This window comes from Vipera berus (assembly GCF_964194415.1).
Source record: "Vipera berus genome assembly, chromosome: 1".
NCBI lineage: Eukaryota > Metazoa > Chordata > Lepidosauria > Squamata > Viperidae > Vipera > Vipera berus.
This window is the reverse complement of record NC_138202.1, coordinates 244282111-244354199: the sequence shown is the minus strand read 5'-3', so window position 1 is coordinate 244354199 and position 72089 is coordinate 244282111. Positions and strand designations below refer to the sequence as shown.

The window sequence follows — 72089 nt, the reverse complement described above, 5'->3', positions numbered from 1 at the left end:
TCTGTGTCTTTCAGATTTATTTTTATTATCTTGTTTATTGGTCTCAAGGGTGGTACAGTGGTTCAGCGGTTAAGAGAGCCAACCACCACGCAATGGGGTGAACTCTCATCTTTGTCCCTTGTCCTTGTCCCACCTATTGCCAGCCTAGCAGTTTGAAAGCAAACAAATGCAAAAGATAAATAGCTACCACCTTGGTGGGAAGGTAATAGTGCTCTGTGATGTCACGCTGGCCACATGACTGCAGAAACAGCTCTGACTCATTGGCTTTGAAATGGAGACAAACACCATCCCCTATAGGTGCCAACAACTAGCAGAGTAAAATCTGCAGGACTCCTTATTGATCACAAGGTTTTTATGTTGTATTTATTCTTTGAGTTAGTCTTGATTCCTGACAATTGGCTGGACAGGTCCTTGCAGTTTTCTTTGCAAGTTTTTGGAATAGATTTGCCATTACTTCTTCCTGGGGCTGAGAAAGAGCGGTTGGCCCAAAATCACCCAGCTGGCTTTGTGCCAAAGGCAGAACTAGAAGTTATGGTCTCCCAGTTCTAGCCCTACTGCCTTTAACCACTACACCAAACTGGTTGTCATCTACTTTATTCCAACACTCTTAAAACTATACTCAACTTTAATCACTGACCATAGTAATACACTATTTTCAAAATGGAAAACTATCAAGTACAAGAAAACAATAGATTCAGTATAAACATTTATATGAAAAATAAATCCATTTAGGCATCCATTATAATATACAGAAGATGCACTATGCAGTACATTCCCTGTAAAAATTAAAAGGAAGTACATAGTATAAACAAAGGAAATTATTTCTGAAAGAGACATGTATTCAGAATTCATACAGAACAAGCTTATATGATATATTTTAACAATTAAGTCTTTCCTGTGAAAGACTGAAGCCAAGTCTTGCTCTCCAGATATGAATGAACAAACATTTTATTACAATCAAGACCAGATCACAAAAGTTAAAGCAACTAAGTTCTCCAGGCATAATTAGTATGACATTTTAAACATTACATTTTCAGAAAGACCCATCTATTGGTAATGAAGATATGTGTAAGAATCAAGCACATCTGTATAGTGACGTGCTTTTACTGGAAAGCCATATAGCATATTTTTGCCAAAACACTTCTAATCTTCCTATAACTGCTATTCTGTTTATGCTGTATCATAATTCAAACCAACCCACAAGTTGAAAGAAAGATGTAACTGCTGACTGATGCCATCTTGTATTTAGGTTTAGTTATTGCCAGCACTTGGTTACTGCTTTTCATTAAATAATGATTAAAGCAGTTTATTTGGGGGGGGGGAATATTCAGAAGCCCTGATGTGTTTATTCTTAACAAAAATCAGAAAAAAATGAAGCAATGGCATTCCCTGTAACACCCAATAGAAGTGAAAGTTACACTTTCAAAAAGAAACAGGATAAGAAGAGTATTGGCATTTTTGAATGTTGGTACTGTAGAAAAATCCTGGGAATACCATAGGTGACTAATAAAACAAATACAGGGAGTCCCTGACTTAAAACATTTTGTTTAGCGAACATTCAAAGTTACCACAGTACTGAAAAAAGTGGCTTATGATCATTTTTCACACTTAGGATAGTTGCAGTATCCTCATAGTCACATGATCAAAATTCAAATGCCTGGCAACTGACTCGTACAGTACTTATGACGGTTGCAGTGTCCTGGGGTCATGTGATCACCTTTCGCAACCTTCTGAGAAGCAAAGTCACTTAGCAATCTTGTTACTAATATAACAATTTAACAACTGTGGCAAGAAAGGTCGTAAAATGGGACAAAACTCACACAACAGAAATTTTGGACTATCTGGAGAAGGCCAGGTAGAAGGAAAGAGAAGAAGAGGAAGATTGAAGAAGCAGATGATCTGTGTGGTTGCTAAGAGACAACACTGACTTGTTGACACGTACATTAAAAGTTCACCCATAATAAATTGATAAACAAAATACAAAAAGATGAAAACAATGAAGCCCCAGTTGTTCCATTCTAAATCAGACAGCAGTAGGGAGACACAGACCTTTCTAACTCTTTACTACTCTTCAGTCAAATTCAGACCGTTTCTTCTAAAAATGTGTATTTATTACTGAGTCTTTCAAGCAATGTCTCACACTGTTGCATGCTATCCAAACAAAAGAAGCACTTTCAAAACTAGCCATTTTCAGAGAGAAGATCAATATTTTAAACCCTCAATTTTAAAAAAATGCAAAATACAAATCTGTATTTATGATTCCTTTCCGTTTTTAGGTGTATTTCTTAATGTGTCCTCATGAATAAAATATTAAGTCTGCTTTATATTAAATTCAGTACTTGAGAATAATGCCAGTCTTTGTCTTTGTTGGGAAGAATCGCAGCAGTGAAAATGAATGTCCTGCCTAAATTTTTATTCTTATTTCAAATGATACCGGTTCTTAAGAAAGATTCTAATTTGGAAGAATGGCAATGGGGTATCAATAAATTTGTTTGGGCAGGGAAAAGGCCACGAGTTAAACTTAAGATTATGCAGGATACTCGTGAAAGAGGTGGTCTTAAAATGCCTAATCTTAAATTATATTATGAAGCTGCTGCGTTAGCAGGGATAAGTGATTGGATTAATTTGACACAAGAGAGATTATTAAATCTTGAGGGCCATGACTTGTTATTTGGCTGGCATGCATATTTGTTGTATGATAAGAAGGTAGATAATGTGTTTAAAGTGCATATTTTAAGACAGGCATTGTTGAGAGTTTGGAAGAAGTATAGATACAAGTTAGACTGTAAGATACCATTGTGGGCAATTCCAAAACACGCAATAGAAAACATAAATGTTGGTTTCAAACATGACATGACCACGTATAAGGAGATTTTAAGCTTGGAAAGAAGTGTATGGTGTTTAAAATCGTATAATTTCTTGCGAGATGAGAAGATTGTTCAAACCTGGTTTCAATATACTCAATTACGGGCCAGGTGGAAAGAAGATCAGAAAACTGGTTTTGCAATGACTGATGAAAATTTGATAAAGCAAATTAGAAATCAGGGTCCAGCACATATCAAACGGATATATCTTGCATTGATAGAAATTGATTCAGAAACAGAACTGGTTAAAGACTGTATGATAAAATGGGCCCAGAACATCCAAGAAGTTATTACAATGGATACGTGGGAAAAGATCTGGGTGAGGAACGTAAAATTTACAGAAGCTCAAAATTTAAGAGAGAACTTTTATAAAATGTTTTATAGATGGCATTTAGATCCTAAAAAGCTTGCAAGTATGTATCCGAACTATCAGCCAAAATGTTGGAGGTGTGGTGGTGAAGATGCAACATATTTTCACATATGGTGGACTTGTAAAAAGGTCAAGGCTTTTTGGATAAAAATTTGGTGGAATATGCAGAAGATCTTCAAGCAAAAGATAAAGTTTTGTCCGCAATTCTTTTTGTTGGGTATAATTACAGATGCTACTGTTGTGGACACTAAGTTGATGTTAAATTTAGTCACAGCAGCAAGACTTTTAATAGGTCAGTATTGGAAGAAGGAGGAAGTGCCGACTATAGAAGAATGGACTTTAAAGGTTTCTGACCTGGCAGAAATGGCAAAGATTTCGGCTTATTTGAAAGATCATTCGCAAGAACGTTATATTATGGAGTGGAAAAAATGGATTGAATATATCCAGAAGAAATACGGGACTAAAAAGTTACATTTAGCATTTGAATAAGTCTTCCTTTCTATTTTCTTTTTTTTTCTCTCTATATGAAATATTAGTATTGTTTGTAGTTATCTTATATGAGCTAGAGAGTGATAGATTTAAGAATTTATTGTTGGTAGCATATGGATGTTTATGATTGTTCTTTGTTTTTATACCCTGTACTTAGCTCTGGGAAGTGGGGGGGGAGGGGGGAAAGGGGGGGGAGGGGTAGGGAGGGATAGGTAGGGGAGGGGGAGGGGGGATTGTTAAAGATAAAATGTATTTTAAAACTTTTCAATAAAAAAAAGAGAATAATGCCAGTTTAATTGGCTGCCCTTAAAGATAAGAGGATGCTTTTGTATTTTACTATTTTTTATTCATAATTATAAAAAAGGAAAAATTAGTTACTCATTTGTTGATATGATTTCATGGTTTAGAGCAGACATGTCAAACTCGTGACGTCACGTGACATCGCACAACATATCGGGACGGTTTTGCCATTGCCGGCGCGGCTTCCGGATGACGCATCCAGCCCATGGGCTGGCAGTTTGACACCCCTGATTTAGAGGATCTGAATGAAAGCCATCTGGTAGAAATCCTTATGCATTTGTATAAATGTGTACAAACACAGACACAATGATTTGAAGAATAACCTTTTACGGTTTATGAAAATAAAACTGGGTGCATTCAGCATCAGAAAATTTAATTTGAATTTTTGCACTCCTGGCACTGTTGAAAATCATTATTTTTTCCCCAGCTGTTGACTAGAAATAGAATTGAGCAAATTTCAGGTTCTGTTCTGTATCTATGTTGTCATATGGTCTCTGCCATGCTATTATAGTATTGCTAATTATGAAGGTGGAGGCTTCACTTTGGATTAGCCTGTTGTATTGAGATAATAAATACCTTTATTAGCAGATATAAGAGCTCTTGGTAGAAAGTGCACAGGAGGATTTGTATGTTTTATAGATGGCATTTAGATCCTAAAAAGCTTGCAAGTATGTATCCGAACTATCAGCCAAAATGTTGGAGGTGTGGTGGTGAAGATGCAACATATTTTCACATATGGTGGACTTGTAAAAAGGTCAAGGCTTTTTGGATAAAAATTTGGTGGAATATGCAGAAGATCTTCAAGCAAAAGATAAAGTTTTGTCCGCAATTCTTTTTGTTGGGTATAATTACAGATGCTACTGTTGTGGACACTAAGTTGATGTTAAATTTAGTCACAGCAGCAAGACTTTTAATAGGTCAGTATTGGAAGAAGGAGGAAGTGCCGACTATAGAAGAATGGACTTTAAAGGTTTCTGACCTGGCAGAAATGGCAAAGATTTCGGCTTATTTGAAAGATCATTCGCAAGAACGTTATATTATGGAGTGGAAAAAATGGATTGAATATATCCAGAAGAAATACGGGACTAAAAAGTTTCATTTAGCATTTGAATAAGTCTTCCTTTCTATTTTCTTTTTTTTTTTCTCTATATGAAATATTAGTATTGTTTGTAGTTATCTTATATGAGCTAGAGAGTGATAGATTTAAGAATTTATTGTTGGTAGCATATGGATGTTTATGATTGTTCTTTGTTTTTATACCCTGTACTTAGCTCTGGGAAGTTGGGGGGGGAGGGGGGAAAGGGGGGGAGGGGTAGGGAGGGATAGGTAGGGGAGGGGGAGGGGGGGATTGTTAAAGATAAAATGTATTTTAAAGCTTTTCAATAAAAAAATAAAAAAAAGAGAATAATGCCAGTTTAATTGGCTGCCCTTAAAGATAAGAGGATGCTTTTGTATTTTACTATTTTTTATTCATAATTATAAAAAAGGAAAAATTAGTTACTCATTTGTTGATATGATTTCATGGTTTAGAGCAGACATGTCAAACTCGTGACGTCACGTGACATCGCACAACATATCGGGGCGGTTTTGCCATTGCCGGCGCGGCTTCCGGATGACGCATCCAGCCCATGGGCTGGCAGTTTGACACCCCTGATTTAGAGGATCTGAATGAAAGCCATCTGGTAGAAATCCTTATGCATTTGTATAAATGTGTACAAACACAGACACAATGATTTGAAGAATAACCTTTTACGGTTTATGAAAATAAAACTGGGTGCATTCAGCATCAGAAAATTTAATTTGAATTTTTGCACTCCTGGCACTGTTGAAAATCATTATTTTTTCCCCAGCTGTTGACTAGAAATAGAATTGAGCAAATTTCAGGTTCTGTTCTGTATCTATGTTGTCATACGGTCTCTGCCATGCTATTATAGTATTGCTAATTATGAAGGTGGAGGCTTCACTTTGGATTAGCCTGTTGTATTGAGATAATAAATACCTTTATTAGCAGATATAAGAGCTCTTGGTAGAAAGTGCACAGGAGGATTTGTATTTGGAAGTAAGGCTTCAATTGTACCATTCTTGCACTGGGCTTTTGAGAATGAAAGAAACCAGGTATGTCACAGTGTCAGAGCATCAGAACAATATGCAAGAGTGAACAACAAATACTGACTTCCATCAGGACAAAGAAAATGAACGTTATGGTTTTTAATTTACCTTACAAAAGGAATGTGATTATAAACTGGGAAATAAATATGTTACGCAATTCTATTATTGACTTCCAGGAACTTCCACTTTTTCTTTATTTTGGGGTGATAGTAAAGATGTGGCAAGTAAAGAAATGCAATTTGCAAACACAACCTTCTAGGAGTACCAATATCTCAATAGCAGAGATTCTCCTGAACATAAGATTTCCCTAGATAATTATTTTCCTTGAAATGGATTAGAAACCAAGTTCTATTCAGCCGGAGGGTTTTGTTACTGTTTTTTAATCTCTCTGGTTTTAAACAGCTTTCACATTCTGTTTATCATCTGCAAGGGATCCATTCTCCCAAATTATGTTCTATTTTATTATTGCATTGAAAAATACTCTGGGGGAGAAAAAAACTCCCTAGCCTAAACATTTATCGGTACCAAAACCCAATGTTGGCATGGCTTTTCCTAGTTGACATTCACTGTTTGTTTGTTTGTTTAAAAAAATAGTAGTGCAATTTTTATTCACATACCTTTCTGTGCTACAGAACAATTGTCATGGTTTACTTTCTCCAAAGAATTGGTATTTAAATCATCTGATTATCCAGCTCTGTGTACAGTTTGAATATTGACAATTTTAATCCATTTGAAGTTGCTCCACTTGAAGGTGTTTCATTTTGTATGAGATCATGCAAAAAACACATTGTAGCTAACTGTGTGTGGGGTGGTCTAACGGATGATAACCAAGCTTTCCTATCAATAGGTGCTTGTCTCGTTCTGTTTTTATTTTCAGATGCATTTAAACTGTCTAAATCAGACATGTCAAACACAAGGCCCGGGGGCCGGATCCAGCCCGCGAAGTGGTTTCATGTGGCCCGCGAAACCATCCTGGAAGCAGTGAGGGAATGGCCCCCACTGCCTTGGCCCTGGCCCAGAGACCCTCCTTCTGCCAAAGACCCTCAGATCTGTCCCACTCCTGCCCAGGCCCCCCATAGGCACCCTTGATGCAAACGATGTAGAGCTGGCCACGCCCACCCAGTAGGCCATACGCACTCTAGCCACGCCCACCCATTAGGCCATGCCCACCCTGGCCATACCCACCCGGCCCCCTGAGGGCAACCGCAATGCTGATGTGGCCCTCAATGAAATTGAGTTTGACACCCCTGGTCTAAATAGTCCCGTACTCTAAAGAAAAGTATAATTATAAAGTATAAAGAAAAGACTCAGACAAAACAAACGTGAAAGTTTTAAAAGCCATTGAATACTCAAAATGTCATTAACCAAAACACATGTTAACAAGATGGGATTCCTATTGTGTGTGTTGAATTAATTCTGATAAAACAAAAACTGTGAAGGCAGGAAACTGCAAATAAACAATTTTTACTAATAAAACATTTGTTTTGATTTAAACTTTATATTTTCTTATGAACATAAATTCTTTCGTTTATATTGCTGCAGATGTATGGAAATAGATTCTTTGCAGAAAGCCAGGTGTAATATTTAATTAATAATCTTTGCCCAAAAGTGTGATACATTTACTTCAAACAATATTCCAAAACATAGCAGCCAGTCATCTAAATAAGCAATTTAAATATGTTCATGTGGAAATTATGTATAACTTAACTATCAGCTTTTTGAAAGCTCAGGATTTTACTTAAAACCTAAACTTGATATTTCATGACATTTGAACATCAATATTTTTAACGACAGGTTTTTTTATATACATTACTTTGTGATATTTGGACTTTTTATATATTGAAGAACATGAGCAAATTATTATCCTGGAAAAAGAATTTGGAAAGGAAACCATATTTAGGATCTGGTTTTTCAGAAACAGACCTGACCCCATCCATAAACCTATGCCTGCAGGACCTGAACCTGGAAATCATCAACATGTCTTCATACAAACAGGTAACTTCATGCATAGATAGGTCCATAACCCATCTGGATTCAAGCATCAGAATGCTCCTCATAGGGCACCAAGACATAACAAAGAGTATTTGCCAAGACAAATTTCCTGGAGAGAATTTTCCCAGGTGAATAACTGTCTATATGAATCCAACATTAATTGTTTCATTACTGGAAGATAATGGATCTGAAGAATCAAGATTCCCAGGTGGTTTTCTATAGACAGGGTTATATTTGGGAGGTCTAATCTGATAAATGAGAGAACCTTTAAAATGTGCTCACCATTAGTTTGTTGTACTCCTGAAATCCCTTTGGGTAGGGCATTGATGGAACTCAAGACAGTGTAGTTCTTCCATATTAATTGCTGTGTGAAATGAATCAGGCTGTGATGTACCAGTGATTATAATCATGCTAACCAAGTGTAAATGAACTTTAACATATTTGTATAGGTTAATTACCTTCTGATGAATCAAGTGTCATTGGATTGCAATAGGATATAAATGCAGCAAAGAAACTCAAATTTAGGATTTCACTCTGCAGGCCAACATTAGAGAATGTGGTGTAACTGGGTTTATTTAGTTACAAGTGGCACAATTTCTACTCAGTCTGGACTGGAGAATTATTATCCTCACTTACAATCTCACTACTGCTGCTTCAGAATTATAAAATGAAAAATTCAGTTTATACAGAAGGTTTCTTCTTTCAAATTGCTTTTTTTCTAGGAAATTTAATATCTCAAGCGTTGGAGGACAGGTTGATTTTGTTTTACTCTGTTTCTCATTCAATATAATGAACAATTTAAGCTGGGTGGTGGTGGCCTTGATTCCTGGTGACTGCCGAAACAAGTCCTGCATTTATTTTTATTTTTATTTATTTATTTTTGACATTATCTTCTTTCTAGGGCTGAGAGTGAGTGAGTGACTGGCCTAAAGCCACTCAGCTGGTTTTAGGCCTAAAGCAGTATTTGTAACTCAAGTTTCCCCACCCATAGTCCAATATGTTAATCCCTAGATCAGGGGTGTCAAACTGCCGTCCCGCGGGCCGGATGCATTATGACAAAACCGCACCCACCCCATTGCCGGCAATGGAAAAAAAGCTCCGATACGTCGCGCGATGTCACATGACGTCGCGGGTTTGACATGTCTGCCCTAGACCAATTGGTCCTCAATTGAGTGTTATTTACTAAGAATACTGCAAGAATGCATTGGTTTTGCTTAGAATGTATATCTACAAAATTCCTGAGTAGTTACTCTAAGTATGCAATACTCTCACAAGAATAGCCCATGCTTGTCTTTTTATATACAGCTTATTTCTTTTTAGTTTTATTTCCTTTCCTGCTTTTATACCTTGTCCCAGTAGCAACCACTTGCCTATTTTCTTAACCACCTTTCCTCACTTCTCCAAGTTCTTCTAATTTTCCCTTAGTCTCTCTATAAAAGAGTACCCACTTAATTCTTTACTTACTTTAGTATAATGCAAACAATCTATCATTCCATCACATGTTACTTGTCCTGAGTACTCTGTTTTTCTTTGTCTGGTTAACACTTTGTCTGTCTGTCAACCAGGTATTGGTTTATATATTTTTAAAAAGTACATGTTGCCTTTACAAACAAATCTTTTTTTCCAGAATGATTTAAAACTGCAATCTAAACATTAAATAAAAATAACAGCTAGCAATACAAAGAAGCAAACATTAATAGTTTTCAGGAGCAAAAGTAAAAGCAGAATAGAACAAATTTTAAAACACTATGGCAGAGTTTTTGAAATGTCAAAATATGAGCATATTAAAAGAACAAAGATCATGATATGAAGTATGCCTTATAGGGAGGACATTCTAGATCTCAAAACCATCACAGAAAAACCTAGGTCCCAGGCAGCTATGCTTCATAGCTTGGACTTAGTTGTTGTCCAGGTGTAAACATAAGGAAATAGTGATCCTTCAGAACTATAAATAGTGTTATCCAATACTCTGAATTGAGACCAGAAATGTATTGCATTTCAGTGAAGATACTATTCAGAACCACGGTTCTCTTTCTGATTATACAGTAAATTGGACTAAGTCTAATATTATAACTATGTATGCCATGGGTCTTCAAACTTGGCCCTTTTATGACTTGTGGACTTCAACTCCCAGAATTCCTCAGCCAGGCATGCTGGCTGAGGAATTCTGGGAGTTGAAGCCCACAAGTCATAAAAGGGCCAAGTTTGAAGACCCCACCTGATCTGTGCAATCCAATTTAAATCTATAAATAAAGAAAAAAATAGGATTTATTTATTATCCTAATTCTATTAAATGCCTTAGGATAAGTATTCTTAGAAAAATATTTTTTTTTACTTTCAAATGGTATTGTCCAGATAAAAGAAAGAAATTATTCATAGATGGATGGAAATACTTATGAGTATGGGAAAAATATTAACATTTGATTCATATATAGACTCTATATGAATCAAGCAACCACAAATCAATATACATATAATAACTACATACAAGGAACAATACGGTAATAGGGACCTCTTGTCTCTAGAATAAATAGATTGTCTATGTAGGCTCTTCACATAACCCAGTTTGTTCCTCCTATGGTGATTCTTCCACTCTTGGCTGGATGACAATATACAGTTTTTGATACCCACGTGCAATTTTTTTCTCGTTCAACTTTTCCTTTCTTAGCTTCCTGGATTCCTCTGATATCAAAAAAGGTCCAAGGCAAGATTCTCTCCCAATCTTCCATTCCTATCTCCTTTGCTGATTTTCATTTTCTGCCCCGACTCTGTTCTTTTCCTTCCTTCATCTCTCCTATAACTCTTCCTTCTGGTGTCACTTTTGCTTTTAGGGCAGATGCAAAGCAGTGCCTTCTTTGTTTTCAAGAGAAACTTGTTCTTGCCTATCTCCAGTCCTGTCCCTTTCCAGGCTCAGCAAACAGGGTTATTGATAGCAACTATGGTACATCTGACATAATATCGAATCTGGAAGAGAAAGAGAAAGGTTTGAACAATGGTTCCCATCTGTTCCTAAAAGGTTCCCTTTGGGGAAGTGAACTGCATACCTTGAACAGGCCTTAGCTGAATAGTCCTCAGTTGACATACAAAGATAAATGTGATTATGGATCCAATTCTTTCCAGTATAAACTTCACTTGCTGTACTGAAAATATATAAAAGTAAGTGTAAACTTCTTGATCCTGGAGAGGTTTAGTACAGTTTCCATGAAGCAAAATCTGAGGTAGATTACATACTTGTCACATAATAACTATTGAATAGTGAAGAAAGAAATAATAATATGCAGCAGCACGCAGCTGAAGTATACATTCCCTGAACCAGGTTGCACCATTCATATATTTGGCTCCACCCATTTTTACCTGAGCAAGAAAATGATGTGGATCTAGAATGACATAATCTAATACCACAGACAGCTGGGCAGGTCCCGTTCCAAGATCCTTGGCTTGAATTCAGGACCATGGTTAGCTTCCCTGTGATAAGTACTAATAATAGGTAACATCATAATAGATAAGGGGCAGTCATTTAGCAATAGCACTTAGACCAGGCACGTCAAACTCACAATGTCACGTGACGTCGCGCAACATATCGGAACTTTTTCCCCATTGCCGGCAATGGGGTGGGCGCGGTTTCGGCATGATGCATCCAGCCCGCAGGCCGGCATTTTGACATGCCTGACTTAGACTTATATACTGCTTCATAATGCTTTACAGTCCACTCCAAGCTGTTTACAGAGTTAGCATGCTGCCCCCAACAATGTGGGTCCTCATTTTACTGACCTTGGAAGGATGGAAGGCTGAGTCAATCTTGAGCCAGTCAGGATCAAAGGAATCAAACTCCTGGTAATGTGAGCAGAGTTAGCCTACAATACTGCATTCTAACCACTCCGCCACCACTGCTCGATAGGTATGATTCCAAATTCAACTGAGACATCCCTGAAGCTCCAGTACTCCAGTAGCTTTTTCTCCATCTTCTTTTATGAGGACATAAAATTAGGTTAGGAAAGTCTCCAGAATCTTCTTCTCTGTTCTAGGAATCCTTAAACAAATATGTCTAAGTACAAGTTCCAAGGTAAAAGGCTCAACATAAAGATTAATAATTTTCTCATAGTTACTGAAGACCAATCTGAAAATTGTTGATCCAGAGCAATAACAAATGTGTGCAATGTGTGATGGAGTGAATATGAATATATTGGCACCATCTTTGTCCTGAGGCAAAATCCCTTGGAGAAGAGATGAAAGTACATCTGTGACTTTTTGCCTCCTCTAATTTGGGCTTCAAATGTGCAGGACATTTTATGCTGCATGTATCTAAGCTGTGATTGTTCCTGTCATAAGTACTCCTGAATATCTAACCGGCTAATCAAAGAATGGTTACACTTTTGACAGATCAATAAACTCAAAAAAACAATTGAAGTGTGAAGCATGCAGTACTTGTTTATTACTAGTCTGTGTGAGGTATTCAGTGCTGATGGCCCAATTGGTTGGAACAAAATGGTGCTGACTAATTATCTAGAATCACAAACTGAGAATTGAGAATATTATAAACATTTTATCAGGCCAGTGTAATAATTTACTCAAATCATTATATTGAACTGTGTGTGTGTGTGTGATACCTTTCTTCCTATTTCCATCACCAGAATTCTTATTTGTGGCTTTTAGAATGATGCTGTTTGAACCCAAAGAGGTCTACCCTTAACCCACTTGTCCTTATCAAACGTTGTGATTTTCTCAATCCATACAGTAGCAATACAAGTTGTCCTCAACTTAGAACCATTTGTTTAGTGACATTCTTCTGGATGGTTTACAGTGTCAGCATTTGCCCCAATGATCTGGGTCCTCATGTTACTGACCTCAGAAAATGGAAGGCTGAGCTCCTCAGGATCGAACTCTAGATTGTGGGCAACATTTGCCTGCAATACTGCATTCTAACCACTGTACCACCATATGTTTTTATATATGCATGCTTAGTACAAATTGAAACCTTGCCTTTGCGTTGGGTGGATTACTCTTCAAAACTTCCAATATAGGACATACAATGACCAGTCACAGTGAATTCAATTACACCCCTTCCCAATAAGTATTTTTAGAATTTCAATCCAAGTTTCCAGCAAACATTGATTGTGTTTCAAAATATATATTTTTTTAAAAAAATCTTTTCCTCAAAGAAACTTCTCCAAATGAAAGTTTTAAAAATAAATGTATAAGAAAGTGCTGCAAAAGGCTTGTAACAGAATCTATTATCAGTTTACAAAATAAAAACAGTAACATGATGATCACAGTATTTTTCCAGAAATGATTATTTTTTCAAATGCTCTCATTTAACAATATAAAAATGGGTTTCAGAACAAATGAATCTACAAGAAGTGAAAAGTTAAGTAATCATGGTGCCACAGTACCACCTTGTGGGAAAAATAATGTGCTATTTCCCACTCAAAAAGAAAATAGAAATCAATGCAATTTCTGTTTGTTGTATTTGATTTAGATAATAATAATGTAGTGTAGTACATTATCTGAAATGCCTATTTTATTTGAAAAGTCAAACTTTAAAGGAAAAATAGAAGCCCAAACAGATAGGCATGTCCTTTAATTAAACAGATAAAACCCAGGAGTAATCTCTTTTTTAAACAACTATGTTTCTTACCATGACAGATTTTTTAGATTGCAAAACTTGCTATAAGAGATGAGAACATGAAAGGAAAAAATTATATTTTTCCTATTTTCAAGATGTTTTATCAGAGAGTCTACAGGACTTTTTTGAAGTCTTGTTCTGCCAGTAATGCTTGATACAATGGAATCAGATATGCCAGTGCACAGATACTCAAGTAGCAAGACTAAAATGATCACAGGTGGAACGTGGGTCCCACAGAGAAGGGATACATTTGTGTACATCCTGGAAACCTGCCACTTTTACTCTCTATTGGCATGGAAGGGGATATTTTCTACCTCTCACAGATATGACTGTAGCCAACTACTCTGTGAGAAAGAGCAGCAAGACCATCTGCTCTAGAAGTAGGATAGTGGAGGCCATCTGGGCTTCCATCCATGAGTGATTCATTTCTACCACACTTGTTCTCAGTAAAAGTCTTAAACTATCAAAACCCAGAGGTTATGTTTGCTTTGCTTTCCTTTTCCCTCACGTCTCCTCTCAGAGTAGGGGCAGGCAATTTATAGGATTTCTGATGGATCATGAGTCTCCACAGCAACCCCCTTGAACTAGCTGGAATGACAAATTTCAGAACCTTTGCTGCTTGTTTGCTTTGTTATTAAGCAATAAACTGGCTGCTTTTCTTTGCAGAGGCCCTGAAAAATCCCCAATACATATATACTCGGGCTGAATTCTCAAAAATGTTTAGGCACAAGGAATCCATTTTCTCCTAAAGCTTATTCCAAAAGCACAAATGCTTAAACAAAAGACCTAGACTGCTAACAAAAGACTTAGACTGCTAAGTTTGTAAGCCGCCCTGAGTCTTCGGAGAAGGGCGGGATATAAATGGAATTAAAAATAATAATAATAAAAAAGACCTAAAGTTTAGGCCCGCACACTTCACTGACCATGTGCACTTTGTAAGGAGGAGGAGGAGGTGGTGGTTTGGTCATGAACAAATTCTACTGTTTTTATATACTGTAGGGGTTATAGAATGATTTGAGGATAAGGGAGAACTGTCCATGCGATAGATAGATAGATAGATAGATAGATAGATAGATAGATAGATAGATAGATAGATAGATAGATAGATAGATAGATAGACAGACAGACAGACAGACAGACAGACAGACAGACAGACAGACAGACAGACAGACAGACAGAAAGACATGGCCAATTAATTTACTTTACTTAATCAAACTCCAGATCTTGGATAAGATCTAGAAATTATTCTGCCATTGACACAAGTGGGAAGAAAAAAACCCTGTCTCCACATTATTAGCTGTTCTTCATATATCGCGTAGCATAATCCAAGATTTGGTACAACCTGCAGCAAGTCCTATACCAATGGTGGCGAACCTATGGCACGTGTGCCAGAGGCGGCACTCAGAGCCCTCTCTATTGGCATGCGCACCACCACCAACAGCAGCAGGTCCATCAGGCCTCCACCGCTGCCTGGAGCAGGAGCCCCGCCCAGCACAAAGGAGGTAAAGCGGCCGACTAGCAAGCTCGAGTAGAGATGGTAGAGCAGAGGTCAGCAACCACTGGCAACTGGTGGACTGGAAGAAAAGGGAGGAGGAAGCATTTTACATGTGTGCACACGTGCACGAGGCCGCAAGCATGCACGCACTGCAAATGGGGTGGGGCTAGTGCCTGCGTGATACTCACTAGCCCTGCCCTGTTCTTGCGTGGTGTAGCGCCTTGCAGCACAGTAGCCATTTTTGCGCCCCTGGTTTTTGCGTGCCAGAGGCAGCACTGCCCCCACCCTGAGGGTACCATAATGCTGATGCACCCCTGGCACTTTGCAATAAATAAGTGGGTTTTGGGTTGCGGTTTGGGCACTCGGTCTCTAAAAGGTTTGCCATCACTGTCCTATACTAAGAAACTATATGTCAGTAACAACGTACCCAGCACAGGGGTTTGTTATTTTAGATTCAGGTCACACTTGCTTCAAGTTCACAAGGCAGAAAAATATATTACTGTGGCTCTAGCAATATGAATGGAACAATTCTATGTTCTAGAATGCGACCCAGACTCAGACGGACATTCTGACCCATATGGATAAAATTCTGGTAACAGTGCAGTGTAGTGAATTTTCTCAAGGACCACACATACAACAATTTATCAAAATATAAGATAAACGATTTAATTAACACATGCAAACAGAAAAGCACATAAGAACCAAAATATTCAAATGCTCTCTTTGGGGAAAATTAGCAAACAGATTTTCTTCTGGAGTCAGCTCATTCCAAATATATATTCAAAAGAATAAGAATAATAAGGTTTGCAAATAAAAACAAACAGATAAAACCAACAAGTGAAGCCTGAGTCTATATTTTAATTAGATTACTTGGAGTTCAAGAATCAAACTTCAGATCTTGCAGTGGGATCAGAAATTGAGCAAGGCTTGCTGTAATCAGAAGCCTCAGTCACTGTAATGGCCATTTCTCGTTCTAAAACTTAAATCTGAGGAAATAATCGTAGCTACTGAAGAGAAGTTTCAAAAAAAAGGTACTTCTGCATTGGTCATCCTCAGCTTGTATCTTAGCAGCTAGTTTTGTTGAAAATTTCAAAAAAATATTGCCTTGTGAATGTATATAAAATATTCCCACCAAATCAGATTCTATTATTTGATGAATCAGAAATAGAATCAAGCCAAAGAGAAGATTTGGATCCTCTGATAGCAACTGCACATACAAAAGGTCAAACTTGTATAAAAGGGCTTTATGATGGCTACACATTTCATCACTCTGCAGGAATGCAAGAATTCAAGACTGGGGGGGAAAGGGGGGGCCCCACCCCCCATGAGCCAGAAATCAGAAGCAGCGCATGCTTAGTCTCGAGTTTGGAACTTTGTTTATCAAGCTTTTCCTTCATCACACTGACTCAGGGACCCTTATTTTCCTGAACCATGCCTCTTTCCTTTCAGGATTCTCGCTGTACCTCTTTAATTCTACTCCTTTGATGTTGCTGCCCATGTGAGGAACTTTTCCTGTTTAAACTCTAAGTCAGGTGACTCAATTTCCTTCTCTGTGTCTGCAATGGTGGCTGATTATTTGAGAGCTCTGAACTTGAAAGCTCAAGCTCCAGTAGATTCCGCTTTTTCTAAGCTCCATCTGCAAGTATCAGAGAGCCCACTTGCTCCTACATATTAAACTCAGAACCTGTTAAGACCTGCTCCTCTAATTCAGAACCTCACGCAATAGTAGACCCCAAACTGTCCATTAAATAGGTATGTTGGGAAGCACGACAAGGAAATATTGTTCAATTTTCACTATGGTCCAGTAAGCAACAGTTTGCCAGGTTTTTCTATCAGTAACTGCTTCTTTGACTTCTTTTAAGCTGACATTTATGATAACAATAATGGGATCTAATCATTTCATCTCCTGCTAATTTTTATATTGCCTTTGATTCTTGTGCAATTTTGCAAAAATAGTTAACTAAATGATTCTTAAATATATTGCCATTCCAAATCAATTGTATCCTCAATTTCTTTGAACTGCTTAATATATATCTCCATGTCTCTTATTTTTTAACTTCTTCTTTGGAAATTGGTGTTTAGCTGGATAATTATTCCTGTCACCATTTCCTTTTGCTTTTCACCTTTTCTCAGCTCTTTTCACAGTCAAGAGCTGAGCTACAGTCAGCACCAGGTCTTGGTTTTGTTGAGTGAATTGAACTCCTTCATTTTTCTTTGCAAAATATATAGTCAAATGATGTTGTTCCTGATGATAGCTATAAGGAGAGTAATACTTTTAGGCTGTTCAAACAGGATACTTTCTATAATAATTTAAGTATCCTGTTGGAAGAATGGTATATTATCTTCTTTGCTTTGTATGCCAAGACCACACTGCCCCAATTCCAGATTCTATTTAATTTCCAACTTTAACATTCCATTTCTTTAGGATGAGTGTAACATCTGCCTCTATTTACATTTCAAAAAAAAGTTGCAAGTCAACATAGAACCAGTCAGTATTAATATCTTCTACATCTGTAATTGTAGCATTATTATGGCTACTCCATTTCTTCTATTATTTTTGTTTGGCAATAGTAAAAAAAATAGTGGTATTCTGAATGACAATTCAGAACCATTTCATTTCAGATTCCCAAAATGTCAATATACATTTCCGACATTTCTGTTCTGACATCGTATACCTTGATTCATGATTCTAATATCCAACTTATCAATTGTATGTATAATTGTAGGACTGGATTTTCCTTTTAAAATATCAGCAATTCGGCACTCTTCTGGATTTAACCCAAAAATGTCAGTTTTAGCCCCTACCTTTTTGGATTCCTTCTTGCCTTCAGTGTTACTCAACCTTGGTAACTTTAAACTGTGTTCCAACTCCCAGAATGCCCTAACCAGCAAGGTTGGGGGGAATTCTGGGAGTTGAAATCCATACATCTTAAAGTCGCCAAGGTTGAGAAATACTGCCTTAGTTGTTATCTTCCACTATTCTAGTTGTGAGTATTCATTTTATTTTATCTTCTGCCAGTATACTGGCCATTTTCTTCTCCAGTAAGATGGAACACCCCTTCCCCCAAAATTGCAATTTTAAAATAAGTAATCTTGTGATGAATTTGTCACTTTGGCAGGAGTTTCGCTTCAATTGCATTATCTTTACCTAGGATCATTGATAAGTCAGTCATGAAACTGTGTTCAAATTTGCTTAAATTAATTAGTTAACTTCAGAGATAAGTCACTATTTACCCTGCATATATTTTATACCTTTCACAATCTTTGATTAAATAGCGAAATTATTTAGACAATATACTTTGTGTCAGGACATAAGCAATCTATTACCCAGCAAGTACTGTGTGACATTACAGAACCAAAATGAAGACTGGCATATGCTTAAACCAATCAAGGCAATGAATTCTGTATAGGTATAAGAAATGTATTTAAGAGAATGCACTTATCTACCATTATTTTCATTTCTATTGAGTCACAAATTCAAATCCAGCATATACTGTATGTTTTTTAAAAGAACTCCTCAAACAAAGTAATCTGGAATTAAGTACAGGGAACATTTCTCTCCATTAGTTACTCTTTAGTCTTGTAATTTCAATTTTACAGTCTTTCTCCCAATTCAATTTACAAGACCAACCTCCCCAGCTGTGTTTTGTAAATGAGTGTATTTTGAAAGCAAATCTTTCCTCCTTGCCATCCAAAGTCCGGCATGTTGACAGATGTCTCCTTATTAGGCAAATATGTTGAGGCAAGTTCTCATCTTCATAGAAAGAAGAAATCTCTAAGCAACTGTGATCTGATCCATATTTTATTTTGAAGTTTCAGTGAATTTGGTGAATTGCAATATCAAGTATATTATGTTGTGGGCTCTGATGAGCAGGAACGAGAACACGCAGATGAGTACAGACAAACTCATACTTTATTTAAGCAGAAACTGTACTGAGAGATTGGAGTCACCCTGCTTCAATATATAGCCAGGCCCTATGGTATTAACCAATCAGATTGAAGTTATACTTGCTGCCCAAAGTTGACCAATGGCAGGACTGGAGACGTCCTGTCTGGGTTGCTGGATAACCGTTAGCTCTCCAGCAATGCACGTGGTGATATTCCAAAAGCCCAGTACATAACAAAGTAATTATTATATTTTAACTGTATGGGAATAATGTTGATACTGACATCATAAACAATCTGTACAGTATCTGAGCAATAAATAAACTAGCTTTTGAATTTGAGAGAGAACCAGCAAAATGTCAAAAGACGTTTACACAGATATTTTAAGCAGGATCACACAATTACATCTACTAAGTATTTAAAAAGTGGAACATTTGAGAAGGAAAGTGCAGGAACATATAAAATCCACTTATGAAATAAGAAATCCCATGGATATATAAAGAAACAATAACCAACTAAACATTGAAATCACTAGAAGACTTTGGCTCAACTTTCTTTCAATTAATCTGCCTCCCCGTATTACTACTGTAATACTCTATTTATACCTCTTCAAACATTCAGAGAAAGGCACTATTTGTGTGGGTATTTATTTATTCATTCAATCATTCATTTATCAAACTTCTTAACCAACCATCTCCCTCATCATATGGAAGATAGAGTACATGTGTGTGTGTGTGTGTGTGTGTGTGGAGGAGCAGCATTTCCTATTTGGAGCTCTTCAAATGAGCTAAATTACAATCCCTATGCATTTCTAGTCATTATTTAATCATAGAACAAACTGACTGATTCCATGAGGGATTTGTGATTCAGCACATCTGAATGTGACCAGATTCAGGTCAATTATTATAAATATTAGCAGCCAAAGCTTTAACAGAATAACAGAATGGAAGCATTTGTTCACCCAAACTTAGTTAAATTTGAGAAAATTTTAACATACAGATATTCAGAATACAGATGGGAAATTAAAATCTAAACAAGAATTAGAAGATTAGGGTATTGATCTATCATGGTGGCCCCGACTGCATATGCAATCGAGGTATGATAAGGAGATTAAAATATATGGTTTTTATAAAGATCAGACATTGTTTGACCAGATGTTGTTGAGTTCTGATGAAAAATTAATTAAGAAACTCTATAGCTTTTTATTAAATTTGAAAATGGAAGACGAACAAGTGAAAGAAACAATGATAATATGGGCGAACAAATTTGGATATAATATAGCATTGGAGAAATGGCAAAATCTTTGGGATAGAAACTATAACTTGACAATGGCAATTTTGTATAAAGAAAACTTATATAAAATGTTTTATAAATGGCATTTACCACCCATTAGGTGAGTAAAAAAGTTTAAAAATATGTCTAGCAAATGTAACCAAAACCCTGGTACATATTACCACTTGTGGTGGATGTGTGTTAAAGCAAAAAAATTTTGGACAAAAATACATACCGTACTTGGTTAGAAAAGATGTTAGGGAAAGTATTAACAGCAGCGAGGATTATATTTGCACAGCACTGGAAAAATGAAAAAAGACCATGTATGTATGTGTATGTATATGTATGTGTGTGTGTATATATATATATGTATGTATGTGTGTGTGTATATATATATATGTGTGTGTGTGTGTGTGTGTGTGTAAATTTTTTGGCTTGCTAACAAATTTAGCAAGCCAAAAAATTTACACAAATATGAGCTGCCACTGCTGTGCCTACTTCCTGTGGATGGCCTTGGGTTAGGCTGAAACAGGAAATAAGATTTGTCCCGTGTTTGGGACCTAAGCAAGTGCATTCTAAATACTTAACAAACATTTAACATATATATGTATATATAGAGACCCTGTACTAATCTCTTCTTAAAAACCTCCAGTGACCCACAATTTCTGGAGGCAAACCGTTCCACCAATTAATTGTTCTGTCAGGAAATTATTCCTTAGTTCTAGGTATATTCTCTTATTGATTAGTTTCCATCCATTGCTTCTTGTTCTGCCTTCAGGTGCTTTGGAGAATAGGCTGACCCACCTCTTTGGATTATGGGATAGTAAAAAATATTATTTGCCACCCATCTCATAAGACATAGTTCTCGACTTACAGCCATTCGTTTAGTGAACATTCGATATTATAGTGCCACTGAAAATAACTTACAATCGGTCCTCACACTTGACCTTCGCAGCATCCTTGCAGTCATCTGATCAAAGCTGCTAAATCCTTATCTCTAACTTTCCTTTCCTCCATAGGAACCAAAATGATTTTCCCTGGTTCTCTACCACTTCCTTTGACTTTGGAAGGTAAAGAACAAAACAGCTACTTGGCAGGGATGATTTAACCTACATTTCTGTATTGAGCAGATGGTTGGACTCAGCAATCTAGTGACCCATTCCAGCTCTGAGTCAATGAAATGAAGTAATTCTACACACTTAAATTTAATAATGAATGCAAGGAGGCTCTGCAGCTGTTAGATTTTTCTGGTAGAAGCACAACCAGGAGTACTAGCTCTATCTTTATTTTAAGACAGAACTTTACATTAATAGAACTTTGCAAAACTTTTAATTTCTCCTCCTCCTTTAACTTTCTGGAAAACTAGATAGGATCCCATGCTCCCTTCTTCTTCTGTGATCTGAGATATCTTTTATCTGATGGTGTGTTTGCAACTCTTTCTCCTGTCTCCCAAGGTCATTCCCACTTACCATGATAGCAGCTAAGTAGGTTTGATAGGATTTGTATGGGAGAAGTCCAGGAAATACAAGGGTTGTCAGCTGCAGTGGTAAATTTAAAAAACAACAACAACTCTAGAACAAAGCAGTAGCAACCACTTTCTAACAGCATGCTTGAGTCCCATAGAGAAAGAGTTAAATTTCATTTGAAGAAAGCTTTAGAATACTGTGAACGATGTTGTCTTCTCTAATCATACATAAATGCTTATACCAACTTACAGCCAATATATCAGCAAGAATAACCATTACAGTTTGATCAGCAAGAATAACCATTACAGTTTGAAACGTTGGGAGTGTTTTCAAGTTAAGCTTTTATGATTTGATCAACCTGCCTCATTCATTGTACAGAAGATTCAGACGACACAGATTTTTCTGTCTTTTTTTCCTTACACAGTATTAAAGTGAATTATCAACAGAGGAAAAGATGGAGGAATTTGGCAGTCCTAGGAACTTTTCCATCAGGAAGAATGGAGGCTTATAGTTTTGTCACAGAATCTCAGTATCATTTATCTGGTACACTAGTACATTTTAAAAACAAAAGCATAAAAGAAAAAGCTATCGGGTTACAAACTAACTGGGCAACACAATTATGTGTGCATGTGTGTGTGAATTGCTTAGAAAACAACTTCAAAGATATCATGAGCCTAAATCAAAACTCATGACATGGCAATTTTGTTGGTTCAAACCAATTATCTCTTTCCCAGCAGGATGAAAGTTGTTGAAATTCTGTGCAACTACCAAAGGTGATATTTTACTCACAAAACCAAAAGAGAGTGTATTTTCAAGCAGTTAGCAACCTCTCTGGAGGTCAATTGTTGGTTTTTAAGCACTCAGCACTTTGTGGCTCTTATTGACCATTATGCTTAAAGGTGAGTTTTGTTTGTTTGTCTGACATATAACCCTTACCAATTCAATCCAGTTGTCCACAAAAGATGCTCTGTGTAAAAGCCCTCTTTCACTGATATAAAGTGCTGACTCTGTGATTTCCAGCTGTATAAAAAAATATTACAAAGAGCATGTCAAACAAATCTTTACAAGAACCACTGAGAATAGGGCATAAAGCCACTTTTTTTAATCAGCCTGCCCAATAAATACAGATAGACTACTAGCATAAACAAAAAACTCATTTTGTTTCAGCCAATGTCAAGGTTAAGTTGAAAAGGGAAAAGTTTGTAAAATGTATGGACATAACCATATATCCTGCTTGTACTAGTACAAACAGAATTTCTAACTGTTGAGGCCTTCAGCACATAATGCTCGCCTCAACCCACCACCAGCTTACTAAAATATAACTTTTGCTCGTTTTTCTTGCTTGACTTTAGAAGGGTTTCAGCTTCTGCCATTGCAACCAAGTCTGTTGCAAATCATTCTGAGAGGCGGAGGGCTCTTCTGTTGTTATTGGCCATCTCACACTATGACAGAAATGTCCCCTCCAAGTCCTTGTTCACGAATTTTTCTGCCTTTTGGCAGGGCAGACGTTACGGCTCTTCCATTATAGCAAAAGGCCATGACTTCCACTTCCATTACCAGTCCTGAAGCAAGAAGACAAGCTTTTTTGCCACTTTGCCCCACTTCTCTTCCCACAATGAAAGGGGGGTAGAGTGGACACAGCTTCACATTATTCTAACACAAAGATAGACATTGTTCTTTATTAGGATACAATTAAGTAATATGCAGTGAATTCTAACTGAATGGAGGATTTGGGTGGAGTGAATCAGTCCAGATATTACTTTGTTTTCTATCCTCCTCTTGGAAGATCTGCTAGTGCAGCATAATAGCTAATATATTGGATTAGGATTGGGAAAGCCCACACAGGCATACTATCTCCCCAGTTGTCAATGGATACAGCCCTCTATTTTGGCTTGGGCTACAATATATTTTGCTTACATGGGGGCATTTGCCTGAATATCTGACTCTAGAGAAGGGATGTTATCATGTGAACTCTTCTTGCACTCAAGTCTACCAATCCTTTTTTTTATAAAGTTTTAATTTTTTTTACAGAATTCAATAATTATTCAACAAAAAACGTGTTGTCAGAGTATCTTATTCACTTATACAAATTAAATTCCTAATCCCTAAATCTTTTCTCTAACCATTGACAAAATAGGTTGAAAATATTTTTTCTTTTTCTTCCAACCTTAAAGCAAGTCTGTCCATTTCCGCACAGTCTAATATTATTTTATTTCTTTTTCTTCTTCTGGTGGTATTTCTTTGTTCTTCCAATATTGTGCAAATATAATTCTTGCCGCTGTTATCACATGTAGAATCAAATATGTACTTTGCTTATCAAGTTTTTCTGGCATTATACCTAGTAAAAAAAATTCAGGTTTATAGTCTATATGTTTCTCTAACATTTTTTCTAACCAAGTATGGATTATTGTCCAATATCTCCTTGCTTTAACACATGTCCACCACATATAATAATAAATACCTGGTTTGTGTTTACATTTCCAACATTTCTCTGGCATATTTTTTAAACATTTTTGCTAATCTTCTTGGTGGCAAGTGCCATCTATAGAACATTTTATATGTTTTCTTTATATGAAGCTGACATTGTCAATGTATACTTTCTTTCCCACAAACTTTGCCACTTCTCTCAAGTCTGTATTATATCCAAAATTCTTTGTCCATGCTACCATTCTCTTTCATCTTCCATTTTGAAATTTAGTAAGAAATTAATTTAATCTTCTTTTAAAACCCTTCCTTTATATTCAGCTGTCTTCCAAACTAAGCCTACCTATCTAAACAAAATAAAACTGGAGGTGGTTAGTAAACTAAGAAGATCCCAGCTCCACCTTGTTTATATATTGGTTCCTTTCTCGGCTACTTTTGTTGTTGTTGTTGTTGTTGTTAATTTTAATGTTTTAACTTTTAATGTTCCATGTTTTAACGTTGTTTTATTTGTTTTATGTTGCAAGTTGCAGTTACTCTGCAGTAAAAAAAGAAAAGGAAAGGAAAGGAGAAAGGAGAAAGGAGAGGCCAATACTGGGAAAAAGAACTTGCATTACAAATTTTTCGTCCCCCCCCCCCAGTCCCAGCCAGGATTTTTTTTTCTTCTTCTTCTTTTTCTTCTTCTTCTTCTTCTTCTTCTTCTTCTTCTTCTTCTTCTTCTTCTTCTTCTTCTTCTTCTTCTTCTTCTCTCTCTCTCTTGGATCAGCTACAGCGCGCTACGAAGAGCAAGGCTGACGCGGGCTAAGCAGGCTCGCAAAGAGACTCCGCTTTTTTCCAACAGGGCTTCCTGCCCACCGCCCCACCCACCAGAGACCCCCCCCCGCCCCTGGATCTCCCCCAACCCTGCCCGGCCCTCACAGGCATCCCTCCCCAGGAGCAACATCTAGGTGGCCACGCCCACCCACTTTGCCGTGACCATCATAGCCACGCCTACCCAACGAGCCGCGCCCAACCAGCACCCGGCGATACGTAGGTGGGTTTTGGACGGTAGTTTGGGCAGGTTCGCCATCGCTGTCCTAGCTCTTTTATCAGGGCAATCTAGCAGGCATGCGGGCGTTGTGGGAGGAAGGTGGCTCTGTTCCTAACCCTGCAATCCATCCTTTGCTCCATCCTACAACCTCTTTCCTCCCCCACCTTAAGGTGGGATGATTCTGGACAAGGAGCATAGCAGCCTCCCCAAAGAACTCGATTTTAATTCAGCACCTGTAAAGTTTACTCCCGTACACCTTTTGTCCATAGACCCTCCACCCACCCACCCCCAGCGAAAGAAAGCAGCCAACTCCTTTTTGCTATTGGCGGTTGATGCAGGGAGGGCGGGAAAGGAAACCGGGGCCTCAGCCAATCATTGCACTGAAATTCTCCCACATAAGGGACAGCAGCGGATAACTCTCTCTCAAAGGCTGCCTGGTTCGGGTTGACGTGCTTTCTGCCAGCTCAGCAGTGGCGGGAAAGAACCACGGGAGGTGGGCGAAAAGGGGGGGTTTAGTTTCCTCACTCGACCGAGGAGCTTTGAGCCAGTCAGTCTCTCTCAGCCCTTTCCCCCCCCGCATAGCATTGTTGCTGAAGGGCTTAAAGCAGGGGTCTTCAAACTTGGCCCTTTTATGACTTGTGGACTTCAACTCCCAGAATTCCTCAGCCAGCTTTGCTGGCTGAGGAATTCTGGGAGTTGAAGTCCACAAGTCATAAAAGGGCCAAGTTTGAAGACCCCTGGCTTAAAGCAAACAAAAGAGCCTCTGAGCTTCCAGAGAAACGCCATGCAGAAATTAAAAAGTTCCCTTTTCCACGCTCAAGTCCCGGGGCTTTTCACTCCTCGCAAGCTGCGAGGAGAGAAAATTCCTTCTTCCTCTTCCTTTCCCCCCCAAATCGAAACAGGGAAACGAGCGGAAACCGAGGCGCTCGTCCTAAGGAGGACGCAGGGCTGGAAAAGCGGCAGCAGCGCTTGCCGGTCTCTCGCCTCCCGAGCTGGCGTTAAAGCAACCTGCCGAGCAAGGGCGTGGGGGGAGGAAGCAGCGGCGACGGTTTCTTCTTCTTCTTTTTTTTCTTCTGCCGCCCCTCACTCGGTCAGCCTCCGCTGAAGCGGACCCCGCGGCCCCTTTCCACAGCAAGGGAGCGCTCCGGGTCTCCAGAATCGCGTTTCCCACTCCCGGCCTCCCTCGGCGGCCTCTGGGAGGTAGCAAAGGAGGAAGGCGGCGCAGTTTCAGGAAGAGGGAGGCGGGGAGGGAGGAAGAGGCGGGCCGCCGCTCCTGCTACCAGGCCGCGGTCCTGCTCGGGCCTTTTGCTGGCGGAGTAAGAAGGGGGGAGGGGGAACCGGAGCCCCCCAAGGCTGGAGAGAAGAGCTGGCTGGTCCCCTTCCCATGCAACTTCCCCAATGTCAGACTCGGCGGCGGCGGCGGCTGAGCTCTGAGCTGCGGCTCCCATCTTTCCCCATTCAACTTTCCCCTTCCTCTTGATCTCTTTTTTTTCCCCTGCTTGCAGGGGCGCGACTCCCAAACTGCGACCCCGGAAAGACCGCGGCCTGCCCGGTCAAAAAAAAAAAAAACACCCGAAGAAGGGAGTCCAGGGTCGGTTTCTGCGTGAGTCGCAAAATGTCGAGCCGGGGCCCCCCGGCCTGGGCTTCCCGGCGGCCCCAATAAAGCCCGGGCGGAACAGCCTCGTATGAGGCTATTTCGCGGCCCAGGGGGTGCCTCCGCCAGGCCCTCCTTCCCCTGCTGCGGTGGTCGCTGAACAGAGGAGCCGGAGCCGCAGGCTGGCGAGGGGAACCCCTCGTGATCCGCCTGGGTCCCTGCCGACCCCGTCAGACGCGCCCCCTTCTTGCACCCCGTGGGAAGGGAAGGCATGTCTTCTCCCAGCTCCGTGGACATGATTGAAACCCCCCCGGTGCTCAACTTCGAAGAAATCGACTACAAAGAGATAGAGGTGGAAGAGGTGAGAAGGTCTGCAAGGGTGGGAGAGAGGGGGGGGGAAGCTTGTCCCTGGGGTCCTAAACGTCACTCTTCTGGGAAAACTCCTGTATTTCGAAGAAACTTGCTCAGATGTCTTGTGTGCCTCTGCGATCTTGATTCGGAAGAAATGTCTACTCGGTAGATTGGGAATGTCTCTTGAAAAAAGGTAGCATTGCAAAAATGCCACAGCTCATAGATGCCTTGACTTGGGTTTTTCTCAGTTGACCCAAGATGGACACGAGCCAATTGTTTCCATTGGTGAAGCAAAGATATTCAGGATAACGGCACTTACCTACAGTGCAAAAAACGTTGACCGCAGGACACAAAGATCTAGATATAAATTCACACTTAGGAAGCTCACTACATAATAGTGAGCCTCTATCTCTCAGACAGAAAAAAATGAGTTAAAAATTGCAACAACACCACAGGTCCAGTGGGCTTTATTTTAAGTTCCAGGGCTAGGCTTTTATCCTAAAACCTAGTTTTAAAGTTAACCTGTTGCAAATTGGTATGATTGAGCAGACAAAAAAAAAAACTCCATATTGCCCTTAATAGTTGCAGCTCCTATCATGAAAATTGTTTTATCTTGTAGTTCTTTAAGCATATATCTAAAACTTGTAATTTTTAAAGACAGTACTTGTATGTCCTACTGAAATAAGTGGAAACTGCTTAAAACTATATCTGCCTGCTGGTTTCATCAAATTCAAAATGATTCCAGAATTATTTGTAAGTATTTTTTTAGACAGATCTAATCAATAATCACCAAATCTGTTTTCTGCAAGGAAAGTGATACCAAGAAAGATCTTAGTAATGGCATTTGCGTTTGTGAAGTCACACTTAAATATAAATTCTATTGTGCATATCTGATAGTAAATCTTTTAAACAGTGTACAATAATGTAGAATTAATAAATGATGTAAGAAGAGCTTTTAATAAAATGGTTTTTCTTTTATACTGTTGTTTTAAAAGCTGCAGATTGGTTGGTTTTAACACTACTAAATTTTGCAGCTTATACTGTTATCCTACAATATTAATATTGTTAAAAGTGTCGGTTGTGTTACCTTCTCCATATTGAATTTGGAAATGTTAGTATCATCTAAACCCATATGAAGAAATGGTATCTTTTTAAAAAAGTAGTTATGTCTTATAATAATGGTACTACCAATAAAATTGTATAGAAAAAGCTGTATGGAGGCATATATTTTGCTGTGTCAAGTGTGATGGTCCTTTTGTTGTAAAGATACACTCCTATGAAATATTTTTGGTGAATATATCTCATTAGACAATGTGGGATTTAGCTTTTCTTTCTGGGCTGAATGACCTGGTGCAGGGGTAGGCAACCTCGGCTCTTTTATGACTCATGGACTTCAACTCCCAGAATTCCTGAGCCAGCTGGCTCAGGAATTCTGGGAGTTGAAGTCCATGAGTCATAAAAGAGCCGAGGTTGCCTACCCCTGACCTGGTGGCTAGGTACACACATCATGCTAATTTGTTTAGATTTCATTTTGTGAGATGCGAGAACCAGGCCACTATTGTTGTTCAATAAATTATGCCTAAGCCTTGGTTTAATATGAAATGTGAATATAGTGTTAATTTCATACCACCTGAGTTGCAATTTTCCCTATGCATACATTTTAGATCCACAGTAAATAGTGGCTAACAGAAATTAGATATTTTTTTGTTAAGCTTCCTTACTCAGTGCATAAGAGAAAAGGAAAAGGCCTTGGTTCAGATATTTCCAGCATGCTCCTGTCTTCTAAGGCTCTTTTTGGGTATATTTCTAGAGATCATAAAAAAATCTTACTCAACCTATCAACTGTGTAAAAAGTTAAGTAAAACTCCATGATTTTTTTTACCAAAACTGAAAAATGCCAAATGCCTAGCAGGCTATTGTGAAGAACATTTCAAAGTTGACAGGTTGTAAGTTTGGATAGACCTTTTGCAGAATATAAATATGTATTTTTCTATGACAATGTAGAATATTAAGAAAAGGATTAATGGAGCCAGTGCAAGTTGTTTTAATAGTTATTTCAAAATCTCCAATTGTCTTTTTATTTAGGTTGTTGGACGAGGAGCCTTTGGAGTAGTTTGCAAAGCAAAATGGCGGGGAAAAGATGTGGCCATTAAGCAAATAGAAAGCGAATCTGAACGAAAAGCCTTCATTATAGAGGTATAATTTCACTTTAGAATTTGTTCAAAAGAATTTGATAGGTACCAGAATAATTTTTAACAAAGGATGTACAGTGAAAAGTTTACTATCTGTAAGTTGCAATTAGAACTGATATTAGTTCCTGGATTTATACAGGGGATATTTTTTTATATACATGGTGTTTTTGAAATGAATTTGGGTTATGGATAAGAGAGTGAACTGGAAATCACAGTTCAAGAGATTACTGAACCGCACACTCCCTGAGTTCTTTTCTTTTGGGGGAATTCTTTTTCTTTTCTAAGCGATATCAGCATGGACTCAAGTATTCTGCTTTTTGGGTCATACTGACCGAAGCAATTAATATTTCCCCTTTTATTTTCAATATGTGCAGAGATCAATCTTCTCTTCTTCCTAGTGATTTGATGTACTTAGTACTAGAACTGAACATTTATAACTAATTCACACAGAATGTATCAACGTGACAGTATTTGATTTATGTTATAAGCAACAAATGTCATTTTTTCATTGACTCCATTTAGGATCACCATAATCATAATTTCAAGTACACCTGAAATTGTTCAAGCAGTTTATCCACCAGGAATAAATCATGTTGCTTATATACTGTTTAACTTCTATGAGTGAACTACTTCCTTTCCATCAAATGTGAAGTGTATGTTCATAGGGCGATTGCTACAGGTTATTGAGCAGAGGGATTATTTAAAATTACATTAAGTAAAAAAGTTGACTATATTTAGTTTGATCTTTAGGGCAGAACTTTCCAATGGGAAATACTAATGCATACATCTTACACTTAAAGCTATCCAATAAATTCTATTCCTTTCTGTCTAATATTTATGAGTACTTTATTATCATGCCATTAAGTTAATTGATATTTTAAAAGGATTAGGACTATATTGTGCTTTGGATTTGAAAGTAAAATGTGTTTCAGTATGTGCAGTGGCAGAAATATAGAGCTCATAGAGCAAGCTTTGGCTAGTGTTTGTCTTTTACAAAGCTTTTTAAAAAAACACGCAAAAAGAATTAATGAACTGTCCCAGAAACCACATGCCACATAAAAGTAAATACATCCAGCAGGGGCTCTGTCTTCATTTTATGTGAAGTCTGGGAGAATAGCTAGGCCAGGGGTGTCAAACTCAATTTCATTGAGGGCCACATCAGCATTGTAGTTGCCCTTGGGGGGCCGGGTGGGTATGGCCAGGGTGGGCACGGCCTACTGGGTGGGCGCAGCTGGAGTGCGTATGGCCTACTGGGTGGGCATGGCCAGCTCTACATCATTGGCATCAAGGGTGCCTATGGGGGCCTGGGCAGGAGTGGGACAGATCTGGGGGGGTCTCTGGCAGAAGGAGGGTCTCTGGGCCAGGGCCAAGGCAGTGGGGACCGTTCCCTATTTCCAGGATGGCTTCGGGGGCCACATGAAACCACTTCGCGGGCCAGATCTGGCCCCCGGGCCTTGTGTTTGACATGTCTGAGCTAGGCCTTTAAAAACTTCCTGTAAGGATATCGTTCCAGAGGGCAGATACTGCAGCAGAAAAGACACAGATATTCTTGGTTTTAAGGAGCTGCAGGTTCCATTTCCTTAAAATATATTGATGTGATTTTAAAATGCCCTGTAAACCGCCCTGAGTCCTTCGGGAAAGGGTGGTATATAAATCTAATAATAAAAAAAACATATTTTTTTTGCTTTCAAAACCAAAACACTTCACAACTCTAATACACATATACATATGTAAAAAACCATCTATGCAAAAGTTTATTTAAAATTTATGTGAAGCAAATTGCTGAATCTAAGGCACTTGTCTCTTTTTAGCATCTTAAGCTTACAAATTCAGCATCAGCCAAACAGTATGCTGTTTCATCTGATTAGGTATAAATGTACATTTGATTTGATCTAAGTCAAAACTGATCCCCTGAGTGTATCTTTTTTTCCCCCCAGCCGCAGTAAGGATTCATAGTTTAACTTTTTTCCATTATAGAAGACAAAAATCAATTTTGTGAGAAGGATTTTTGTTACTCTGAATGCCTCAAAAAAATAATGGAATGAAGCTACTCCTTCCTTAAATCTTTTGGCAGTCTGAAAGGTGCCCAGTCCAGTAGCTTGTTTTCTACTTGAGTTTGCAGAAGTTCAGAATCAGGCTGTCTTGAAATTATCTGCACTTGAAAGAAGGCAGGTGATCCATCATTGCCTCTTGATAACAAGCCAAGTATTCCTAGTCTTCCAAATTCTTTGTTGGAAATTTGTGGATGTAGGAGAGTCTTTCTATGTGATGCTGTAGTTTATAAAGCAATTGTACTACAGCATTATCCCAAGGTAGAACTGATATTTCTGGAATCAAGTATAGACCCTGTTGATTATATCCTGATGCTACGTATGATATGGTCCCAGTGAAGAGAATAGATTGATGGCAGATGAAAATCATAGGGAACATTGTTGAACTGAAATACAAACCAAGGTAGTATCATCATAGGCATTTAACAATCACATCTGATGAATTAGCATATCCACATCCGCTTAGAGAGTGACAATTGGCCCAGGAATTTTTCAGAAATTCTTTTAAAAAGGTAGCTTCTGTATTAGCCAATGTACTCTGGCTAATTTAAACATGGAACTGACATGCTGCTCTTTCCTATATGTGTGCAGAATATTATATATCATTAAACTGCTTTTTATGATCATTTATACAAAGAAAGGTTTTATGCAAGAGAACTTTAAATATATTGTTTTTAAAATTTCAGCTTCGACAGTTGTCACGTGTGAACCATCCTAATATCGTCAAGTTATATGGAGCTTGTTTAAATCCAGTAAGTAGCAACTTTTGGACTCCACAGTCTCTCTATTTAAGTGAAATATCTGTGCCTGTTTTAATTTTGTTTGGCTTATTTACATATTCTAAGTTGTTTTTTATTTATGAGAAAAGCAGACCTTTCACATTCAGTTTGAAATATACAGGTTTCCACTTTCCATTCCACCTTTGTTCTACAGATTTACTGCTTAGTGTTTTGCTACTCTATTCTGGTTCTAAATTAAATGAAGGGCTTCTAAAATTTATTTCTTAATCAGCATCCATAAATGTTAATAACTGTAACATATTGTAGATGATCACAAGAGTATTAGGATTTTTAATATCCGTTAATGTGCATATGCAATTATGTACTTGAATAAAGCAGAAAAGAAGAAAAAAAATGCAGCTCTGACCTGCACAGTCTCAGGATTAAAACGGAATTACCGTATTTTTCGGACCATAAGACGCACCCAGTTTTTAGAGCAGGAAAACAAGAAAAAAAATTATGTCTCCTTCTCTCTCTCTCCCTCTCTTTCTCTCTCTCTCTCTCTCTTTCTCTCCCTCCCTCTCCCATTGTCCCTTCCTTCCTTCCCTCCCTCTTTGTCCTTCCCTCTCTGCATTAGAGCAGTACCCACGGAGGCGGCCCTGCAGCCCGGCTTTCTCTTGCAGAAAGCAAGCTGAAACGGAGTGAGGGAGATTGCCAGAAATGCGAATCGGCCGATCTCGCGCTCCTGCAAACTCCCTCGCTCGGTTTCAGCTTCCCTTGCTACAAGAGAAAGCAAGGTGAAACGGAGTGAGGGAGATTGCCAGAAATGCGAATCGGCTGATCTCGCGCTCCTGCAAACTCCCTTGCTCGGTTTCAGCTTCCCTTGCTTCCCTTGCTACAAGAGAAAGCAGGCTGAAACGAGGCAGATTGCAGCAGAGATCAGCCAATTCGCATTCCTGGCAATCTCCCTCACTCCGTTTCAGCCTGCTTTCTCTTGTAGCAAGGGAAGCTGAAACCGAGCAAGGGAGAGTGCAGGAGCGTGAGATCGGCGTTTCTCAGCACGTGCCGATTCGTGCTCCACTTGCAGAGGTTGGGGCTGGCCATACGGATCACCTTCGTACCATAAGACGCACCCTCGTTTTCCCCCCCCCCAACTTTTGGGGGAAAAAAGTGCGCCTTAATGGTCCGAAAAATACGGTACATATTAAAATAAGATGGGAGCATTTTATCATCATCATAATAATAAGTTGGAAGGGACCTTGGAGGTCATCTAGTCCAACCCCTGCTCAGGCAGCAAACCCTATACCATTTCAGGCAAATGACTGTCCAGTCTCTTCCTAAAAACCTCCAGTGTTGGAGCATTAATCACCTCTGGAGGCAGGTTGTTCCACTGGTTAATTGTTCTAACTGTCAGGAAGTTTCTCCTTAGTTCTAGGTTGCTTCTGTCCTTGACTAGTTTCCATCCATTGCTTCTTGTCCTGCTTTCAGGTGCTTTGGAGAATAGCTTGACTCCCTCTTCTTTGTGGCAGCCCCTGAGATATTGGAACACTGCTATCATGTCACCCCTCACCCTTCTCTTCGTTAAACTACACATACCCAATTTCAACAACCGTTCCCTATATCCTTGTTCTAAATACTTCTTTCATATTAAAAAAATAATAAATTGGTCTTCTAACTTTAATTGTGCTTTTTTCCTGTTTAGGTATGTCTCGTAATGGAATATGCTGAAGGAGGTTCTCTCTATAATGGTGAGCATCATTTTTGAACTGCATTGTCCAGAACACTGCCTAAAGTTTTGCCATCTCATTTTATGTTAATGCATTATTGTATAAATTTCTTACTTATTATAATAATTTAATGACACTGACTGTTCTGGGTTGAATTTTATTGTTACACCTACAGCTTTTGTTAAGCATCATGGTCTGGCTGATGCAGCAAGTGGTACACTGGATGAATTGATAGATCAATGGATAGATTTAGATTATTACCCAATTCAGGTTGTAACAATTCCTTTAAAATAAAGCTGACCATTTGTTTTCCTATTGGGGTTGACAGGCAGACAGGCATTGTAGTGATGACTCAGCAGCAAATGAGATTGAGACCAAAAAAATCAAATGTTATTAACATGCTCAACAGATATTGCAAATCAGTTGGAATACAAAGAAGGGGAAAGTCTCTGGTCACACATTTAATCATTTTCCCTTTTCGTCATACTGAACATTATTACAATTTGTAACAACGTTTGGAGGTCTCTGATGGATGCAGCCAAGATTTTTGTTATAGAAGCATAGGAACAAAAATAACTTCTGTTGTGTACTTTGTAAGTCATGAAGCGCATTTCAGAAGTAACATTCCCGTTTTATGTCTTCTGTAATGTACAATAAAATTCTTTTTAGTTTGTATCTTTGTTTTTCAGTCCTACATGGTGCTGAGCCTCTACCTTATTATACTGCTGCACATGCAATGAGTTGGTGTTTACAATGTTCCCAAGGAGTAGCATACCTTCACAGCATGAAACCGAAAGCACTCATTCACAGGGACCTAAAACCACCAAAGTAGGTTTTTAAGAACTCTGTAAGACACTGTTATTCTTAAAGGCGTTTTTCTAATAAGCCTAGAAAACATTGTGGTCTGTAATAATAATTCTCAGATACAATATAAGTTATTTGAATGTTATGTAAATATTCTACTATATTTTATCAGCACTCATAATAATTCTCAGATACAATATAAGTTATTTGAATGTTATGTAAATATTCTACTATATTTTATCAGCACTCAATATTTTTTATGAAAAAAAAATATTTTTTTAAAAATTTACACGCTGCCCATCTCACTATCAAGCAACCTTTGATAAACTTGATAATCAGCTGTAATAACGACAGGAGATCTAATGCTTGTTGCCTTATAATATTCTGATTAAAATTAATAACACTGATGTATTAGACTTAGATAATAAGCTGGCAGTCTTTCAGTTAAAATATGAAAGGAGGAATTAGTTACAAAGGAAACACTGTGATAAAGTTCAGGTTTATACTTTGGCCTGGATTGCTAAAAACAATGGGCATCTGATCTTTTAAGCAAAGTTACCTTGTTTGTGAAATACATTTTTATTATTTATCACTCGGATAAATCACTTGGACATATTTTTTGTGTCGCTCACCAAATTAAAAGCAGGGTAAAATAAAATATGAAATTATTCTTTTAAACAGAGTGGGATGGACCTATCAAATGATTCATTGTCGCCAGGTGGGGTGTTCTCACTGAAAGGGGGATATTGCTTTTTTATTGTTTTTTATTGTTTTTTTAATTTTTTATATCTATAAGCCATCCAGAATCACTGAGAATGAGTTGGGCAACATATACATTTTCTTGCATGAATGACTGAATGAATGGTTAAAACTAGATATAGTTGTTGTTCCTGTAAAATCAGTCTTGATCTTGATAGATTGCAGTTACTTGTTTTTGCATTCAATAACAAATGGGTATAATTTAGCTCCAAGAGCCTTGGTGGAGCAGTGAGCTAATGCCTCCTTAAGTAATACCAGCTGCCTGCAATTATTGCAGGTTCGCATCCCACCAGGCTCAAGGTTGACTCAGCCTTCCATCCTTCCGAGGTAGGTAAAATGAGGACCCAGATTGTTGGGGGCAATTAAGCTGACTTTGTAATAATGCCGCTGGGGGGGGGGAAGCCCTAATAAGCAGGCATATACATAGAATGAAGGCTACTGCTAAGTTTGTAAGCCGCCCTGAGTCTTCGGAGAAGGGCGGGATATAAATGGAATTAAAATAAAAAATAAATAAATAAATTCAATTTGATTATGTTCACAGCTTCTGGAGGCAGGTTGTTCCACTGCACAATAGAATAAAAATCCCTTCTCTTATAACACTAAAGCACACTGTAATTTTTCCAGTGTTGACCTGTTTTCCCAAATTCACTTTTCTGACTTTTTTTTACAAATTACTAACAAAAATTGTCTATTTATGCCCTTTAAAAAGAAATATATTGCTTTTAATTACAGTAAAAGTCTTAAATCAACTTTTCACTTTTGTATATTAAATCTACAGACACTGCATAAATTGCTTAGAGAATATTTTCTCTATTTCTTAACACTTCTGTTGGCAAAATACATACTGTAATTAAATTCTATTTGATTTACAGTTTGCTCTTGGTGGCAGGAGGGACTGTTTTAAAAATATGTGATTTTGGTACAGCTTGTGATATTCAGACTCACATGACCAATAATAAGGGCAGTGCTGCTTGGATGGCACCTGAAGTTTTTGAAGGTAACAAAGTAATTTGAAATTTACTATTATTCTCATGTGTATTATGAGCATTAGTAATTTTTGTAGTAATTTTGATACAGAGATTCATTTGGTGCAGATGTACTTTTCCCTGTTGTCTATAAAAGTATTTCAGAAGCCAGTAGAAAAGACACAGTCAACTGTCTAGTTATAATGTGACTTAAATTGTTGAAAGTTTACCATTTAAATTAATGCAGTTTAAGAATCCTAATTTAAAGTATACAATTGGAATAGAATGACTTATATATGAAGTGTTGAATCTGTTTCTGTTGTAATATACTCATGTATGTAGCCTTATAGTCATTGAATGGAAATATTATACTTGCTCAAAACTATTGAATTACAAACTTTCATTAGCACTGAAGTGCCTTTGGCTAAATTCTAAAAAGTAAATATATTTTTCCTGTTTGTTTCAAATAAGTAATATTCTTATTAAGAAAAATTCAATTGTTATACCAGAAAACTAAAAAAATACTAGAAAATATCAAATAAGGTATTTGAAATCAACATTTTTCAAGCTTTTTTCATTAATAAGTTAACTGATTGATGTAATGAAAGTTGTATAAAGGGGTATTGCATTCAGTATTACTATAAAACAGGGTTGTAGTGGCAATCAGTCAGCATATGATCATAAAGTTCCTCTCTTTTTGTGCTTTGAGGTTTGATGCTATGAATCACATTGTGAAATTGAAGAAAAATAGAGATGGTTTTTCATTGAACAACATGTGCATGTATATGTAAGTCACTGGGTTCACATCATATGTATTCTGTTAGAAAGCACATGTTTAAATCAACCTATTTTATAGCATATTGAAGAATCAGTTATAAAATTGGTTACAACCAGATTAATTTACTTTTTTATTATAATTAAGAGAACACCTATAATCTTGTTAGTGTTTTTTTAATGTATAAATAATCCTTTTCAGGTAGCAATTACAGTGAAAAATGTGATGTATTCAGCTGGGGTATTATTCTTTGGGAGGTAATTACTCGCAGAAAACCTTTCGATGAGATTGGTGGTCCTGCTTTCCGGATCATGTGGGCAGTTCACAATGGTAAGCTGAAATTTAAGTGAAGAACAAGTGTCTTTGTGGAATATTTGCAGCTGAATTTTGACACTGATTTTCTATATAATACTCTAAATGTGCTGATGCAAAAAAGGACATGTAATATATTTTTTTGCCTCCCCCGTCTTCAATACATAATTTTGGCTAACAGATATGGGTCTCCCTTAACACCTGCTCTAATACCTGAGGAAGCTGACAGGTCGCAGTGGCCTTCTGAAAAGCCACACTAGACATGGTGGCAAATCTAATTGTTTTGAGTTATTTTTTTACCTCAGTTTCATACAAAGCAGAGGCTAAAGTTTAATAAGAAAAAAAACGATGAAATGCAAGCCCCTCTTCTTGCCTCTTGTTATTTTGCTTAATACCCCATCTTCATGCTTTTGTATAGACTGGGGAGAGCTAAATATAAAAAGGAAGAGTTTTTTATAGGGATTGGAAGGAAACAGAAACTGGCTTTTGTTTTGAGTTTGGGGCAAAACAGCCTCATCCAAAATCTTCCATTGGTACATGTCCATGTTGGATCTCCCTTGAGGAGATTAACTGGCTCAGCAAATAATGATCATTTATAAAAATAGTGCCCTCTTTATTCATTCCAAGATTACAAAAATAGATGGGATGGTGTTTGTTATAATTACATGTTCTTTCTTTCTTTCTCTCTCAAAAACATTAGAAGGTTCCGAAATGAAAACAGTGCAAGTGGTTGGGGTGGGCTGTTTATTTTATTTTATTTGCTTTTTCTCATCTTACATGTACAGTTAGCCAGTTTTTCTCCTTCGTAGACTTATATGGATGTTTGTGCTACTCTTATAGGAATAGCATTAGAATTCATCAATAAAACATACTATAAATAATCATTTCCCCTTGATTTCAGTTTTAAAAAATCAGTAAAACTTTTTGCTAGAAAGCAGTGCTAAACCAACCAAAAACAGGTTTAAATCTCCCCAAGAAAGTACACAAGAGGACACAGAGTATGTATTCTAGCATATACAAACTGAAGCCAACAAGCCCTCAAATCTAATAGAATACTCTTTGTTATTATAGAATATATTCTGAAAATTCAGACATGACAAAATACAAACTCAGTGCAATCTTCATAAATACAGTTCATCACTTGAAAAAAGTTAACTATTAGAAATGTTTATGTAATACACATAATGAATGCATACAACTTGGCATAGCCTAAAATGCAAAAAAAAATACATCAGATATAATAAACATAAAACACTGCTAATTGAAACTTAATTCCTCAAAAGTCTTTCTGGACTTCTGGTTTGAGGTGGAAAAAAATGAAACTTTGATTTTGGGTTATGCTGATTAAATAGGTTTAATCAGAAATGGCTAGTATATATTATTATGTAAAAGTAAAAAGTTAAATGTATGTTATTACCTTATTCTACTGTGCTAAAAAAAGTCAGAAGTCATTATTTTTCTCTTTTTTTCCTTTTATCCTACTCTTTTTCCTTTTCCACTTTTCCACTTTCCCATTATTTTAATTTTTTTCTCTGTATTTTATATTTCGATAAAATTTGAGAAGCTCAGAAACCTAAGTTCCTCAAAGAAATATTTTTAAAAGCAGTAAGCCTATTTCTAGGCATGCTAGCCATTTATCAGTGCTTATTTTGGGATCAGTCTGACCTACTTTTAATGCATGTGCAACCTCCCAATTAGTTTAGGTAAATTCATGCTTGTGATATAGCAGTGCAGTAATATTTTCTTCCAATTTAGACACTGCCTTTAACCCCACCACTTTATCACCTTTGCCAATATCAGCCAATAATGCCAGAGATGGAACCAGTCCCTGCTGCTCTATTGGTTAAACTAGAAACATTTTGAGGGAGAAAACAGCATATTCATAATATTCGCACAGCCAGAACAGTCTAACTTCCTTCTTTTTTTTTTTTATTGAAAAGTTTTAAAATACAATTTTCCTTTAAGAATCCCCCCTTCCCCCTCCGTCCTCCCCCCCTACCTCCCCCCTCCCCCCCTCCCCCCCCCCGACTTCCCAGAGCTAAATACAAGGTATATATATAAAAAGCAATCATAAACAATCATATACTAACAACTATAAACTCTAAAATCCATCACTCTCTAGCTTATAGAGGATAAAACAAGCCTTAATAATATTGAATATGTATAAAAAGAAACTAAGATAAGAAAAGGAAAAAAAAACGAAAGAAGACTTATTCAAATGCTACATAAAACTTCTTAACCCTATACTTGTTCTGGATAAACTCAATCCATTTTGTCCATTCCATAATATAGCGTTCTTGCGAATGATCTTTCAAATAGGCCAAAATCTTCGCCATCTCTGCCAGGTCTGAAACCTTTAAAGTCCACTCTTCTATAGTCGGCAATTCCTCTTTCTTCCAATATTGGCCTATCAAAAGTCTTGCCGCCGTGATTAAGTTCAACATTAACTTAGTGTCCACAACTGTAGCGTCTGCAATTATTCCCAACAAAAAAAGTTGCGGACAAAACTTTATCCTCTGTTTAAAAATCTTCTGCATATTCCACCAGACTTTTATCCAAAAAGCCTTAACCTTCTTACATGTCCACCATATGTGAAAATATGTTGCATCCTCATCACCACACCTCCAACATTTAGGCTGATAATTCGGATACATACTTGCAAGCTTTTTAGGATCTAAATGCCATCTATAAAACATTTTGTAAAAGTTCTCTCTTAGATTTTGAGCTTGAGTAAATTTCACGTTCCTCACCCAAATCTTTTCCCACGTGTCCATTGTAATAACTTCCTGGATGTTTTGGGCCCATTTTATCATACAGTCCTTAACAAGCTCTGTTTCTGAGTCAATCTCTATCAATGCAAGATATATCCGTTTGATATGTGCTGGTCCCTGGTTTCTAATTTGCTTTATCAAATTTTCATCAGTCATTGTAAATCCATTTTTCTGGTCTTCTTTCCACCTGGCCCGTAACTGAGTATATTGAAACCAATTTTGAACAACCTTCTCTTCTCGCAAGAGGCTATATGATTTCAAACACCAAACATTTCTTTCCAAGCTGAGGATCTCCTTGTACGTAGTCACATCATGTTTAAAGCCAGCATGTATATTTTCTATTGCGTGTTTTGGAATTGCCCACAATGGTATCTTGCAACTTAACTTATGTCTATACTTCTTCCAAACTCTCAGCAATGCCTGCCTTAAAATATGCACCCTAAACACATTGTCTACCTTCTTATCATACAACAAATATGCATGCCAGCCAAACAACAAATCATGGCCCTCAAGATTTAATAACCTCCCTTGCGTCAAATTAATCCAGTCACTTATTCCTACTAATGCAGCAGCTTCATAATATAATTTAAAATTAGGCAATTTAAGGCCACCTCTCTCACGAGTATCCTGCATAATCTTAAGTTTAACTCGTGGTTTTTTCCCTGCCCACACAAATTTATTGATACCTCGCTGCCATTCCTCCAGATTAGAATCTTTCTTAAGAATCGGTATCATTTGAAACAAAAATAAAAATTTAGGCAGGACATTCATTTTTACTGCTGCAATCCGTCCCAACAAAGACAATTGCAATTTTTCCCAACTCTCCAATTCTTTTTGAATTTTCCCCCATAGCTTTTCATAATTATTTTTATATAGCTTTGTATTAGAGGGCGACAAAATCACCCCCAGATATTTAACCCTTTTAACAATCTCAAATCCTGTTAATCCTTCTAAGAGGGCCTTTTGCGGTGATGTCATATTTTTGGCCAAGATTTTTGTTTTTTGTACATTAACCTTAAATCCAGAAACCTTCCCATATTGTGTTATTATCTCCATCAGGTCCACAACAGAGTTCTCTGGCTGGGTCACTGTAACAACCAGATCGTCTGCGAATGCTCTCAATCTGTAGTCCTGATCTCCAATTTGAATCCCCTTAATTTTTTCCGAATTCCGAATTTTAACCAATAATATCTCTAATGTCAACACAAATAACAAGGGCGATAACGGACACCCTTGCCTTGTGCCCTTCTCAATATTACATGCTTCTGTCAAGCTATTATTAACTATAATTCGGGCAGTTTGTTTTTGATATAATGCCCTAATCGGTTGTAAAAAATTTTCCCCAAAATCCATTTTTTCTAAAACTTTCAACAAAAATTTCCAATTCAATTGATCAAAAGCTTTTTCAGCATCTAAAAAAATTAGCACCGCAGCAATCTGGTTGTTCCTTTCCAAAAACTCTAACACATCAACTATATGCCTCACATTATTTTTCATTTGCCTACCACTAATAAACCCCGTTTGATCCCCATGAATCACCTGTTGCAGAACCCTCATCAGTCTATTAGCCAAAACCTTAGCAAATATCTTGTAATCTGTGTTTAAAAGCGATATCGGTCTATAATTTTTAACTTGAGTAGCATCTTGGTCTTCCTTCGGAATCAAAGAAATAAAAGCAGTTCTCCAAGACGGTGGCACCTTTCCCCCCCTCTGAATTGTCTGGAACAGTTCCTTTAACGGTTTTATCATTTCTAATTGTAAATTTTTATAATAGGCCGCAGTCAAGCCATCCGTACCTGGTGCTTTATCCACCTTCAATTCCTTAATTGCTGTAAAAATTTCTTCTTCTGTAATCAGTTGGTTAATCCCTTCTTTTTGTACTTGCGTAAGAGCCGGAATGCTAGCATTTTCCAGATATATATCAATGTCTTTTTCATTAATTTTCTCCTTAGCATATAATTTAGAATAAAAATCCACAAAAGCGTCCTTGATAAGGTCCTGTTGAAACACAACCCTTCCTTTGTGCTCAATCTTATCTATATTAGAAGCCCTTTGTTTTTTCCTCAATCTATAAGCTAACCATCTACCTGGTTTATTTGCGTTGCAAAAAGTATTATGCCTGGCAAACCGCATATTGGTTGCCACTTGGTCAGCCATTAATTTATCAAATTGTCCTCTTAACAATTTAATAGCCTCCTTCCTTAATCTTCACATCCTCTGAGTTCAAAATCAAAGCCTTTTCTTTTTCCTTTATTTCGTTCTCCAGTTCTTTCCTCCTGGCTTCCACAACACGTCTATGTCTGTTATTCATATATATCAACACCCCTCTCATGTATGCCTTGCTAGCATCCCACACCATATCCATAGAGGTACCTTTGTTCATATTAGTTACAAAAAAATCCTTCATCCGCTGTTTGCATTCTTCCACATTTCTCTGATTTCTAAACAAATTCTCATTTACGCGCCACGAGCGCCTATCTCTTTTCTCCTTATCAATCTCTAACCAAACTGGACTATGATCAGAGATAGTTCTTGCACAAATCTTCACCTTTTTAGTCCTCAAAAAAAAGTCATTAGTCACCAAAATAAAATCAATCCTCGAAAAAGATTGATGTCTATCAGAATAAAAAGTATAATCCTTTTCCCGCAAGTGTCTCTCACGCCAAATATCTCGCAATTCCAAGTCATCCTTCATTTCAAAAAAAGATTTAGGCAGTCTAGCATGACTTGGAATGCGCTTAAAAGCTCCAGCCTTATCCATCTGTACATCCAAAACACCATTCCAGTCCCCCATAAAAATAAAAGATTTGTAATCCAACTGAGTAAGTTTTGTATGAAGTAAACTAAAAAAGTCAGCCTGTTGTTGTTGTTGATTAGGGGCATACAGTCCAACTAAAAGCGTCTTTTTGCCTTCTAGCAACAAGTCTATCAATACGTATCTTCCATGCTTGTCTGCTTCAATTAAGTCCGCTGTTATGGCACTTTTAACATAAACAACCACTCCATTTTTCTTATTCATTGCAGAGGCGACAAAGTGCGTGCCCAATCTTGAGTTCAATAAAAACTTTTGGTCCATAACCCTAATATGCGTTTCTTGCAAACATATAACATCTATCTTAAATTGTTTTAAATATTGAAAAACTTTCTTTCTCTTCTGTGGTGAATTTAGTCCATTAACATTCCAAGTCAAAAATTTAGTTGCCATGCATATCCTCCCAAAGCTCTTGAAGCACTGCTTTGATAGGACTATCTTCTTTAGGCCGTGCTCCTCCCACTGCTTGGCTATAAGTACGTTGTGAAGATTCTGAAGACTTTTGCTGGTCTTGTTCTTTTATTTTCTTTGCTCTTTTTAAAGCAGCACGCGTTACCCTTTGCTCTCTAGGATCATCCAAAGAAGTTATAGCTTGATCTCCTCCAGCACCGTTTTCCTCTGTTTCCTCCTCTTGATGTTCTCCTTCACCTTCTCCAGATCCCTTTGCAGCTTCCAGAAGTGTTAATGGGGTTGCTTTTAAAACAGTATTGTAGAAATCACGCGCTTGCTTCACAGTAATCAACCGATACCTTTTGCCTTCATACATCACCATCAGCCCATCTGGAATCTCCCATCTGAACCTTATATCTCGTTGCTTGAGCTCTTGAACAAGAAATGTGAAGTCTTTCCTTCTCCTTAAAATCTTTGGAGGGATTTCTTTTAAAACCAAGACTTCTTGATCAGCAATCACAACTTTAGCATCATAGGCAGCTTGTATAACTTCATCTCTAATTTCTCTTTTTGCAAAGTAAACCACCACATCTCTAGGCAACTTTCTCTGTCTGGCAATCCATGAGTTAACACGGAACACTTTATCCATAGCTGCTCTTATTTCAGATGCTGGCTGGTTCAACACCACTTCAAAAGCCTCAGAAACCAGCTGCTTTAAATCTTCCTTAATATTCTCTTTTAAACCTCTGATTCTAACAGCAAACTGCATCTGGTAATATTGAGCAAGGCTTAACTCCCTTTCCATTTTGTCTCTTAAATTTTCATTCTCCCGTACTTTAACTTCTAATATTGCATTCTTTTGAGTCAGATCATCCACTTTTTCATCTAAATCCTCCACGCATTCCGCCACTTTATGCACTGAGGACAAAATGTCTACCTTCATCACGCTGCACTTCTGTTCCATCCTCTCTTCTAATCTCTCCTCCAGTTTCTCCAATTTCTCCTCCATCTGTGCAAATTTATCAGCCATTGATTGGTTAATTGATTCCAGAATTACCTGGGCATGTTTATCCAGCGCATCTCGTAAATCCTTCGGTGTCAGTACATCAGGAGGATGCAGCGCCTGTAACGATGATTGTTGCACCGGAGAAGATCCACCACTCCGAAGAGTTTTAGGGGGAGGTTTAGCCGCCATCTTTTACTTTTCAATTGTGACGCACTTTCACTTAAAGTTTAAAAAGTCCATCAAGCTCGAGAGTATAATAAAATAATCCTCTTCACCTTTGCCTCTTGTACCGCTCTGCCTGCTCCTTTAATCCATAGTCCTTTCTTCAGGCAGGGGTGGTCGCAGACGGCTGGCTCTGCTCCAAGAAATCCGGAGCAGAGACGCTGGCCAGCTGGGAGCAACCCAGGCTTCGGGGGAGTTCAATCCTTCAGCCGCCCAAGCTCCAAGCTCAGGCGGCCCCGGAGAACTCTACCCCTACCTGGGGCCTCACCCCCTCCTCTTCTCCCGAGGAGGGGGCTTCTAATTCGCCCGAACAGCTGATCGGCGCTGTTTCGGGCGAAAAAACAACAGCTGAGCCGCGGGCAGCCCGGGAAGGCTGTCTCCGTCGCCGCGGAGCCACCGGAAGTCCCAGTCTAACTTCCTTCTTTTGAGGATAGGACAGAACTATTTTTCCTCAAGCTATGGAACACAAATTCATCTTGCTTCAAGGTTGAAATACTTTAATGTTTTGAAATGTGCTTATATCCTACCCCTGATATAATAATATAGCAATATTATAATATAGTCATATTTTCCTTATTTTTGTTCTTCATATATGAGAGTAACAGTTTGAAAAAGAATGCATAACAAGTACACAAGTATATTTCTTCAGCCGTTATCAGACTCCTACTTTCATTAATTCTAGTTGGACCAGCAATAAGAATTATGGTCGAACAATGATTGAAGGTTAAGCATTGGAAGCACTGATAGTTTAGAGTAGGTCCAGCATTTGAATGTGAAGTTCAGTTCAAATTTTGTTTTGGAAACTAGTCTTTTCTTCATCATGAGTAATTCAATAAAGGGGTAAAATAATTGTTTATGTTCAGGATTATGACAAGTTTTAATGTGTAAAGTGGGAAAGGGAAACAGAATAGCCTCAGCAAAATATGTTATTGTCCTAAGCTAGTTCAATAAAATTAGAGCCAAATAACTTCTTTGGAGATGCATATAATTCTTTAAAATGTTACTGTTTATAAACATTGTATATTTTTTACTAGGTACACGGCCACCACTGATAAAAAATTTACCCAAACCTATTGAGAGCTTAATGACTCGCTGTTGGTCTAAAGATCCTTCACAGAGACCTTCCATGGAGGAAATAGTCAAAATAATGACACACTTGATGCAGGTATAATATTTAAATGTTAAATATTGCTGAAATAACCTGGTTTCTTGAAGAAATATAAAATAGAAGGTATGAATTTGATAGAGTGAAGACAAATTTTAGAAATGAGTAGAAAGAAGGCAATCTTTCACGGCCTTCTGAGGGACCTAAAATACCGTATTTTTCAGACCATAAGACGCACTTTTTCCCCCCAAAAAAGTGGGTGGAAAAACGAGGTGCGTCTTATGGTCTGAAGGTAAGTGAAAACACTTGTCTCCCGTTCAGTCAACGCAGTCCATCAGCTCCATTGGAGAGACGTGATTGAATGAAGACGTGGAATTCTCCGCCCCGCCCCTGTGATTGGTCGGCAGGGGAAGAAATACGGACGTGCGTGCCATGCCTTCTGACTGCCTCCCCCCTCCCCGCACGGGCACATTTTCTTTCTTTTACCTCACTGCTAAAGAAATAGTTTTTGCTAAACTAAACCTCATAGGCGACTTGCCCCAGCAAAGCCGTGAGGAGTTGTCCCTGCAGGTTTCTCTGCGTAGTTTATTGGAAATGATTTCCCATTTGCAAGAGTAATACTGCTAATTGTTTGAAATTGCTTCGGCATCTTAGAAAACCTATTCAGGGAAAAGAAACTACCGGTACCTTTCTTTCTTTCTTTCTTTCTTTCTTTCTTTCTTTCTTTCTTTCTTTCTTTCTTTCTTTCTCTCTTTCTCTCTTTCTTTCTTTCTCTCTTTCTCTCTTTCTCTCTTTCTCTCTTTCTTCCTCCCTCCCTCCTTCCTTCCTTCTTTCTTTCTTCCTTCTTTCTCTCTCTCTCTCTCTCTCTTCCTTGCTCCCTCCATCCTCCCTCCTTTCTTTCTTTTGTCCTTCTTTCTTTCTTCCTTCTTTTTCTCCCTTCCTTCCTTCCTTCCTTCCTTCCTTCCTTCCTTCCTTCCTTCCTTCCTTCCTTCCTTCCTTCCTTCCTTCTTTCTTTCTTTCTCTCTCTCTCTTTCTTCCTTCCTCCCTCCCTCCTTTCTTCTTTCCTTCCTTCCTTCTCTCTCTCTCCCCTCCTTCCTTCCTAGTATACCGGTACTATTTGGTTCAGAATATTTTTTTTTCTTGTTTTCCTGCTCTAAAAACTGGGTGCATCTTATGGTCAGGTGCATCTTATGGTCCGAAAAATACAGTAATTAACACAAAGTTTCCACAAAACAAAACACAATCTAGTGGTTTGTTCCAAAATCAGACTTGTTTTCTTATTCCTGCCCTTTCTTTGACACAGTTGTAAAGAGGAATACTCTGAATTACTCTGAAATAATATTAAAAGAAGGACAGGCAAGCATTATAAGGATTTTTTTTAACCAAGTGTACTTCTGGTGCTATAATGCAAAAAAGTGTTTAAAAATGTGGCTTCTTAAAAAGCCAGAAAAATAAAATGATTTTGGTTAGATAGGCAAATTAATCAGAGATCCCCTTGTTCCACTGAAGCTTTTTGTTTGTAGAGAAACAGAAATTTCTAATTCATTGTAGTCATACTTAAATAAGAGTGTATTTTTATTGATACAATAAATATCATTTTTCCAGTGCTATAGATAAAAGAAAAAATGCATTTGATTTAAAAACAAAAGTAATAATATATTAGCCCTTTTTGTTATTAAGTACCTTTTGGTAATTGCTTATCCTGGTCATTGTTTCATGTTATAATTATTAAATAATAAATTCATTGACTAAATCACAACTTACAGTATTGTCCTGGAAACAAATTGAGCATATCAGCTTTCAGGTACTTTTCTTAAAACTGGTCCTTGTAATATGGGAAGTTACAATATTTTGTTAATATAGTCTTCTTTCATTGCAGTATTTTCCAGGAGCTGATGAACCTCTACAGTATCCCTGTCAGTATTCTGATGAAGGCCAAAGCAACTCTGCTACTAGTACAGGTAAGCAGGTTATATGTTTCAGGTATCAAACTCATACATTTTAAGCCAGGAAAGATAGCCTTTTACTCGCAAGAAACACACTGTTAGTGGGAAGAAGCTACAGGGCTGCAGAGCTGAGATTTGTCCGTGTTTATCATTTATGGGGACATTGAGAATATTACCAGTTTTTTAAAAGCACATAATCATAATTTAACTAAAACAAAATAATTTTAAAAATCATAGGTTCATTTATGGACATGACCTCCACAAATACCAGTAACAAAAGTGATATCAACATAGAAGCAAATGATTTTCAAGGAACTGCTACAAATGACACCATTAAACGTTTGGAAACAAAATTGGCCCAACAGATGAAAAATTCAGTGAAGCAGGTGGTAAGAATGTAAAAATTTGTATTTGAGATTATTTAGAAGCAAAATGGTACGATAATCCTTTATTTATAAAGTTATGAGCAGGATGGCACCCTCAAATATCATTTTCCATCCTTAAAATAGACTGTCAAAATTTTGGTAACCTCCTATCTGCTATTGTTATTTGGCCTTCTTCAGATTCCCACAAAACACAGAAGGAAATCGTAACTTCACCCATTTCAAAACATTACCAAAACTTTTCTTTATCCATTGTGATCCTTGTGGCAACAAAAGAACATATAAAAAAAAACCTGCCACCCCTACAAGCAGAAGATGATTTGCCCCAGGTATAAATGATATTAAGACTTCATAACTTTTTTAAAGCTTAGAATAAAAAATGACAAAGTATATATCAGCACAGGTTTTTTGTGATAATATGTAGGTTTGCAAAATGTTGAAAGGTTCCTTACAGCTTTTCTCTTCCTATGTTGTTATATTTATAGGTTTTCATAACATTTTCAGTATTAAAAATGGGAAAAATATTCTAAATATGCTATTCTTGTTTATTCCTGAAATCAGTACAATTATTTTTTTACAGGGAGAACCGGGCCGTTTGAGTTTACCTCCGTCTCGTGGTAGTAGTGTGGAGAGCTTGTCAGATGTTCGTGGGCGACCACAGTCAACTCATGTTTCAGGAGAAGGCAAGCGAATGAGTGCTGACATGTCAGAAATTGAAGCAAGAATTGCTGCTTCTGCAGGTAAAGGTATTATTTTTTAACTTCCCAAATGTTTTTAGGAACACCTTTGTCATTTTGAGAGTATATTGTGTTCCTGCACAATAGCTACAGTCCATGGCTGTTGCCACAAAAACATGCCACCCCATAACACTCTCATCTCTCCAAAACAAAGCAGTCAGACTAAAAGGAGATTAAGTTGTTGCAAGGTTGAAATATGAATTGCAAATCAGATAACTTTTTTTAAGACTACAGTGTTTTCCTTTAAATGCCAGTGTCACAGGAGCAAAATGATGAGAGCCAGAGACCATAAACTTGATGGGGGGGGGGAAATAGAGTTTAAGGCAAAAAATTGGGGTAACATTCCAAAATGGCAAATCTCATTTTTGCCCCATCAGAAATAAGCAAAATCAAAATGCTTGAAGAAAGTATATGTTTGAATTATATTAGAAAACAACAATGGTACTGGAGTGCTTATGTTCTGTAGTGTAATACAGGGGTCCCCAACCCCCAGTCCGTGGATACGCATCGGTCTGCAACGTGCCAGCAAGCGGGCCGCATAAACAAGCAAAGCTCCATCCTCGGGATACAGGCAGTATTCAAAACCACACCCCCTCTGGTCTGCAGAAAAACCTTTCTCCATGGCACCGGTCCCTGTCGTTTTGGGCATCTCTGGTGTAATAGGTTTTAGATAAATTATCCATGGACATCCTGCTGCCTGGTTGTGCCACATTATAAATTTCCATCAGCTTTTCTAAGATAGAGCTGTATAAGAGCTAAAATAAGGAAAATCATATATATTTCTCTGCAAGTCAAGTTTTAGATTGCATTTTATGTTAATCCCTTCCCAAATGTTACAAAATATTAAGACTTTTGTGTGAACAAGGGTAAGCACATTACCTGTGCCCTATAATATCTCCAGACATAGTCACCCTCCAATACAAACACTGACTTTCAATAGAGACCTTTTTTTTACATGAAGCTTCTCTGTGTGAAATTCATTTGATAATGAATTGCTTTGATAATGCTCAACAACTCAGGAATGTCCCATAGGCCTTTGGAGCAAAGGAAAGAGATGCATTGTACACAGGAAGCAAGAAAGTCACTGAAATTTTCTATTTTTTGCATCAGTAGGATATTTCTACTGAACCAGGCATCTTCCACATTCTTTCTGTCCCTGAGTAGTAGATTAGGGTTTTTGTATAACATTTTTAGTTTTGCAAATAATTGTTCATATTTCACTATTATTTGTCAATTAATTGCCTGATTAAATTTATATGGCTGCCCACATTACAAGAAGTGACTCTAGACAGTGTACCGTTCGTTATAAGACGATTTTATCAATTTCTTTCAATTTAAGAGCTAAGTATTTCTAATGTTAATTTATTATAGCATAAACATGCCTTAATAAGATAGCTATAATGTTAATAAGGGTCAAAATTACAGGCTATCATATCAATAACAAAAATCAAAATTAGTTTATAATAATAGTCTTATCAATCTGTGTAGTGTATTTTAAATGCTAGACAATGATTGACATTCAAAATCTATTAACATGCCCTGAATAAGCAATCATTTCTTTTTATGAGGTAATTTTTCTGTTGTTTATGTCTAATGAACTATTGGCCAAACTTTCTAGAGGTTAATTAAATGTCTATCACTGAGATTTAGTCTTTTTTTATTATTCTAAGCGTAACAGTAGTGGGTAAATACTTAGAATGTCTTCATACTTCATTCCTGAGCAATCAACCAGTGATCCTTGTATCAGCTGCATCTCTTAATCAAATCCTGTTTGTAATTGATTGAATTGGGCAAAATTAAATGATCCAACCTTCCCAAGGCAGCCTGCTGAATGGGAAGAAGAAGAAAATAGAATATTCTGAAGAATGAGAAAACAAGTGGGTTTCAGAGAAGTGAAACTCAAAGAAAAGCCAAAAAATATATATTTCTGGCCCTACCCTTTCATGTCATAGGTCCAATTGCATTGGCACGTTTTGTGGCTCCCAGACTATTGTTAAATATCTCAACTATCTTTTACCTATGTTGTAAAGTATTTACATAAAAGGTGTGACTACTCACTAAGAGAAATATAGCAAATATATACAGTATATACTGGAACTGTTTCTGGTTTCTTATTCATTTTGACACCAGCTTCTGACATTGGTGGTATATAGATAGTGAAGATGAAAAACAGTATTTTAGTGTTAGGATTGGACAGTTTTGGCAACATAAACAAGTAACATAATTAATAGGAGAAATTTCCAGATAAAGGATTTATTTTCATATAAATCCGTGAGGAAGCAAGTTTCTTGAATACTGCTTAACTAATAGAAACATGCTCAGATTTGCCAAATAAATAAAAAATTATTGCAGCTAGAATATTTTAAGAATAAATTATATTAAAAGACTAGTGGAAGAAGTAAATCTCACTTGTGTGTTATTTTACAAATTACTGAGAGTAAAGCAACACACCTTAAATCTTTAACTGAAGGGTCCAGAATCTTTATCCAGATCCATTCCACCAGTTCAACAAACTTGCCCAGAAAAAAGTGTTCTTTGTAGTTCATGTTAGGACTCCCTTGGGAGATGTTTTATCAGTTGCCATATTGATAGCATTTGCCTAATCTAGAACAGGTTCTAATTTAATATTTAAACATCACCTCTTCTGTATATCTTTTTTATGTTAACTAGTGTCATTAACAGCTGTAATTCCAGAATTTACTTCTAGCAGTTATATGTACTCTTTCCTAAATCTTATTAATTATGTGATACTATCCTTAATACTAGGGACGCGGTGGCTCAGTGGGTTAGGACGCTGAGGTTGTCGATCAGATGGTCGGCAGTTTGGCAGGTCGAATCCCAAGTGCCGCGTAACAGAGTGAGCGCCTGTTACTCGTCCCAGCTTCTGCCAACCTAGCAGTTCGAAAGCACGTAAAAATGCAAGTAGAAAAATAGGGACCACTACGGTGGGAAGGTAGCGTTCCGTGCGCCTCTGGCATGTAGTCATGCCGGCCACATGACCACGGAGACGTCCTCAGGCAAGCGCTGGCTCTTCGGCTTTGAAACGGAGATGAGCACCGGCCCCTAGAGTTGGAAACGACTAGCACGCATGTGCGGGGGAACCTTTACCTTTATCCTTAATACTATGGCAATGGCTGATTATGCCTCTTTCACAAGAGAAACAAATTTAAAATGCCAAAAATATTGAATGTAATCATTTTCAAAAATTTTCAAAAATTTATAGTCAAAATATTTGAACCATATTAGTATGTAGCTTACATTTTGTTACATTAGTTAACTACATTTATTTTGCTTCCCAAATTGTGAAAAGCTATCTATGCATATAATATACATTTACAGGGCAGTCAGTAAAAAATTCTAGTCGCTCATAGCTAGGGTTTGTTGTTTCCTTGTTACTTTTTCTACTCTGTTCATTTAAATTTTGTGTCTCTAACTATAACTAATAATGTATTTTGTTATATTGTTGATCCTAGTTATGAATGTTGCTCTTAACAAATGCTTTACTGTTTTAAGCATGAATGGAAAGCTATGCAGTTTAGTCTGCATGTCTTTTGTTTGCATGAGTTTAACCAAATTAAATTTATAAAAGAGCAGTTCTAGTCTGAATGATTTGTGTTACCATTATAGTCGTTTGCATGTGTATTGTATGTGTATATATGTTTTTTCAGCCTTTTCCAAACCTAAACGAGGCCATCGTAAAACTGCTTCATTTGGCAACATTCTGGATGTCCCAGAGATCATCAAACCAGGTATTGCATGCCAGCTGTGTGAATCTATTGACACAGATGCTGGAGTAATGACTAAACCTTTAAATACTTTTTGCTCCTGTTCCTGGGTGATTGATTACTCACTGGCCAAAAGTAATTATCTTTCATAATTATGAATAAATATGTAGCAAGATTGGGTGGGAGGTTTCAATGTAAAAAGATTTGATCTTTTTTCCCCTCCGATATTGAGAGTGTGATCAGGCTGGAGCTCCAGAGGGCTTTGAAGGAAAAGGATTATTTAGAGTGACTTGGATTTCATATGAAGTGTACACAGAGACATTGAACAGGCTTGTCAGTGGCCTCTGATAGAACTGGGAAAGGACAATGCCACCATCTTGGTTTCTTTTAATCTCTTAATTTTCAATAACATTAATCATGGTATCCTTCTGAACTTCCTGTGGGAATGTATAGTGATTTGTGGTTTGTGGGCAATTCCAGTTGGTGTTGGAAAGGAGGCAAAATTGAACCCGAGGCTCCTTATTTGTGGAGTCCTCAGAGTTCAATGGACTTCATTCTTCTGTTTAACATCTACATGAGACCATAGGGTGAGGTCATCTGTCATTTTTGGATTAGGTATCTATATCCTGATGACACCTAATTGTACATCTTGACCCTGGCTATCCATGTGATAAAATCAATCTGTCCTACTGTCTGGAAGCTATGAAGATGTAGATTTGCAAGAATAGACTCAGGTTCAATCCAGCAAAACCACATAATTTTAACTATTTGTGCCCCTAATCCCAGATGTTCTCCATTTTTTGTCCTGGATGAGGTTTAGGACTGGGGCACAATCAAGAGTTTTCTTGGACATTCTATTCCTGTTTGAAAAGCCAACTCCCTAACAACCTGGCTTTTTTCCCAGCCATTGGATTAAGGTGGATGGTGATAATCTTACAGGACTCTATAGTCTGAATGTTTCCTAGACATTTATTGTTATTTTTTCTTTATTTCAGTATTGCACTGTTTTTAATGTACACCATCCAGAGTCTTTATGGAGTTTAGCAATCATATAAATTTGACTGAAAGACAAACATAATAAGTACAATACATTGGTAGATTAGTAGGTAAGTAGGTAGATAATTAGGTGATTGGGTGGGTGGGTGGGTGGAGATAAATAAGCAGGCAGATGACAGACAGAGTAGACAGATCATTTTTAGGTATAGCAGGAGTGGTATTGCTAAATATTATAATAGTTTGGTATAGTCCTGGTAATTTAGGCATACATAAATTTAAATGAGCATAAAAAGTTTATACAAAGAACTTTTAATACAAAGAACCATTGTTAGAATTGAATAGAAGTAATCTTCAGAAGTAAATACATTAAATATTTCACAATTGGAAGGTATGTTATTATAATTTATAATTATTAATAAACCAAAGTAAATAGATGATGTGCAGCAAGTAAGCCCTCACCACGCCTCCCACACATCTGACTTGTGCCTATTGCATAATTCCTGGTACCCTCATGCATCTGACTCAAACCACATCTCTCATGCATTCTCCCTGAACTGCAATTCATCTCTCCTGCACCCCTCACACACTCTTCCAAATCTCGCACAACTCCTTGGACCTTACGGACCCCATCAAGCCTATTCTGCACTACCACAATCCCTCCCTCCCTCCCCCTTCCTCTCTCTCCCCCCCCCCCCAGCAATGGTATTTGGGACTTGCAACTTTGATCCAGCTTCCTCACCAAAATTAGTTGTGGTAAGCTGGCAGGAAGTCGACCCACCTAACAATCGTGGGATTTGCTTAATGATGACAATTGGGACTGCAGGGAGCGCCATTAGAAAGCAATGAGGTCACCCTTTATGATTGTATCAGTTAGCAACAGAATTTCATAATTGCCATCATAAGTCATGGATTACTTATACATACTAACATTGATGGCTTTTTCCTAGCAGGTTCAATTGTTCAGTATTTTATATACATCACCCCTAATCAGAAGCAATTTTTTGTGGGAAGGGGGGGAACTCCAGGAACCATTTCTAAAAGTATAGGAATCGTTTTAGAAAAGAGGCTCCAAAATTCTGATGACTTTTATTTATTAAATTTATATGCTACCCATCTGAATATGTCAGCCTTGAAACATTAATTCAGTATATTTCCCTGTTCTTACCCCTATATAATACAATCAGATAGACTTGAAATATTTATTTTTTAGTCCTCTTGGGTGCATTAATGCCATTGTTTTAAATTCATTATGTAAACAATAAAATCAGTTTCAAAATTAGGTCAATATGCGATTGAAAGTTTATAGTATACAAAGTTGTACTTTCAAAGTCAGATTCCTCAACTATTACTATTACCATTGATTCAGGAGCAACAAGTATTTACTGTATAGCTACTCTGTTTGGCTGTGCTTGAGCTGTTTGCCAAAAGCCGGTAATAGGTAACAGCAATGAAAATGCTTTTAGCTTAACCACCTGCTTCAACTCATTCTGTAGGCTTGAATTTCTCCTTTAAAGCAGTTCAGTCTGCACTTAGCACAACTTTCCTGAATGAAAATATATGCTTTCATTTATAAATTCTATTTTAATCTGTTATTAATATTTATTATTTTTGTGAGCATAAGTCTTTCTGTAATCCTTATCTTAGTTTCTCTGAATTCAAAAATGTTACTAATCCAAACTCAGTTTGAATATTCCAGCTACTTTTTACAAATTTATTTCAGCTGAGCTATTTCTAGAATGAATAATTGTGGGCATCATTATTATATTAGTAATGGACAAATTGAGGGTTTTCCTGAATTGCTAGGTTCTTTAAATCTGTTAATGAACTACTGATTAGTTACCTTGAGGCGGTGCTGAATTGCTAAGACCGTAGAGCATTTGCATAGCTCTGCTAATGATCTACTGCTGTAATAAAAGATTGTTTTATGCATCAAAAAATATAAATTTGGGAGAGGGTGTTGCTTTAGTTGCCTGAAAATGTGAATACATGTCTTTCTTTATATTTCTTGATACTTTCCAGATCTTCAAATACTCTGAACCTATGTGCAAATTTCCCCATATAGTCAATAATATGCATTGCTTTAGCTTTTTGGTGAAAAAGTATCACCATTTTAATCAATCAAGAAATCACAGTTGAAAGCATAATCCTAATTTAAAGTCTTGTACAAGTTGCAAAGCCCTGAGCTTTTGTACTTATTTTGTGTATTTTGTTCTGTCAAAAATCTTTTGTGGAAAAATGTGTAAAAAGCTGCTCATACAGCTAGGGGACAAAAAAAAAAACTTATCTCCAAATTTTCTTCAATGTTCTCCAAATGATTTGAGGGCATCTTGACTCAACATGGCACCTTAAATACTTTGTAGCCTGCATTTGAAAAAGTAATTTCATTAAATCTCCGATTCATACTTTCAAAGCTCTGCACAGCCTTACTCTATAACTTTACTCTATAAATTTCACTGATTAAACCAATTGCTTATAAGAGTAAGAGATACCCCATTCTATCAATATTTCACTTTTCATTTTTCCACCCATCTTGTCCTTCTGGTAGCTCTTCAATACCCTATCCTGGAAAGGAACACGGTGACCCACAAGGTTAAAACATTGGGCTGACGATCAGCAGCTTCATGCTCAAGACCCATTGCTGCCCTGGGGCGGGGTGAGCTCTTGTCACATGCTCCAGCTCCTGCCAACCCAGCAGTTCAAAAGTGGGCAACCACAAGTAGATAAATGGATACTACTTTGGTGGGCAATTTTATGGGGATGTGAAAGGAGCCCCTAATTGGTCATCCCCTTGGGCAACTCATCCCCCTGGGCCAGGCATGTCACGATGTCACGTGAGGTATCGCAACTTTTTCCCCATTGCCGGCAATGGGTGGACGCAGTTTTAGTGTGATGCATCCGGCCCAAAGGCTGGCAGTTTGACATGCCTGCCCTGGGCGAATCATTTTGCCACAGAAGCTCTAGTGCTTCCAACACGGAAGTATTCATATTAGTATTACCCTATCCTGGAGGTCAGAACTCCCTTCTGATTGGTGTTTGGGTACAAAATTACCTTATCTAAGAGTATTCCCATCTTGAATTATTGTTTTATATAAAGAGGAACCCTTGTGCAAAACTTCATTTTGTTCTGAGAGGATTTTCTGGAGGGCAGAGGGACGTGAGGATAACAACGGAAAAAACATATATTTCCACTCCTGCATCTATTGCACACATTCCAAAATATTAAGCAACATACTGTTTATAAAAAAAAGAGAGATTTAATTTGTTTATGGTATTCCAGCTTCCATTCCCTTCATCTCATTTAATTTTTATTTGAATTAAAAAATAACTACACAGATATATTTATAGGTGAGTTTAAAATGTAAGCTATTAATTTTAAGATGTAAAATGTTTTACATATTTTAAAAGTTAAATAGAACATTTTAAAAATATTTTTCAGTTAAGTAAAAGGAGGTTGGACATTGTAAAATGCTGTATGAGGGACACTGGGCAATCATGCAAATGATAGCCATAATTTAATTTCTTGCTAGAAGAGTTCCCACTGGTCTGTTTATGTAACACAGTCTTCAAAGACTAAGTTTCTAGAGTGTTATGTCAGCTGTTAATTGCAACTTTGGGATGTTTTCTTTTTGGACAGCTGATATCACATCCCAAGAACAAAGACCATTATAAAACCAAAAGGCAAAAAAAAATCTACACACCAAGAAACTTTTCTTCGCTTTGTCAGTCATAATATTTATTTTTTTGGGATCTGTTGACCATTTTTTAATACATTTGACAGTATTTAGAGCTGCAACCTAAAGCAAGTTAGCTTTCTAAAACTTCAGTGCAGATTTGAAGAGCTATTTCTTTCTACATTGGATCCAATCAGTGCAATGGATTCTTTATCAAGTAAGAAATCTAGGAGCTCCATGAGTTGAACAGAAATCAGGTTGACATTTCCTAACCATTTTTGAAGCTGCACTTTTTCATTCATTAAGCAAAGAAACTAGATAACTGGCAACCTTGCACGAGAAATCCCCATAACGTAATCCCCTTGAAATAGATGTCACCATCAGCGCTAAAGCCAGCCCCACACTTGCCCATCCAACATTTGTTAAAAGCACAACTGACAGAAGATAGTAAAGAAAAGTGCAGACTATTCATGGAGGATTTATTGCATTAGGATATACTTTCTGTTGACAAGCTGGGTGGGTGGGCGTGGCAGCTGTCTCTGCTCTCCCCTCTCCTTCCTATATACAAACAGACTCTTATTTCCTTGCTGGATTTGTACACGCTCTTGCAACATTCTCACTTGGTGTAAATTCAGTGGTTTCTTTTTCCTTGTTATCCTATCAGGCAACGGACAGCAGAGGCGCAGATCCATTCAAGATCTCAGTGTAGCTGGAACAGATTCCAACCAGGTAAATACACAATGTGGCCGATTCACTTAAAATTGCCCGAATTTTATAAATTTAAGAATTGCATGTCGCCTATCAAATTGAATATCTAAAAATTGGAACATATAAATATATCTAAGGAGAACTAAGATTGTGAATATATCATGTAAATTTTGAAAGCTTTCCTAATCATTTTTCTTTCAGTTTGGCCTTTACCAAACTTATAATTCTGTTAATAATACATTGAAAGATATACAAGAGTTAGTTCTAAGGAAATGACATTTCAAAGACTACATTATTTACACCTTGGAATGCCAGATATTATGATTATCAAACTGTTGTGGACTATGTATTTCTTGGATTCAGTAAAGTTTTGATCTTCCTCTCTTTGAAATATATGCATATGTGTTCAGTGAGGCTTGTGTCAAATAAGGATGCTTAGAACTACAGCTTTGATTAATTTAACAGTTGTGTTTCTTTACTGCTAAATACTAAGCATTGATGTATATTGAAAAGGTTACTAGGACTTTGTGGTTAAGGGAAATAAGAAATAAACTAAAATGTTACAAAATGATATTTCTTATATGATATTCTTATGTGTATCATACAGAGTATCTCATTTGTGTTAGTTGATGGTTGAAGTGAAAGCACTGAGGGAAGAAGGGCAAAACCACTATTATAAACAGTTTTTCTATACAAAACTTATGCTTTGGGTACATTTTTAAATGGCAATTTTTAGAGTGAATGCAGGGTATATATGCAATTATATGTGGATATGATCTTTGCAATTTCATGATGAGAAGGGATTAAATTGAAGTTAGGAGAGTGTCTGTGCACATATATTTGCACACAAAATCTTGATGTCTTGATTTAGCAAATCAAGAATAATAAAAATTGCAGTAGAAATCAGATTCGGCATATAAATTTATAAACAGCTCTGTAAGCTTTCCAAACAACGTGGCTACTTTAGTGCTTCAGAAAAAAAATGTTTATTCCCATACATGGTGCAAAGCACCTTTTTCACATAGTTTGCCGGCCTGTTACATTGATTAAGAAAGTAGCCATTAGATTAATCAAAAGCTGTTTTAGTTTAGAATGACTGTGGCTGCTGACATAATCAAGCCAAGAAACCCATAGTTCTTGTGGCAACAATTCTGATGACAGAAAAAGGTGTTTAAAATAAAAGTCGAGCCACTCCGAATGCTTGACATGTTGGGTAAAACATCCCGATATGACTGTCATGTTGCCTTTTCTGCTGTACCATGTTCATTTCAGTGCTTATTAGGCACCTTTTTCTCAAAGTCTTGTCCTTTTATTTATGCAGTGTTAAACAAGTATCAAGACTTAGGGCCAAACTGAACATTGTTGTTGTTGTTAGTTGCAAAGTCATGTCCAACCCATCGTGACCCCATGGACAACGTTCCTCCAGGCCTTCCTGTCCTCTACCATCTTCTGGAGTCCATTTAGGCTCACGCCTACTGCTTCAGTGATTCCATCCAGCCACCTCATTCTCTGTCGTCCCCTTCTTCTATTGCCCTCAATCTTTCCCAGCATTAGGCTCTTCTCCAGTGAGTCCTTCCTTCTCATTAGGTGGCCAAAGTATTTGAGTTTCAACTTCAGGATCTGGCCTTCTAAAGAGCAGTCAGGGTTGATCTCCTTGCAGTCCAAGGGACTCGCAGGAGTCTTCTCCAGCACCATAGTTCAAAGGCCTCAATTCTTTGGCATTCAGCCTTTCTTAACATAATAATAGTATTTTTTAATGAGTTAGTACTGGGAGGTAGGTCCACCTCTTGGTGCTGCTTCCACACTGATGGCCTCTGTTTAAGCAAGCAAGTGGAAGCCATGGCTAGCAGGGCCTTTGCTCAGCTTCAGCTGGTGCATTGCTGTACCTGTGTTAGATATTATCAGGAGACTGAGGGGCCAATACTCAGAGGCGTTTTGTTTTTTATGATAGCACCAGCTTTTTGAAATGGCTTCCCATTTCAGATTAGGTTAGCCCCAATCTTCGTTGGCTATTGGAGGAAGCTAAACACTGAGCTGTTCTGGAGGCCCAGGTGAATGGGAAGTCTATATTTTATACCAGTTTACGGTTATTTCTCATATTTTGTTAATATGCCCATTATGTCTAAGCTTCCAAGAGTCTGATAAATAATGAATATATACTCAGTGGCAGTACTATTTAGAAGATGCTGCTTTTGAAAGTCATATACAGCCATCAAGACTAATAGTGTTTAGCAATAGCATTTAGACTTATATACCACTTCACAGTGCTTTACAGCCCTCTCTAAGCAGTTTACAGAGACAGCATACTGCCCCAGCAATCTGGGTCTTCATTTTACCAAACTGAGAAGAATGGAAGGCTGAGTCATCTTCAGCCAGTGAGAATCGAACTACTGGCAGTCAGTAGAATTAGCCTGCAATATTGCATTCTAATCACTGTGCCACCATGGCTCTAATTCATTCATGAATTTTTGTAGTCCCCTTTCAAAACTAGTATCCATCAACATATCCAAAGGGAGCAAGTTCTAAAAATTAAGCATTTTTAAAAGTTCTTCCATGTACTGGTCCTGAACCCCCCTGCATTTAGTTTCCAGGAATAAACGTAGTTTTAGAAGTCAGATAAAAGAGAGAGAAAAAAATATATTCACTTCTTCTCCATTTGGTTTTATGTATTGTGCCCTCTTGCCCAGCTTCCTTTTAAACTAGAAGGCACCAGACTATAAAAAAAAACCATCCAGAATTTGTTTTCGCTTCCCCCATTTTGATACTTTTTCTAACTATATAACACAGTTTTTAAGATGCAACAAAGCATAACTATACTGGGCAGAGGTTCTAATAGAACAGGGGTGTCAAACTTGCAATGTCACGTGACGTGTTGCGACGTATTGCAACTTTTTTTCCATTGCCGGCAATGGGGGTGGGTGCGGTTTCAGCATGACGCGTCCAGCCCGTAGGCTGGCAGTTTGACACCCCTGTAACAGAAGGACACTAATAGAAGGACACTAAAATGTCTGTATTGGATCACAGTTTTGTTTTACATTTAGATGAGGTGAAGATAACAAAATCTCTGTGAGAGTAATTAATCTACAGAAGAACTTTGTATTTACCGTATTGTCGTTCATCTGCGTAAATAGTAAAGAGTTTGTTTACTTTTAATTATTGCTACAGGACAGCAGAAACAGCAGTAGATCATCTAGTCCTAGTGTGAGAATGATCACTACCTCGGGACCAACCTCAGAAAAGCCTGCTCGTAATCTACCATGGACCCCTGATGACTCTGCAGGTAAAACAATGCCTGACCTTTTAGTTGTTTATCATTTAATGCTTTCAGGAGTGTTGGTAATTAGCATGGTCATTTATATCAACCGGGCTTGGAAATTACAATTTTAGATTGTAACTATAAAGTTGTTGATAAAACATTGCTGAGCATCTCTCATGAGGTAAATGAGGATATTGCTATAGTGGCGCCATCTTTTGTTTGGCTCTTGTATGGAAACACACCTGTAAATAGAGTGCAAAAAAGTAGTGACAAAGTGCCATCATATACTATTTAAGAGTTTCATTGCTGCTCATAATCATGAAGGGTGATAAGGCAGATGCTATCAGGGGACTGACCTGTCTGTTGTCCTGCCGGCCTGCCCTTTTTCACATGGTGCTGGATCATGAAAAGACATTTTAAGCGAACCTGCAAAGGTATCTCCCAAAGTTTGAAGTTAGATGTTTACTTTTTGTTACGAAATATATTTCAATATACTTGGTAAACTACAGTGCATTCAGAAAGTATTCAGACCCTCTTCACTTTTGTCAATTTTGTTGTGCTGCAGCCTTGATTCTACAGTTGTTGAAATTCATTTTTTTCTCATTGATCTACAAGTGTTGTTGCAAAGGGTGTGAATACGTATGCCTGTGTGATATTTCAGTTTTTTATTTTAAATAAAATTTACAGACATTTCTAAAATTCTGTTTTCACTTTGTCATTATGGGATACTAAGTGTAGATTAATGATAAAAAAACGAATTTCAACAACTGTAGAATCAGGCTGCAGCGTAACAAAATTGACAAAAGTGAAGGGTCTGAATACTTTCTGAATGCACTGTATTTTATTATAAAATAAGCGAAGACATTGATATATGAATTAGGACAATTGTATGTGTTTTTAGTTTAAGGCAGACTAGAAAGCAATGCTCATACAATGTTCACGAATTTTTATCCACTGACAGGTATGAAATCTAGTATGAAAAGAAATATAATCTTGAAAAATGTACAGGTTGATAGGCAAGCATTCTTAATTTTTTTAAAAAAAAATCAGATTTGCCCTTTTATTCCCCCCCCATAAATATCTTTAGGATAAATGCTTGTTAAACAGCTTTGAGAAAATACTACAAGATGCAGTTGCTGAAAACATCTGGTGTTCTTATGAAAATTTCAGATATGGCCTTGCTTTTGACTCTTTCCTGAAGAAACTTGCATTACTTAACAACATGTACAGCCCTGCAGTTGACAAAATGAATTTTTTGTTCTTAAAAAAATATGTTCACAACATAAAATCCATAAAGTGTATGTTGCATGTTAAAATATACTTTGACCCAGAAGAACAAACTCATTTGAATATATGTATACTAGAATTGAATTAATGTATTATGCCTATTACCAAGATGCATGTTCTTACTGCATATGTTTAAAATAAAATATACCTTATGTTAGGTGTGGATAAAAGTGAAAGCCACTCTTTAGTATCTTATATTTTCCCTTTATCCATCTTCTTCATTTACCATTCTAGCTCTTTATTTTTCTACCATAGCAAATCCTTCATGGTAACTAGACCTATATTATGCATCTAGTGAACTATCATTGGTGTAACAAAAAATAACCTAGTGTACTAACGTAGTACATTCATCATTGCAGTACTTCAGCTATCATACTGTTTTACATTATTATAGTAGTTTAGTTGCTAATTAGCACAAGTACTTTTGGTAGATCTATGAATGTACTATTACACAATAATTGAGGACAAGTAGCATGTCTTTAAACACTACAATTCAGAATATCTGTATTTTTTCAACAGATACCAATGGGTCTGATAACTCCATCCCAATGGCATATCTTACATTAGATCATCAGTTGCAGGTAAATTACTGTGTTATTTCATTGCCAAATTTCATTGGATATTTATATTAATTTATATGTGTAATACAATCCTGATTTGGGGTCATCACATCACAAAAAATAATGGAGTGCATAATTTTAAGTAGTTTGCTTGGCATAGAAACTAACTATTGACAATGCGATTCCTGTGTTAAGTCAGAATTAGTGACCTGATAACAATGAATTGCAGTTTTAATTTAACACCTCCCAAGATCAGGTTGCCATATGCCAACATTGCCACAATGCATCTCACATTCTGAACTCAACACTCAACACAGTTCCCTGGCATCTGTATGTGCTGCATCCCAGGGAAAGAACAGGAAACCTGCAATGAAAGCTTTCCATTTAAAATGCATTTCTTCAAGAATGACAAGCTCAAAAGGAAAGACTTTGTCTAGCTTTGTTTCTATGTGGAAGCTACTTTTGGACTTTTGGCTAGAAACCAAATGGAATACTATATTAATTTTGAGAGTTGACAATTAGAACTTCTTATGATTGTAGAAATACTTTGTAATATTGAATTTCTGTATTTGTAACTGTTGAAAAAAGTTGAAAGTTATTTTTCTATTTTCATTATTCATTTGCAACTTCGCCTCCCCTATTTTCTCCTTTTTAATTCTTTTTTTTCTTGTTTTTTATATTTTTTATATTTTATCTTTTGCAGAAAGGTTCAGACAGCAGCATGCTTGTCTACCATTATATTTTGTATAGATCAGGGGTCGGCAACCTGAAAAAGCAAAAGAGCCACTGGGAACCGGTTCCATCACACATAAAAAAAGTGGGAGCTGCGCGCGTGCATCCACGCACACGCATGCGCCTAAAACAAAATGTTTTGTGCATGCGCAAAATGTTTTGGTTTTTGCGCATGCGCGTGCGTGGATACACGCGCGCGGTTCCACTTTTTTTTATGTGGACGCACCTGCACGCCAACGGCAACGGGTCTCCCTGGTGACGGGCGCTGGGTTGCGGCGCTGCCTTCAGCCCGGGCGCTGCCGGAGCCACCCCCGGGACCTCCAAACTGCCGCCCGAACACGCGTTTGGAGACCTGCTGTTGCCAATTTAGAAAGTTGCTGCGGGCTGCGGCAGCTTTCTAAACCGGCAACAGCAGGTCTCCAAACCGCACCTCTGGCCGAACACCAGCAGGTCTCCAAACGGGTGTTCGGGCGGAGGTGCGCACGCACCTCTGGCCGAACACCCGTTTGGAGACCTGCTGGTGCCGGTTTAGAAAGGTATCGCGGGCCGCGGCAGCTTCCTAAACTGGCACCAGCAGGTCTCCAAACCGTACCTCCGCCCGAACCTGTTCCGCCTGTTCCGAGAGGTGCGCGCGCAGCTCTCAAAAATCTTTGGAGTGGTGCGCGCGCACCTCCTCCTGTCCGGAGTGGTGCGCGCACACCTCCACCCGTTCGGAGAGGTGCGCGCGCACCAGGCGGCTGGGAGCCGCAGGAGACAGCTTAAAGAGTCGCATGCGGCTCCAGAGCTGCGGGTTGCCGACCTATGGTATAGATCATCTGATATTCTTTGCCTGGGTCAGACATTCTTTCATTAATAAATATCTTTATTTTGCTTGCTGTTCTCTCAATAAGATATATTATGGACAAAGTTTAATTCTCATGCTTACGAGAATTAGAATAATTTATTAAGGACATATTTGCATGTATTTACATGTTTCTATAACAGCTGATACAGTTTTAACCTGTATGATTTTATTTTCAGCCTCTAGCACCATGTCCAAACTCAAAAGAATCTATGGCTGTGTTTGAACAGCACTGTAAAATGGCCCAAGAATATATGAAAGTTCAAACAGAAATTGCCTTATTGCTGCAAAGAAAGTAAGTTTTAAAATATATTCAATCACGTAGGTAACTTGGTTCATAAATTTGATGTAGTACAGTTACTGCAAAGCGCAACATTTTCATTTCATAGTAAGATGGAATCTGTCTGAAGGTGCAAGGTTCAGGAAGGCTAGTCTATCTCATGTGTGAGATGCTGTCTCCAGACTCATAATGAATCCTTGTTTCCTAAATAGGAAATTCTTTTTACTATTTTCATAACATTTTCCTCAGTTCTCTTTATTCTCTTTCAACCATCAATCTTATATTAATGTATGCCTGATAGTAGCAGAAGTACTTTTAAATCTTAGTGAAGAAAGAGTTCAGCATTCAAACTGTTAGCTAGTATTTCCTGTTTTATTATTATTATTATTATTAATAATAATAATAATAATAATAATAATAATAATAATAATAATAATAATAATAAAAAAGTTGGAAGGGACCTTGGAGGTCATCTAGTCCAACCCCCTGTTCAGGCAGTTTACCCTATACCATTTCAGACAAATGGGTGTCCCGTCTCCTCTTAAAAACTTCCAGTGTTGGAGCATTCACCGCTTCTGGAGGCAGGCTGTTCCACTGATTAATTCTTCTAACTGTCAGGAAGTTTCTCCATAGTTCTAGGTTGCTTCTCTCCTTGGTTAGTTTTCATCCGTTACTTCTTGCCTGCCTTCAGCTGCCTTGGAGAATAGCTTGACTCCCTCTTCTTTGTGGCAACCCCTGAGATATTGGAAGACTGCTACCATTTCAGCACACGTCATTCTCTTCATTAAACTTATATAAGTAGGTTTTCATAAGTAGGTCCCCAAAAATACATGGCCTAAGTGAACTGTGTACGAGGTACCTTGGAGTCCTAGAGAAAAATGAAATAATTCAATGCAGATCTACTAGAAATACTTAGTATTCTAAAATAGAGACTTAAAATATTTTGAAAGTTTACCTCGTCTACTAAATGAGGGACACTCATGAGGAGTCTCTCTTCTGCTATTTAAACAACTATTCATCTCACCATAGAACATACTATTTTAGGAAGGGTGTAAAAATGACAAAACCCGAATATGTACCAAAATAATTCTGTGTAGTTAGTTAGGTGTCCTTTTTAGCAGTTTTGTGAAGCTATAGGAAAGTGTTGAAGGCTGTTAGGGACACCAATTGCTCACTGATATAATAGGAAAAATATTTTCTATTTTATGTTCAGTGCAAATGTAAGTATTTCATGACATTACATGAAATGAATCTCTCCCTTTAACTCAAGATAATGTTACTCACAATAATACTTGCATTGTGTTATGATTTCCCATGTTTCTGTGTCATACATAATTTCACTCAGGCAGTTATTACTTTACCCTGTCTTCACACCATGGGTTTAGACAGGAGGAAGGAGATATGCATACATTCACACAGACAAACACAAAGAGATACACAGATACAAGCCCCCTCCTCCCCAAATTAAACATATGTAAAGCTACATATTAAAAGAAGATGGTGGGATATTGCAACATGGGTGAGTATCTTTAGATGCACCAAACCAATAACTGTCACAGTTTCTACTTTTCAACAGACTTCTGCTGTTAAAATAAGTATTCCCTTTCCACTTTTATTGTCAGATATTTTGCATTATGCATAGATTACTGGATACATAGATTACACGCACACAGAAAAAAATATGTGTGAATATGTTATGTTGCGTAGCAGTCTGTTTTATTCCAGTTACTCTTGATTACAGTTTCTATAGTCCTTGTCATTGGCTGTGCTGGCTAAAAATGACAGATATTAAAAATTTAGAGGGCATTCATATACATAAATATGTAGGCAAAAAGAGGTATTTGCACCTTAATGGGTCTGTGATCCAGCCTATATATCACGCATCTAGTGTTTTTTTTCTGGCACCCTAATAATTAATCTACTTATTGAATTTAGCTACCAGTGAATTTGCCTATGAACATTTGTTAATATTGTGAATTAATTAAGTAACCTTCTTATTTAATGTAGGCAAGAACTAATAGCAGAACTGGACCAGGATGAAAAAGACCAGCAAAATACATCACGTCTAGTACAAGAGCATAAAAAGCTTTTAGATGAAAATAAAAGTCTCTCCACCTACTACCAGCAATGCAAAAAACAGTTGGAGGTCATCCGAAATCAACAACAGAAACGTCAAGGGACATCATGATTCATGGGACCCTGGATTGACAGTGAAGCACAGGAACTTCTTTTTTTTTTAATTATCCCATAATATGACAACTTCTTTATTGGTGTGTGCTGAATGTGTAGATATACCTGCTGCTCTTCCAAAACCAATGCAGTATGGTTTTCTTTGGGTGAACATTGAATTGTTTGAGAAAGTTAAGAGCACCTACATGAATAATCAACAGCACTAACCATGAAGCAAATTATTATGAACTCTGGCTGTTTGCATGCCCCTTGTGTGATGGCTATCCTACCGAAACTGATTAAGTGGCTGCTATATTGTAAGATCTTTAGGTTTTCATGCAATAGGAGCAGTATAGAATTTTTCTATTTTTAAAATGTTTTTGTTCTTCTTTCCTTTTGAACTGTTTGCCAAATCAGTCATTTTCCAGGACTCCTGATTACATACATCAAGTTCGAGAGAGAATGCTGGTGAAACAATTCTTTTAATTATGTTGTTCTTCATGCATTTGGCCCCTCTACATTAAAGGGATTTCTTAGGCATATCTTTTAAGTATTCTGATGCAGCGGAAGAGACATCAAGAGTTAGTCTGTCACCTTCAGGCCCTCCTGATCCTTTTATATGATCCCTTCCTTGATTTATCATCATGAGCAACCTTCCAGACCTCTAGTCAGCTGTTGACAAGAATAGTAGTTTCATCATCTTGTGCTTTAGAGATTAAGTGAGTTTGCTTGCAAAATACAAGCATTTCTGTCCCATCTTTTGGAAGCAATAATTAGAACTTGGTTGAAAAATAACTTGTGTTAACAACATACATCCTCATTTTAGTAAGTTCTCCCCTTTACCATCTTTTTTGTTTGTTTGTTTGTTTGTTTTATAACAAGGCCCACAACAAAATGGTGGTTTCATATGACTGTGCCCCAAGTTCCAAAAATGCTGTGGAAAATTACCATATGAGTTTTGCAAATCAAGTCTTTGAAACAAGTCTAATTAAAAAACCAAATTTATCAAATAATTAAAAAATTACCTATCAATCTGTACTTAGAATTGTTTGATAGAAATACATTAAATTTCATCTTTAGATGCCGGGGTAAGCAATTTCTCGTAGTCAGAGATGCCACTTTTCCTTGTTTAAATTTTTCCCCCATCCTATGAGGGCTGGAAGGAACATGGCAATCATATCACAAGCAGAAGTGACATTTTTGGCCTAGAATATTTGTGGGGTGAGGGGGAAGGAATATTAAATGGAAACTGTATTAGGTCAAATGAAACCTTAAGTATACTTTACTTGTTTTTCATGCCCACCAAATCTTGTAACTAAAAGTTTGGCAGCACAATCTGGGCTGGTGGAAGTCATAAACTCAGATGTTTACATTGAAAGGTAGCTATGAGTAGTGGAGCTATATTTTTTTGTCCTAGATGCCTGTTCCTTGCAAAAAAGTTCTGCATTCAACACAGGCTTTTCTTATGAAGAAAATATGTGGTTGTAACTTCAACATGGCAATACATTTCTTAAGCATTTGGAACAACTTGAATGACTTGAAACTTTACAGCAGTGATTGCTATTGTTAAACTCCCCAAGAGCTCTTTTAAAATCTTGGTGTTCACTTCAGGTTTGCTTCATATAAAATTGTCCTTTATAGAACATTTGGAAACCATTTGATTTCTGTTAGCAATTTTCTCAAAGCATGAAAAAAACATATTTCAAAGCCACATGGTGACCCCCATTGCTATTTTAATGTAACTTGGCTTCACAAAACTGTGTGCATAACTGGTATGCATAGCATTAGAATGTGGCATTCTCTTGTCAGCATCACGTACTGCTATATTTACTAAAGCTCTGGTGGTGCAGTGGTTAGAATGCAGTATTGCAGGCAAATTCTGTCCACAGCCTGGAGTTTCATCCTGAAACTCAAGATTGACTCAGCATTCCATCCTTCCAAGGTCGGTAAAATGAGGACACAAAGATTGTTGGGGGCAATATGCTGACCTTGTAAACTGCCCAGAGATGCTGTTAAGCACTATGGGGTGGTATATAAGTCTAAGTACTATTGTTATTACTAGGCCTTTTTTCCCCAGCAAGAGTTTGTGCATATAGAATTGAAGCCTTGCTATCTGGCCCTGTCTGAACTCAGTAGAGCTGACAGATGAGTAGATACTTGTAGAATTGCAATATTTTCTCCTCTCGTGTGTGTTTTAAATTGAGAAATTGCTGACAAACTTCAGGGACTGTGCTCTGAGAACAGTCTTTAAAATAAATTTATTCTTGGCAAATTATAACAGCTAAAACCAAAATTATTTTACATAAATAAAGGACAGACATAATTCCTGAAACCCATATTAGCTGATTTGATTTGGTAGCTGAAATAGGCATTGGTATCAGTTTAAGGGTATGTATATTTATAGTCACTGGCAAGGAGAAAATAAGAATAGGAATAGCAGAAGTTATCTAAAGCACTGCTGTTTACCGCATACATCTCTCAGGTTAGCAAATGAATGCAGTTGTGCTCTGCTTTTCCAAAGAAAAGACAACATTAAAGTCTGATCTGTTACATCATAGGCTACAATTACAAGTGAAGATCTGGAATAATCTTGTCTACTGTATGCTGTGTATTGGGCAATATACAGCTATATTGAAAGGAGGAGAATTAAGAGTCCACACTTTTGTGGTCCAAAGTGAATGAGTCAGCACCATTGGTGCGAAGTTACATTCTAGATTTTTAGAAACTGCTATATGCTGGTAGAACTGAATTGGGAGTCTAGAAGACATAACAAATGGAGTTAATGAGGACAAAGAAAGATTTTGCTCTTCTGGCTCTAAGCAAGAAACAGAACTTTGTATCTCCCTCAATAGCCGAACTAAAGCAAAAATAAAAATCATTAGTATGTATTCTTTCATTCATTCTGGGTCTGTAGCCCACGTATGTTTGTTTCCAGCTTGGTCACCTAATTATAAATCTAAACAAGTTGAAAACCCTAGTTATAATTCTTGATTCACAAGCTACTATGATAATTCTCACAAAATAGCCAAAACAACAACCTTATGGTCCAGAGTTTTGTATGAATTTTCTAAGCTATTCACAATTTCTGCATTGTTAATGCTCTCAATGTGCTACACATGCAAAAATAAAAAGTACCCTCTTTGCTTAGAGAGAAAAAAGACTATTTGGCTTGAAGATTGCCAGAGTTAATCCTTGAAAGTCTCAAGATGGCTGATCTTGTCTGGGTAAGAAATAACAGACTTACTCCTAGTTAATATTTGGATGACCAACAGAAACTTTCATGCCTGTACTGTGTAGGCTGAATTGGGAAATTGAAAAACAAGAAGAAAAAAATTGCAAACCACCTCTGTATTTCTACCAGGAAACCTACTTGGACAAACCAATGAAGTCACCAAGAATTGAGCTTGACTCAAAAGAAATTTATTTAAAATGCACTTCAAGGTATAGTTTCTTCATCTGTTTTTTTCAATTTGATCTTGGAGAACCCAAAGATTGAGTTTTATGTTTTCTTCCATTTCTTATCCCATAAAATCCTAATCTATCAAAAGCAAGGCTAATAAAGTACATATCAGTAGGAAGTAAGATTAAGCAACCTTTGACCCAGAGTAAGGCAACTCTCATTCTCTACCCCCCCCCCCTCCCGAGATACATGATAATCTTCAGGCCTCTTTCTGGAGTGAGAGGCGGCCTATGTACTGGAACTGGAACTTAAGACCTATGTAAGATAGTTTCATATAACAGATTGCATTCCTCTCAAGAGTAATATTTAAAACTTGGCCTCACCTATTCATGTGACAGCCAATCACTTTGCTTCATTGTCTTTTCCAAGGTGAGCCTCACCCCCCCCCCTCAAATACTAAATACTACAAATACTAAATGTGGCTCTCCATCCACAAGAAATGTGTCCAGCCCTGAGATCTGTGTCAGCATTTCTAGTACATCTCTAAAAATGGGAAATAATGTTTTCAGCAGTTGTATGTTAGTAAAGGTAAAGGTTCCCTCGCACATGCGTGCTAGTCATTTCCAATTCTAGGGGCTGGTGCTCATCTCTGTTTCAAAGCCGAAGAGCCAGCGTTTGTCTGAGGACGTCTCCATGGTCATGTGGCTGGCATGACGACGCCAAAGGCGCATGGAATGCTGTTACCTTCCCACCGTAGTGGTCCCTATTTTTCTACTTGCATTTTTACGTGCTTTCGAACTGCTAGGTTGGCAGAAGCTGGGACAAGTAACAGGCGCTCACTCTGTTATGTGGCACTCGGGATTCGACCCACCAAACTGCCGATCTTTTTTTTTTTAATCCCATTTATATCCCGCCCTTCTCCGAAGACTCAGGGCGGCTTACAATTTAAGCACAAACCAATGTGCTTAGCAATAGCCTTCATTCTATGTATATGCCTGCTTATTAGGGCTTTCGCCCCCCCCCAAGCGGCATTCTTACAAAGTCAGCTTATTGCCCCCAACAATCTGGGTCCTCATTTTACCTACCTCGGAAGGATGGAAGGCTGAGTCAACCTTGAGCCTGGTGGGATGCGAACCTGCACTAATTGCAGGCAGCTGGTGTTACTTAAGGAGGCATTAGCCCACTGCTCCACCAAGGCTCTGATCTTCTGATTGACAAGCTCAGTGTCCTAACCCACTGAGCCACCGCGTCCCTTCATGTTAGTATGTTAGTAGCTTTTTTAAAAAAAAATTAAGAAGGATTCTGATCTTGAAAATCAATCATCACATTATTGCCCATAATCCAATTTTAAGTGTAATATGTTTGGCATTAACCATTGTGGGACTTGTTTTGCTTTGTAGAGATGTAGAGACATTGTCATGGCAATGCCTTGTATGCATAATGGAAGAACAATTCCTGTTGCATGGTTATTTGGCTAGTAGCCAACACATCCACTTTCTTCTTGTCTTCTTGTACCTATCCTCAAAC

At 37.6% G+C, this 72089-nt stretch overlaps 1 protein-coding gene across 4 annotated transcripts; it reads left to right on the top strand.

Moving 5' to 3' along the window:
• The first annotated feature begins 26315 nt into the window (after positions 1-26315).
• Positions 26316-70050, top strand: MAP3K7 (mitogen-activated protein kinase kinase kinase 7). 4 transcript variants are annotated; one of them, XR_014024581.1, is made up of 18 exons: positions 26316-27271; positions 29347-29457; positions 32191-32256; positions 33926-33971; positions 34640-34778; positions 36386-36510; positions 37455-37583; positions 45801-45931; positions 47751-47832; positions 48055-48206; positions 48781-48940; positions 52606-52686; positions 57994-58058; positions 61203-61317; positions 63100-63161; positions 64893-65008; positions 67001-69917; positions 69950-70050. XR_014024581.1 is itself a non-coding variant. In XM_081313503.1 (17 exons), the coding sequence occupies exons 1-17, from the start codon at positions 27182-27184 to the stop codon at positions 67179-67181; spliced, it is 1848 nt and encodes a 615-aa protein (XP_081169629.1). In that variant the 5' UTR covers positions 26316-27181; the 3' UTR covers positions 67182-70050. The 4 variants fall into 4 exon arrangements, 3 of the variants coding, with proteins under 3 accessions (XP_081169629.1, XP_081169628.1, XP_081169630.1); XM_081313503.1 differs by having other exon boundaries at positions 48055-48203; positions 67001-70050; XM_081313502.1 differs by having other exon boundaries at positions 67001-70050.
• The last annotated feature ends 2039 nt before the right edge of the window (positions 70051-72089 follow it).

Coding starts and splice junctions, on each gene's coding strand:
- MAP3K7 (XM_081313502.1), top strand. CDS start 27,182: ATGTCTTCTCCCAGCTCCGTGGACATGATTGAAACCCCCCCGGTGCTC. Junction 29,458..32,190: donor GAAAAGCCTTCATTATAGAG/GTATAATTTCAC, acceptor TTAAAATTTCAG/CTTCGACAGTTGTCACGTGT. Junction 65,009..67,000: donor GCCTTATTGCTGCAAAGAAA/GTAAGTTTTAAA, acceptor TATTTAATGTAG/GCAAGAACTAATAGCAGAAC.